A 72089-nucleotide genomic window follows, 5' to 3' on the forward strand; every position below is an offset into this window, starting at 1 on the left:
TTGACATGTTATTTTCAGTAGTGGAATAAATCATATACATATACAACTTAATACTCGACGCGTTTCGCGAGCTCGGCTCGCTTCCTCAGGAGTTGGTGTATATGCAGGATATAGTATTGACAATGGGTCCAAGGCACCGATCCATATAGGCAGCGGCAGAAAGCACTCCAACCGGGAGCTGAAGAGGCGTAACCAACAGCAACCAAACCGGGGTCCGGCAGGGGGCAGACTCGGCGAGAGAGGAGGGTGGAAATGAGGTGTGTCCTGAAATGCTCCATAGGCCACGGATGCAATAGTAGCCCTATATGGGACCTCTCAGGTGTGAGAGGACAGTCCATGCCCCCCAAACCAATAATGAAACTCTCATTAGAATGGTGGATGGTGGGGCTCCATGAAATCAGGCCTGCAAGAGGGGCTTTGAAAATTGGCTGGATCTTGGTGCCAACAGAACAAGTCCCTGCCCCACTTCTGTCTTTGCTAGAACACTGTCCCTCCTGCTGAGGCCAAACCCTTCACCATAATGTGGCCCACTCCATGCCAGAGGCCTTCACAAGGCATTCCCCCCGCGACTGACCTTCATATCCCTAAGGAAGGAAGGAGCATCCACAATTGAACAGGGTGGCTGCACTTTACTGGTGGTTCTTTGGAAATGGCATAAACCGTCACATCACATCGATATACATTCCAGGGTCACTAGACATTACATAGTCAATCACATTTAGTGGACGCCCCACAGCAGTTACCCGTGAAAGCATATGCAGCACTTTAAGCAGCCATCTCTCTTTAACGGTCTCTCGGTGAACCCGGGGTCATTAGTACTCATTGGAATGGGATCTCTGTAGTCACCTTCTCCGTAAGTGCACCCCTTCCAGGACCTTTCAGGGGGATAGCCTCACTCAGGGAACTCTTGGCATGGCATGAAAGGCCTTTTGCAACTCACCCGACTCCATAAGGGTCAGGAAATCTACAGCCGGCTCTTCTGCGTACAGTCTACTTCACCCTGGCCTCCAGCCCTGTTGAGGGCCTCCGCATACTGGTGGTTACATTTGAGGTGGTGTGCAGGGTTGCCACCGTTTTTTCTTCAAGCCAAACGCGAACAGGTTAGCAGCCTGGGACACCTTAGTAATGTGGTGCGCATAGCGTGCTGCGTCGAAAAGTGGGAGTGGCCTAATCATCGCCCTGCCCCCCAGTGATGCCGAACCTGCCCCTAGCCAGCCTCCCGCAGCTCCTGGAGGGCAACAGATTTGTGTGTGACTATCTATCTTGGTTACTTGGGGAGCCACAGCCTGGTCTGAATAATGTGTCCAGGTTTCAGTCTGCCTGATTCAAAACCCGGACTGTCCGTGTGAATCCCCGGCAGGTGGCAACCCTACTGGTTTGAGGTGTTTATCTCCGATGCTCCATCTGTCCGTGTGAATCCCCGTCAGGTGGCAACCCTACTGGTTTGAGGTCTTTAGCGCCGATGCTCCGTCTGTCCGGGTGAATCCCTGGCAGGTGGCAACCCTACTGGTTTGAGGCGTTAAGCTCCGATGCTCCTGGAGGACAGCAGATTTGTGTGTGACTATCTATCTTGGTTACTTGGGGAGCCACAGCCTGGTCTGAATAATGTGTCCAGGTTTAAGTCTGCCTGATTCAAAACCCGGACTGTCCGTGTGAATCCCCGGCAGGTGGCAACCCTACTGGTTTGAGGTGTTTATCTCCGATGCTCCATCTGTCCGTGTGAATCCCCGTCAGGTGGCAACCCTACTGGTTTGAGGTGTTTAGCGCCGATGCTCCGTCTGTCCGGGTGTATCCCCGGCAGGTGGCAACCCTACTGGTTTGAGGCGTTTAGCTCCGATGCTCCTGGAGGACAACAGATTTGTGTGTGACTATCTATCTTGGTTACTTGGGGAGCCACAGCCTGGTCTGAATAATGTGTCCAGGTTTAAGTCTGCCTGATTCAAAACCCGGACTGTCCGTGTGAATCCCCGGCAGGTGGCAACCCTACTGGTTTGAGGTGTTTAGCGCCGATGCTCCGTCTGTCCGGGTGTATCCCCGGCAGGTGGCAACCCTACTGGTTTGAGGCGTTTAGCTCCGATGCTCCTGGAGGACAACAGATTTGTGTGTGACTATCCATCTTGGTTACTTGGGGAGCCACAGCCTGGTCTGAATAATGTGTCCAGGTTTAAGTCTGCCTGATTCAAAACCCGGACTGTCCGTGTGAATCCCCGGCAGGTGGCAACCCTAGTGGTTTGAGGTGTTTAGCTCCGATGCTCCGTCTGTCTGGGTGAATCCCCGGCAGGTGGCAACCCTACTGGTTTGAGGCGTTTAGCTCCGATGCTCCTGGAGGGCAACAGATTTGTGTGTGACTATCCATCTTGGTTACTTGGGGAGCCACAGTCTGGTCTGAATAATGTGTCCAGGTTTAAGTCTGCCTGATTCAAAACCCGGACTGTCCGTGTGAATCCCCGGCAGGTGGCAACCCTAGTGGTTTGAGGTGTTTAGCTCCGATGCTCCGTCTGTCTGGGTGAATCCCCGGCAGGTGGCAACCCTACTGGTTTGAGGCGTTTAGCTCCGATGCTCCTGGAGGGCAACAGATTTGTGTGTGACTATCCATCTTGGTTACTTGGGGAGCCACAGTCTGGTCTGAATAATGTGTCCAGGTTTAAGTCTGCCTGATTCAAAACCCGGACTGTCCGTGTGAATTCCCGGCAGGTGGCAACCCTACTGGTTTGAGGTGTTTAGCTCCGATGCTCCATCTGTCCGGGTGAATCCCCGGCAGGTGGCAACCCTACTGGTTTGAGGTGTTTAGCTCTGATGCTCCATCTGTCCGGGTGAATCCCCGGCAGGTGGCAACCCTACTGGTTTGAGGTGTTTAGCTCCATCAGTCCGGGTGAATCCCCGGCAGGTGGCAACCCTACTGGTTTGAGGTGTTTAGCTCTGATGCTCCATCTGTCCGGGTGAATCCCCGGCAGGTGGCAACCCTACTGGTTTGAGGTGTTCAGCTCCGATTCTCCATCTGTCCGGGTGAATCCCCGGCAGGTGGCAACCCTACTGGTTTGAGGTGTTTAGCTCAGATTCTCCAACTGCGACTGGGCTCCTCCCAACCTGCCTTATATTTGGGTACTGACTCACCCATGACATCACAGCAGGAGGGCTCTAACTAAAAGGGGCCTAGCACCTGATGACACAATCTCCTGTAACCAGACACTATTCTGGAACAGAGCCACCTAGTGGCAGACTAGCTAGCTGCACCTAACTACAAGGTCCCTTCGTAATACGATGAAACTAGTTTCAGAGAAGCACCCAGAGGAAGCTTTTCTGGTTAATAAATGTTTTATCTCACTGGGAAGACCTAGGCAGTAGAAGGTGTCAATCCAGGTCTGGTGGAGTGCTGAACATGTCAGTGCTCCCCCTGACCAATCCCTGTCTGGTTCTAAGGTTTTTTTTTTTGTTAGCAAAGTAAATATGCCATCTGGAATACCTCCTCTTGGAGAAAGGGTTCTGATCCTGTGAGTTCTATGCTCAAAGTCTCTCCATAAAGGTAGATGAAAGTACAATTCATTAGACTGGATGTTGGTCAGTGTCATCAAAGGTTGGCGTTCATGCATTAGCGGTAATAGCGGGGGTTCCGTGCCCTTGATATCACAAGCGTTAACAATACCTGAGCACTAGGTGAGTAGGAAGAGCTGGCTCACCAAGATGGTTCACTGATGAACTATTCCAGATATTGCTTGATTATTCTGGCTCAGTTTACGATAAAAGCCCTGATAAAGAAGGACTGTTGAACCCCCAAAACATGTTGGCTTTTCTTCAGACCTTCTGGACTCCCAATATATCCTCAGGACTCTCATCCTTCTTACATTCTTTTGATGCCTTAGGCGTAACCTAATGCCGCGTACACACGTAGCCGACTATCCGGCGGCCTTAGTCCGGCGGACTTCCCGCCGGACTGTCCGCCGGACTTTCCGAACGGACTACTTGCCCCCACACAGCACTTTTTCAGCGGACTAATACGGCGTACTAAGTCCGCCGGACTATCCGCTGTATTTTTGAAATGAACGAACTCACCCACACACGCGGAGGAAAGTCCGCTCATTTTGAGCGCGTCTCCAGGTAGACGGGGCCAGCGATGCCTCATACTCATTCACATAGGGTGGGGGGCCGGTATCCGGGGGCCCCCTTATTAAAGGGGGCTCCTGGATTCCGATAAGCCCCTGCCCACAGACCCCGACAACCAACGGCCAGGGTTGTCGGGAAGAGGCCCTTGTCCTCATCAACGTGGGGACAAGGTGCTTTGGGGTGGGGCACCCCCCCATGTTGAGGGCACGTGGCCTGGTACGGCTCAGGAGGGAGGGTGCCCACTCGTCCTCACCCCCTTTCCTGGCCGGCCGGGTAGCGTGCTCGGACAAGGGTCTGATGTGGACCTGGGGGGGACCCCCACGCCGATTTGTTTCGGCATTGGGGTTCCCCTTTAAGTCCATACCAGGTGACGGGACCAGCGACGCCTCCTTCACTGGCCCCGTCTACCTGGAGACGCACTCAAAATGAGCGGACTTTTCTCCGGGCGGGAAAAGTACGTTCATTTCAAAAGTACGGCGGACTGGCATACACACGGCCGGATTGTCCGCCGAAATGTGAGTCCGGCGGTAAGATTGGAGTGTGAAACTACTTTCTAAGTCCACCGTACTTTTGGGTAAAAAAAGTCCGCCGGAGGCTACACACAGGGGGATTGTCCGGCGGACTTGACTTTTCCACCGGATTGTTTGATCGTGTGTACGCGGCATTAGAATACCCTGGTTGACAGAGAGTTGTCTCTAAAATCTAGATATAAAGTCTTATCCCTCCTGTTATGGGTCCAGTGCACTACTTATACATCTATCGACGAATAAAGGTGTAGAAGTGATGAAGGAACCATGCATCAGGGACCTAACGCACCCTTCACTCTGCTGAACGCCCCGAAGCTCCAGAGCCCTAGGCACTCTGTACATGAACAATGACTTTCCATTTGGAAAGTCAGAGCTCTGCCACGCCCCCCCGCAATGCATGCCTCGGGATTTACCAGGGGAGATCTGGAAGAGCTTGGACTTCTATGGTGGAGGCGACCATTGTGTATGACTTTCTAGACACTAGAAAAGAGTACGCAAGGTCAAAAATGTTATCTGAGCATGTAGGCAGGAGCAGTTTGCTAGTCTGCCATGAGGTGGCTCTGTGCCAGGATAGTGTCTGGTTACAGGAGAGAGTGTCACCAGGTGCTAGGCCCAGTTTAGTTAGAGCCCTCCTGTAGTGATGTAATGGGAGAATCAGTGCAAACATATAAAGCAGGTTGAGAGGAGTCCTATTGCAGCTGGAGCATGGGAGCCAAACACCCCACATCCATGCAGATGTAGCCAAAAAAAGGTAGGCCCTGGACAGGGCTGGAGGCTGCGAAGAAGTAGACCTGCACCAAGGAGAACCGGATGAGGACTTCCTGATCCTTATGAAGGCTGGGGGATAGGGCAAATTGCGTAAGGCCTTTCAGGCCTGGCCAATAGTTCCCTGAGTGAAGCTATCCGTCTTTGGAATTCTGGCAGAGGTGTACCTATGAAGGAGGTGACTACAGAGGTCCTATCTAGTGAGTACTAATAACATTGGATACAGAGAGACTGTTTGACAGAAGATGCCTTACTTTAATGGCTGCAGGATGCTTTCACATAAGATTTCTGCAGACTGTCCACTGAATGAATGAATGAAATACTTGTATAGCGCACAATGCGAACTGAATCGCCTCTAGGCGCTGTGGCGAGCTTTGATCATCTGCTAAAAGAGGAAGGTCTTGAGTTCTTTCCTAAAAGCCAGGTGATTTTCTTCCAGGCGGATGTTGGTTGGTAGAGCATTCCATAGCCGTCCACTAAATGTGACTGACAATGTACCAGTGGTGGTGCATCCATAAGGGCGCACGGGCATCGCCTCCTCACTCCAGCCACCCCCTCTATGCCCAATGGATAGATTCATGCATTGCATGAATCTATCCATGGCCGCTGCTGCCACCCCCCTATTCAGGCGTCCTGCCCCTTTTCAGGCGCCAGGCACCTGAATTAAAACAGCGGGATATTTTTTTTTAAGCTTTTGCTTTCCTAACACTGAACCGCCCCTCTGCCAATTAGGTGCTCAGGTCTATTACTTGTCAGCTGAGTGGCTGAAACGACAGGCGTTGCTATTGGACGCATATCAGGAGGAGAGGACTGGAGATGAGGATGGCAGGAGACGCATGAAGGACCCCGCTCCCCCATGAAGACAGGGTAAGTGCCGGGCAGATGGCGAGCGGGCGGGGGTCACACTGGCAGCATTCAGGGGCACACCATGGCAGCATTTAATTGGAACACTGGCAGCACTTGATGGGCACACTGGCAGCATATGATGGGCACACTGGCTGCAATTGATGGGCACACTGGCAGTGTTTGATGGGCACACTGGCAGTGTTTGATGGGCACACTGGCAGTGTTTGATGGGCACACTGGCAGCGTTTAATGGGCACAGTGGCAGCATTTGATGGTACATTGTCAGTGTTTGATGGGCATGGTGGCAGCATTTGATAGGCACAGTGGCAGCGTTTGATGGGCACAGTGGCAGCGTTTGATGGGCACAGTGGCAGCGTTTGATGGCACAGTGGCTGCAATTGGTTTAAAAAAAAAAAAATTGTGCCCCCCAAAAATTTTGAGCACCAGCCGCCACTGCAATGTACTGTCAAGTGACCCCGGATAGTATGTCGTTGTGATGTGACAGTTTGTGCCAATTTCAAGGTATCACCAGTAAAGTGCAGCAACTTTACTTATGCGTGGACATTCCTTCCTTTGGGGAAAAAAGGTAGGAAAATGGGCAGGAATGTCAGGAGGAGGCCTCTGGCATGGAGTGGGGCACAAGATGGTGAAGGGTACCGCCTCAGCAAGGAGGGTGAGGGCCACTGTTCTAGCAAAGAGAGGAGTGGGGCAGGGACTTGCACTCTTGCAGCCAACATCTAGACAATTGCAAGGCCTTACTGACATGCGTCCAGTCTGCTGACAAAGGGAGGGATGAAGGTTAGTAGCTCTCATCTTTCTTGCTGAAGGACAGGTATCCAATTTTTTTGTTAGTGGGAATAGAATACCATGAAAAAAAGAAAACATGAAAAAGTATCCCATTACTTGCTCAATTGTTTTCATCTGCTATACTCTGAGATTTCTGAAAGTGAGTCATAGTTCCAGAGAGACCGGCACTGTACTCCGAACAGCAGTGATGTGGTCCTATAGAAGTCGGTGGAGCTTCATTACTATTTATCTGCCTAACCCTTTTGAAATATTTTCTTTCAACCTAATCGTAATTCACAGAAGCATGACTCACGTTTGGCATGGAAACTGCAGATTCGCTGGAAGAATGGGTCAGTTACAACGAGAAGGACAAAGCAAGCTTGCCTATTTAACGGGAGAGTAATAGGTTTTTTATTCAATTTTATTTCTTTTTGAATGTTTTTTTTTTCACTATGCATGGAAAATGTTCAAGCAAGAACCGTGGTCTCAAATCTCTCTGCAGAAACAGGCCACTTTGTATCTTGATATTTACATATATGGCCAAAAGTTTCTGGGCCCCTGACTGTCCTACCTAAGTGAGCTGGAGTTAGAGGTCCTACTCCAAAATCATGGCCATTCATATGGAACACGCTCTACTTTGCAGCTACAACAACTTTCACTATACCACATTCCACAAGATTTTTGGAGGGTGTCTGTGGGCCAAAAGTGCCTACTCAGCCAAAAGAGCATTTGTGAGCCATAAAGACATGGTTTGACCAGTTTGGTGTAGAGGAACCTGAGTGTCCTTCACAGAGAGCCCTGACGTCTGAACATCTTTAGGATGAATTGGAACACCAGCTCCATAGAGATACGATATGACCGGTTTGGTGTAGAGGAACCTGGGTGTTCCGCACAGAGCCCTGACCTTAACCCTACTGAACAACTCTAGGATGAATTGGAATGCCAGCTCCATAGAGATATGATATGACCGCTTTGGTGTAGAGGAACCTGAGTGTCCTTCACAGAGCCCTGACCTCTGAACATCTTTAGGATGAATTGGAACGCCAGCTCCATAGAGATACGATATGACCAGTTTGGTGTAGAGGAACCTGGGTGTTCCGCACCGAGCCCTGACCTCAACCCTACTGAACAACTTTAGGATGAATTGGAATGCCATCTCCATATAGACACGCTATGACCAGTTTGGTGTAGAGCAGGGGTCTCAAACTGGCGGCCCTCCAGCTGTTGCGAAACTACAAGTCCCATCATGCCTCTGCCTGTGGGAGTCATGCTTGTAACTATCAGCCTTGCAAGGCCTCATGGGACTTGTAGTTTTGTAACAGCTGGAGGCAGTTTGAGACCCCTGGTGTAGAGGAACCTGATTGTCCTGCACAGAGCCCCGAACTTAACCCTACTGAACACCTTTGGGATGAACATGAACACCCATGGTCAGCCAATTCTTCTTATCCAACATCAGTACTTGACTTCAATCGTACTGAATACGTTTGGGTACCGATATTACTTAGTTACATAGTAGGTAAGGAAGGTTTAATAAAGTCAGTAGTCCATCCAGTTCAACCTGTGTAGGTGCACAAGTGTCAGTGTCTATAATTGTTTCCCATATCCCTGTATGTTATGTTCTTTAAGATGCACATCCAAGAGTCTTTTAAAAAAAATATCCATACTCCCTGCTACCACCACCAATTGTGGAAGAGAGTTCCACATCCTTATTGCCCTGACAGTGAAAAAACCCCCGCGCAGTTTACGGTTAAACTGCTTCTCCTTCAATCTCGTTGTATGGCCCCATGTCCTCCCACACTCCCTGAGACTGAATTGTTTTTTCCTATTGCTGGGATCGCCATTGAGATATTCGGAAATTGCTATCCTGTCCCCTCTCAAGCGTCGCTTCTCCAGAGAGAATACATTTAGTGCTTGTAGTCGTTCCTCGTAATTGAGGTCGCCCAGGCCCCTTATTCATTTTGTTGCACTTCTTTGGACTCTCTCCAGTTCCAGCACATCCCCTCTGAGGACTGGTGACCAGAACTGGATGGAGTACTCCAGATGTGGCCTAACCAGGTTTTTTATAAAGTGGCAGGATTATCGTACTATCTCTGGAGTATATCCCCTTTTATTTATAAAAAAATTCTGCCTGCTTTGGTAGCTGCAGGTTGACGTTGCATGCTATGGCTCAGTCTGTCATCTACTAGGAGCCCCAGATCTTTCTCCATCCTTGATTCCACCGGCGGTTCTCCCCCTAGTGAGTAGTTTGCATTTTTGTTTTTGTGCCCCCAAGTGCATTACCTTACATTTCTCCACATTAAACCTCATTTGCCATCTAGTTGCCCACTCCATTATTTTGTTTAGGTCTTTCTGTAAAATTTCTATATCCTGATGTGAAGGTATTGCCCTGCTTATTTTTGTGTCGTCCGCAAAAACTGAGATTGAGCTATTTATCCCATCCTTTATATATCATTTATGAATAAATTGAATAGAATTGGTCCCAAGACAGAACCCCGGGGCACCCCACTTACCACTCCAGAATTGTCTAAACTCTGTTTGTATGATGTAGCATTAACAGTACCCTTCACTGGAGGCACCTGCACTCAATCATTTGGAGAGACGTTTTCATGCATTTGGTCATAAGGTGTACCTATTAGACATGTGCGATTCGTTTCGTAAGAATCTCAAATTTGTACGAATTTCCCTAAATTCGTACGTTCGGGAGGATCCGAAATACGAATTGCCATGCGTCCGAATTTTGTACGCAATATGAACTTTTGTTAACGAATTTCGGATCAGTTGTTGTCGCATCAACGACTCATTTTGCTTATTATGAGGGGCTCCCACCATCCCTGTGCTGTGCTGACTTCCTCCTGGGGCTGTACCTCTGCTGTGCTCATTATGAGGGGCTCCCACCATCCTTGTGCTATGCTGACTTCCTCCTGGGGCTGCTTATTATGAGGGGCTCCCACCATCCCTGTGCTGTGCTGACTTCCTCCTGGGGCTTTCCTGAAAATAAGACCTACAAGGACTTTAACCACTTACACCATTTTGCTGGTCAAAGACCAGACCACTTTTTGCGATTCGGCACTGCGTCGCTTTAACTGACAATTGCGCGGTCATGCGACGTGGCTCCCAAACAAAATTGTCGTCCTTTTTTTCCCACAAATAGAGATTTCTTTTGGTAGTATTTGATCACCTCTGCGGTTTTTATTTTTTTGCGCTATAAACAAAAATAGAGCGACAATTTTGAAAAAAACGCATTATTTTTTTTACTTTTTGTTATAATAAATATCCCCCAAAAATATATAAAAAAACATTTTTTCCCTCAGTTTAGGCCGATACGTATTCTTCTACATATTTTTGGTAAAAAAAAATCGCAATAAGCGATTATTGATTGGTTTGCGCAAAAGTTATAGCGTTTACAAAATAGGGGATAGTTTTATGGCATTTTTATTAATAACTTTTTATTATTTTTTTTTTTTTACTAGTAATGGCGGCAATCAGCGATTTTTATTGTGACTGCGACATTATGGCAGACACATCGGACATTTTTGACACATTTTTGGGACGATTGTCATTTATACAGTAATCAGTGCTATATAAATGCAGTGATTCCTGTGTAAATGACACTGGCAGTGAAGGGGTTAACCAGTGGGTGGCAGTGTAGGGGTTAAGTGTTCCTAGGGGCGTGTTACTAACTGTAGGGGGGGGGGGGGGCTGGGCTTTCATTTAGTGAACACTGATCTCTACTCCAATCACACGGAGCAGAGATCAGCGTCACTAGTTGCTAGGCAGAATGGAGAAATGCTGTTTACAACGGGCACTTCTCCATTCAGCCGTCCCGTGAGACGATCGCGGGTATGCCCGTGGCGATCGAGTTCCGCGTAGGGTTGCCACCTTTTCTTAAAGTCAAACCTGAACACTTTAGGGGCGTACGGCAATTGTTTTTTTATAGTATAAACTATACAAATATTTTGCTATTAAATAACATTTCTAATCATATGAAGTTAATAACAAGAGTCCCCCTTTACATCAGAGTCCACAGAGTTCCCCTTTTACATCTGAGCTCACAGATTTCCCTTATACTGTAAGGGGGCACTCTGCAGACTCTGATGTAAAGGGGGACTCTGGGAACTCTAACATAAGGGATGCTCTGGGAACCCTGATCTAAGGGGGAACACTGAGAACTCTGATGTACGGGGAGGACTCTGATGTAAGGGGAAACACGGTGGCCTCTGGTGTAAAGGGGAACTCTGATGTAAGGGGTGCTCTGAGAACCCTGATTTGCCTGAGTGTACATACTCAGATGCAGGAGAGAGAAGGGGGGATACTTCAGTCACAGACAGGGATGGATGGTGAGCTCACTCACCCCTTGGCACCTCTCATCCAGATGTATCTGAGGCTGCTGGACTTCTAATTTCCAGCTCCAACTTTCCTTTTCCGAGGCACAGTGCTGGGGATTGGAGTGTGGGGCAGACACAGAGGGGTAGGGGTGAGGAAAGAGGTACAGATCGAGCCCTCTCTCCTCTCGTATCTGTGTGTGTGTTTGGGGGGGGGGGGGGGGGTTGTTAGTGCTGGCTTTGTGCAGTGTGAAAGAGTGTAACAAACATTCTAAGCTTAGACAACTGCAGCCAGCAACCCTGCTGGGAAGCCATAGTCCAGGCTAAAGAAAGTGTCCGGGTTTCAGGCAGTCTGAAACCCGGACACATGTTTCCAAACCCGAACTGTCCAGGTGAATCCTGGACAGGTGGCAACCTTAGTTCCGCGGGACCCGCGACCGGACTCACGGGGGTTCCCGACCGGCACACGAGCACGCCGCCGACGGCGCGCTCGCGATGGCAGGGCGGCATTGAAGATTGGACGTACCTGTACACCAATATGCCTGCCCGTGCCATTCTACCGACGTACATTGGCGTGCGCTGGTCGGGAACCAGTTAAGTAGGGTTTATGGGGGGGGGGGCTTATATTGCGGCCATCACCGACAATCACGCTAGGTCTTATTTTTGGGGAAACAGGGTACATAAATAAATTTTGTCTGTGTCCCCCGTTGGAATAATTTTATATCATTTCTTGTCCTGGTAAGAAAACCTTCCCAGAAAACTACTATAGGCTCCTTATCCTTTCCCATTTCATCCACGAAACAGCAGGTTTTTGACGGAGTTGGGCTTTAATTCTTGGCAGTAAAACAGTTACTTACTTAACATAATTATATGATTTGGTGATGCCGACATGACTCACATAGAGGGCGAAATGAAATAATAATTTTGCTTTATTATGTGTAACAAAAGCATGCTGAATAAAAGTAAAAAAATTCCCATGTGATCGGTGAGAGGACCTCCTGCAGCTGGCTCCCGGCCTTACAGTAAGTGACTTCGGAGGTCGAAGAATAATGTAAAATCGGTTGGGTTCAGGTCGTCATTGCAGTAGTCATGTGTTCCTTAGCAGCGGGGTACACCCGGTAGTCATTCCGCGGGGAACGATAGAACCACGATTGGTGCGGTTGACGTGAGCGGTGATGCAGGAATATTAAGGAGCCGGGCTTTGCCTACGCCAAAACCAATTGGCCCCATGCCACTTGCAGGAAATATTTATAGTTGATGTGATCTTTCCCATCAACCTCTTCATTGCAAAGGAAAACAGACGAGAAAGCAATAAAAAAAAATAAAAAAAAGTAGAAAAAAAAAAAAAGCAAAAACTCAGCATGGGTTCATGAAAATACATGTAATCTGCCTTAAAAATGTTTTAGTCCATGAAAGGCAATTACGTGCTTAAACCACTTGCTTACTGGGCACTTAAACCCCCCTCAGTCCCAGACCAATTTTCAGCTTTCAGCGCTGATGCACTTTGAATGACAATTGCGCGGTCATACAACACTGTACCCAAATGAAATTTTTATCATTTTTTTCCCACAAATAGAACTTTCTTTTGGTGGTATTTAATTACAGTTGGGAGTTTTATTTTTTGCTAAACAAACAAAAAAAGATGCAAAAAAAAAAAAATCATGTTTTAATAGTTTGTTATAAAATTTTGCAAACGGGTCATTTTTCTCCTTCATTGAAGTGCGCTGATTAGGCGGCACTGATAGGCTGCATTGGTGGGCACTGATGGGCTGCATTGGTGGGGCACTGATGGGCTGCATTGGTGAGCACTGATAGGCTGCATTGGTGGGCACTGATAGGCTGCACTGGTGGGCACTGATAGGCATAGTTAAGGCGGCACTAATAGGCACAGATAAGGCTGCACCGATGGGCACAGATAAGATGGCACGGATGGGTGGCACGGATAAGTGGCACGGATGGGTGGCACGGATGGGCACTGATAGGTACCACTGATAGATGGGACTGATGGGCACTGATAGGTGGCACTGATAGGTGGCTCTGATAGGTGGCACTGCTGGGCACTGATGGGCGGCACTGCTGGGCACTGATGGGTGGCACTGCTGGGCACTGATGGGCGGCACTGGGGTGCAGCACCTTTGAGGCAGATTGTGGGCACTGTGGGTGGCACTGTTGGGTGGCACTGTGGGCACTGCTGGGTGGCACTGACGGGGGGCACTTACTTTTATTCAGGATGGCACTGCAGGGGGCAGGTGGGCACTGGCAGGGGGCAGGTGGTCGCTTGTATTGCTGGCCGTGATCGGCTTTTTTTTTTTCTCCTCGCGCTGTCAGCACGAGGAGGAATAATAGCCGATTACCGGCTCCGTTGTATCACATGATCAGCTGTCATTGGCTGACAGCTGATCACGTGATAAGGGGTCGGGATCGACCCCTTGCACGGATCGGTGATCAGGCGAGTCTCATGGACTCGCCGATCACAGAGCGCGCCGCGCGCGCCCCTCAGGGGGCGCGCAGGCCGCTCGTGCACGGGACGACGTCAATAGACGTAGTCCCGGAAAAGTAGGTCCGCGCTAATGCCGTCATTTGGCAATAGCGCGGATCCCAAGTGGTTAAAGTTAATGTAAAGGGCTACTAAAATAAATGATGAATTGTATGAAAAAAAAGATCTGAAGCAAGCAGGAAAATACAGAGGTGAAATGCATACAGTACAGAGTACAGTGCCTTAAAAAAGTATTCATACCCCTTGAAATCTTCCACACTTTATCACGTTACCGCCAAAAACATAAATGTATTTTATTGGGATTTTATGTGATAGACCAACACAAAGTGGCACATAATTGTGAAGTGGAAGGAAAATGATAAATGGTTTTCCACATTCTTTACAAATAAACATGTGAAAAGTGTGGGGGGCATTTGTATTCAGCCCCCTTTACTCTGATACCCCCTAACTAAAATCAATTGCCTTCGGAAGTCACCTAATTTGTAAATAGAGTCCACCCGTGTGTAATTTATTCTCAGTATAAATACAGCTGTTGTGTGAAGCCCCCAGAGGTTTGTTAGAGAACCTCAGTGAACAAACAGCATCATGAAGACCAAGGAACACACCAGACAGGTCAGGGGTAAAGTTGAGGAGAAGTATAAAACAGCGTTGGGTTATACAAAATTATCCCAAGCTTTCAAAATCTAACGGAGCTCTGTTCAATCCATCACCTGAAAATGGAAAGAGTATGGCACAACCGCAAACCTACCAAGACATGGCCGTCCACCTAAACTGACCGGGCCGGGCAAGGAGAGCATTCATCAGAGAAGAGCCAAGAGGTCCATGGTGACTCTGGAGGAGCTGCAGAGATCCACAGCTCAGGGGGGAGAATCTGTCCACAGGACAACTATTAGTCGTCTCTCCACAAATCTGCCCTTTATGGAAGAGTGACAAGAAGAAAGACATTGGAGAAAGAAAGTCATAAGAAGTCCTGTTTGTAGTTTGTGAGAAGCCATGTGGGGGGACACAGCAAACATGTGGAAGAAGGTGATCTGGTCAGATCAGGGCCGTTTTTAAGGCAGGGCAAAAGGGGCAGCTGCCCTGGGCCCTGTCATTGTTATGGGGCCCAAAGCAGCTGCCTCATACTTGCCAACTATCCCAGTTTAAATTCCCTCGTCCCTTGAAGTTTTAGTCAGATGCTGTGTCCCGATATCTCAGTGTGAAGTGCTGCTACTAATGCTGCCCAGCTCTGCCCTATTGTTGTGTACAGATGACTCACCTGCAGACCTGTGTTTACATGTAAATAACCAGCATTCATATGTAAATAGCTGCATCCGGCAGCATAGATATGTAAATAAATTTGGCATGCATATGTATATCATGCCCCCCTGCAGTGAGGAGATGATGTGCTGTAACCTCTAGAAACCAATCAGTGAGCAGTATTGCTGTACAGTAATCTCTAGCAACCAATCAACAAGCAGAAATCATGTGCTGTAACCTCTAGCAACTAATCAGTGAGCCGTAATGTGTGCTGTAACCTCTAGCAACTGGTCAGTAAAGGTAATGATACACTGTAACCTCTGGCAACCAATCGCAAACGCTTCCTGATCTGATACAGTAAAAGTAAAAAAGTAAACGTTTTAAGTCTAGCTGTTATTTATTGTATGTCTCAGAGCAGGTGGAGAGTGAAACTGTATGGGGGGGGGGGCAAGAAAATGTTTGCCCAGGGTCCAATCACTATTAAAGATGGTCCTGGGTCAGATGAGACCAAAATTCAACTTTTCGGCCTGAGAGCAGAACGCTATGTGTGGGGGAAACTAACACAGCCCACCCCCCTGAACACACCATCCCCACCGTGAAACATGGTGGTGGAAGCATCATGTGGTGTGGATGCTTTTCTTCAGCAGGGACAGGGAAGCTGGTCAGAGTTGATGGGAAGATGGATGGAGACAAATACAGGACAATCTTAGAAGAAAACCTGTTAGAGACTTGAGACTCGGGCGGAGGTTCACCTTCCAGCAGGACAACGAGCCGAAACATACAGCCAGAGCTACAATGGAATGGTTTAGATCAAAGCAAATTCATGTGTTAGATTGGCCCAGTCAAAGTCTTTTGAACCCCTGATGTCTCAATAAAGAGAACCTATCACAAAAAAGGGATCTGTCGGCTGCCGCTTCCGCACAACCTGGACAGCTACAATGTGTCCCAGGCCCCACGCACCCATCGGCATACCCAGGACTGGCATGGCAGGTGCCGCCAGATAGAGGGGAGGGAGACCAGCGATCATCCATTCCACTTCCAAGTCTCTGTGTCACTTTTGAGTGGGATCTGCATTGCATTCATTTCCATTGGAGGGCAGGTGAATCACCAAGGGTCTTTTAGACCCCTGATGTCTTTTAGACCCCTAATGTCAGAATGGCCCAGTCAAAGTCTTTTGGACCCCTGATGTCTCAATAAACAGAACCTATGACAAAAAAGGGATCTGTCGGCTGCTGCTTCCACACACCCCAGTCAGCTACCATGTTTCCTGGGCTCCACGCACCTATCGGCCAACCCAGGACTGGCATGGCAGGTGCCACCAGATAGCGCGAAGGGAGACCAGCGAACATCCATTGGCCGATCTCCCTGTCCTGTTACTGACCCTGAAGTGATGTGTCACTTTGGAGTGCGATATGAACTGCATTCTGCATGTGGCAGTTGAGACATCAGGGGGGTGCCTGAGCACAAAAACGTTGACCATGTACACACATTACATGTAGCCGGGCATGGGATCGAGATCAATAATTGTAGGCCCATCATTCGCAAATTAACTCTGAAGTGTAAAACCTTACTACCGAGTCCCTGTGTTACTTTGGAGTGCGATATGCACGGCATTCATTTTATTCTACGGCAGTTGATACATCAGGGGTCTTTTAGACCCCCTGATATCTGATTAAAGAGAACCTGTCACCAGAAAAGGTTTCCGCTGGCTGTTGCTTCCACACACCCCAGTCAGCTACCATGTTTCCTGGGCTCCACGCACCTATCGGCAAACCCAGAACCGGCATGGCAGATGCCACCAGGTAGTGGAGAGGGAGACCAGCGAACATCCATTCACTGATCTCCCCGTCCTGTTACTGACCCTGAAGTGATGTGTCACTTTGCAGTGCAATAAGAACTGCATTCTGCATGTGGCAGTTGAGACATCAGGGGGGGTGCCTGAGCACAAAAACGTTGACCGTGTACACACGTTACATGTAGCCGGGCATGGGATCGAGATCAATAATTGTAGGCCGATCATTCGCAATTAACTCTAAACTGATGACCTGTAGGAGCTTTTAAAGCATCACCTATGGAAAATATAGAATACTTCGTTTTATTGTAGGCATGTGCAATTTTTGGGATTTAACATGATGGGTATCTATTTACTCAGCGCAACCTAATTTGTTATGTTTTTCCCCAAAAATTGGGTTAAATATTGCATTTATGTGCCCTAAAAATGTAACTTTATTGCATTTCATAAACTATGTTAATATCGTGTGAGATAGAAAAAAAAAAGTGAACTACCACTATTTTATTCTCCAGGGGGTCCATTTTCAGAAAATATATAATGCTTGAGGGTTTTTATGTAATCTTTAGGTCTAAAATTTTTTTTTTTTTAAAACATGTGTCCAAAAAAAAAAAATGCAAGAAAAGCTCTGGCAGTGAAAGGGTTAAACAAAACGCATTTATTAATGTATTTTTGATTTCATTGCTGCATTATTTTGCACCTTTTATACCTGTCTGGAGTTCAACTTTATTAACTTTTTTTAATCATTATTCGAATTATTACATTTGTTTTACATGTTTTTTTTTTAACGTCTATAAATGTTTTATCTAAGAAGAGACCTGAATGCACATTCTTGGGCATCTCCAGCACAGTGAAACGAGGCAGAAAATATTGAAAACTAATAGAAAACAAGACAACAAATGGCCAGCGCGGCGGATTGGAATTAGGACACAGTTTCTGCTGGGACAGAGCCAAAATTTAGCGTACTTTACATTAATATCCCAGAGATATGAGGATTTATCGTTCAGTACTAGTTCAGAGTAAATTCTCGATGTCATTCCCTTGATTAAAAGTCCAGATTAACCCAAAAGGGAATGTCAAGGGACATAAGACTCGGAGGCTGGAAGAGGGACAAAACTTTGCAGATAAGGAGAAAATCAGTCGGTCATGTAACACGAAGCCCACGAAATACCAATAGATGCTTCATCTACGTTCTCATCAATGCAATGTTATTTCTTCTTCAAATTTATTTATGGAGGGCAAAGAGCAATGATAATGTCCAGTTAGCTATAGTGTCTGCCTTCCTTCCCTTCTTCTATCCTTCCTTCCTACTTCCTTCCTTCAGCCTATCTCTCCCTCTCTCTCTTTTTTTTTCCTTACTTCCATCCTACCATGCATCATCCCTCCCTCCAGCCTTCCTCCATTCCTCCCCTTTTCCTCCTTCCTTCCTCTACCCTTCCTTCCCTCCCTCGCTCTTTCCTTCCTTCCTCCATCTCTCTCTCTCCTCCCTTCTTTTCTTCCTTTCCTCCTTCTCTAAATTCTTCCTTCCTCCATCCATTCTTTCTTCCTCATTCCCTCCCTCTCTTCCTTCCTTCCTCCATCCTTCCCTTGCTCTCTCCCTCCTTTCCTTCCTCATCCCCCCCCCTTTCCCTCATTACTTCCTTCTATCCCTTTTCTTCCATTCCTCCCTCTGTCTCTACATCCTTCCTTCCTTCTTCCATCCTTCCCTCCCATCTTCGTTCCTTCTTCCATCCCTCCCTTACCCCTCATTCCTTAATCCCTTCTTTACTCCCCCTCCCCCCTTTTCTGCCTCCAACCCCCCCCCCCCCCCCCCCTTCCTTACACCCTCCCTCCTTCCTCTCTCTTTCCTTCCTTAATTCCATCTTTGATTCATACATTCCTGCCTCCATCCCGCCCTTTCTTACCTCCCCTCCTTCCTTCCTTATTTCTCATCTTTGATTTGTTCTTTCCGGCCTCAAACCCTCCCTTACCCCCCCCCCCCTTCCTTCATCCCTTCCTTACCTCCCCCCTTCTCCTTCCTTTTTTAATTCCATCTTTGACTAGTTCTTTTCTGCCTCCATTCCTCCCTTACTTGCTCCCCCCTTCCTTCATCCCTTCCTTACCCCCCCCCCCCCACCCCTCCTTCCTTCCATAATTCCATCTTTGATTTTATCGTAGGCGCAGCAGTTTGGGACTTTAAATGAGGCACGGGTTAGCGCCTCCATCCCGGTATTTAGCACAATAAGGAGGGAAAAAAAAGTGGGACTTTAAAATGAAGCGGCTGAAGTGTGAGGGTCAGAAAAAGGTAATTTAATTGAATCCATAATATATGATACAGAGTAAATTCATATATATACATACATACATGTGCCATTGTAGGGCACAAAATGTGTTATATGGAGACATCAAGGTGTATGTAAAGACACATAAAGTCAAAAAACATATATGAACAGTAAATAGTATGTGGAGCAACAGCATAGCCTAAAAATGCCTCAGGGCGACATATCCGGTACCTGTGTTTGTAATCACATAATGTAAACATAAATGTACTGAGTTAATATTAAAAATTAATTAGAAGTAACGTCGGGCCGTAGTAATTATCACTGTAGCATCAAATGTAGCTCTACGCGTTTCGTGGATGTATTCTCCACTCATCAGGAGCAGATGCGACAGATACCTGTAAAATATATAGATATGGTAAACCACACTCTGTATAGAGGGGAATAGGTACAGTACATAGAGTGCTTTCAAAAGAGGTTAACTAAGCATATCTACCATCCCCGGCAGCGAACATAGCAAACAGCAACTGGTCCGTGGTGCGTCGGAGGCGCAGATCGCCCCGCCCGGGAGCTGAGGCGGCATATTTGGGCGGCGGATATAGTGAACAGGTGCCTGGGTATGAAGATAAATTCCATGTGCTAACAGTGCTGGTATATGGAGAATAGGCGTATCTAAAACAAAGTATGTACATGAGCGTTAAGTGAGCGTGTAAAAGAATTGTAATGAAATAAAAGAGATTGTAAGTGTGTGAGGTGAAAAAATAAATATACAAAGAATTGCGTGATAATGAGAAATAGTGTGTGGGAATGAGAGTGTATAAAAATAAAATGTATGGAGAGTGTTGGAGCAATGCAGGTGAAGACTAGAGGATGAAGTGTAGACATATATGTTGGTTGTGATGTGCCTGCAGAGGTATGAAAAGGATAAACAGTGTAGTGAGGGTGTGGAGTGTGAAATGAGCCAAAGCAGAGAGAGTGCTAGGTGAGTGCGGTAAAAGGATAAAGATGTAAAACAAGTGAGTGTATAGGTGATAAAAAGTGATATAACAAAGGTGGGCAAACAAAAAAAAAAAACAACCAAAGTGAATCCAGAACCAAATTACACCTACCCGATAGCTGTAAACCCAGCATCACCCAGTAAGAAATCAACTGGTGTGCAGGAACCACAGGAGGAGACCGGCTGTGTCAACAGCCATCCTCACCTGGGAAAGCCCAAATACAAGCCGCCAGCACCACGTGTGTGAACCGAGGGGGGGGGGGGAGGGGCGCCAACACTAGAGCAGGTGGAGCCGCCCAGCAATTGGCGCCGCCCAAACACCCCCGTCAGGGTCACGTAGATGGTACCTGCGGCGTCGGCACGATGCCGCGAAAAAAAAAAAAAAAAAAAAAAAAAATCCGCAAACCGTGGCGCCGATGCACGGAGGGACAACCACCCGAACCTCCCGGACATAAAAATTATATGTGCAGGGAGGAGGGGGAGGAGCCCACAATGTGCATCGCAGCTCCCATAGGTGAGGAAAAGGGGCCGCCAACGGCACCAACGCTACCAGCAGCCAAATGCAGATCACCACCAGAGACATAGACATGCATAGGACATGAGTATTCATGTATAACCATAGGGATTGTACCGGAGATGTCATATAAAATACTTAATAGACTTGTTGTCAACATACACCAATAAACCAAGTCCGTTCTTGGCTGTACCCGATGTACATATCCCTGTAGGGCATATGGACATCTAAAGAATGACCCTAGCACATGGATAGCAGGGGAGCACTACTAATCCAAATCTCCAGCCGCTCCCATCCCTGTAACAGTAGGCGCAGCAGTTTGGGACTTTAAATGAGGCACGGGTTAGCGCCTCCATCCCGGTATTTAGCACAATAAGGAGGGAAAAAAAGTGGGACTTTAAAATGAAGCGGCTGAAGTGTGAGGGTCAGAAAAAGGTAATTTAATTGAATCCATAATATATGATACAGAGTAAATTCATATATATACATACATACATGTGCCATTGTAGGGCACAAAATGTGTTATATGGAGACATCAAGGTGTATGTAAAGACACATAAAGTCAAAAAACATATATGAACAGTAAATAGTATGTGGAGCAACAGCATAGCCTAAAAATGCCTCAGGGCGACATATCCGGTACCTGTGTTTGTAATCACATAATGTAAACATAAATGTACTGAGTTAATATTAAAAATTAATTAGAAGTAACGTCGGGCCGTAGTAATTATCACTGTAGCATCAAATGTAGCTCTACGCGTTTCGTGGATGTATTCTCCACTCATCAGGAGCAGATGCGACAGATACCTGTAAAATATATAGATATGGTAAACCACACTCTGTATAGAGGGGAATAGGTACAGTACATAGAGTGCTTTCAAAAGAGGTTAACTAAGCATATCTACCATCCCCGGCAGCGAACATAGCAAACAGCAACTGGTCCGTGGTGCGTCGGAGGCGCAGATCGCCCCGCCCGGGAGCTGAGGCGGCATATTTGGGCGGCGGATATAGTGAACAGGTGCCTGGGTATGAAGATAAATTCCATGTGCTAACAGTGCTGGTATATGGAGAATAGGCGTATCTAAAACAAAGTATGTACATGAGCGTTAAGTGAGCGTGTAAAAGAATTGTAATGAAATAAAAGAGATTGTAAGTGTGTGAGGTGAAAAAATAAATATACAAAGAATTGCGTGATAATGAGAAATAGTGTGTGGGAATGAGAGTGTATAAAAATAAAATGTATGGAGAGTGTTGGAGCAATGCAGGTGAAGACTAGAGGATGAAGTGTAGACATATATGTTGGTTGTGATGTGCCTGCAGAGGTATGAAAAGGATAAACAGTGTAGTGAGGGTGTGGAGTGTGAAATGAGCCAAAGCAGAGAGAGTGCTAGGTGAGTGCGGTAAAAGGATAAAGATGTAAAACAAGTGAGTGTATAGGTGATAAAAAGTGATATAACAAAGGTGGGCAAACAAAAAAAAAAACAACCAAAGTGAATCCAGAACCAAATTACACCTACCCGATAGCTGTAAACCCAGCATCACCCAGTAAGAAATCAACTGGTGTGCAGGAACCACAGGAGGAGACCGGCTGTGTCAACAGCCATCCTCACCTGGGAAAGCCCAAATACAAGCCGCCAGCACCACGTGTGTGAACCGAGGGGGGGGGGGGGGAGGGGCGCCAACACTAGAGCAGGTGGAGCCGCCCAGCAATTGGCGCCGCCCAAACACCCCCGTCAGGGTCACGTAGATGGTACCTGCGGCGTCGGCACGATGCCGCGAAAAAAAAAAAAAATTTTTAAAGTCCCACTTTTTTTCCCTCCTCTTTGATTTTATCTTCCTTGCCTCCATCCCTTCCTTACTCCCCTCTTTCCTTCTTTAATTCCATGTTTGATTTGTTCTTTCCTCCTTCTATCCCTCCTTTACTCCCCCCAGCCCTTCCTTCGTCCCTTCCTTACCCCCCTCCTTCCTTCCGTCCTTCCTCCCTCTTACTTTCTCCTTCCTTAATTCCATATTTGATTCGTACTTTCCTGCCTCCATTCCTCCCTTACTTCCCCCTCCCCATCCTTCATCCCTTCCTTACCTTCCCGCCCCTCCTTCCTTCCTTCATTTCCTCTTTGATTCATTCTTTCCTGCCTCCATCCCTCCCTTACTTCCTCCCCCTTCCTTCATCCCTTCCTTACCTTCCCGCCCCTCCTTCCTTCCTTCATTTCCTCTTTGATTCATTCTTTCCTGCCTCCATTCCTCCCTTACTCCCCCCCTCCCTTCATCCCTTCCTTACCTCCATCCTTCCTCTATCTTACTTTTTCCTTCCTTCATTCCATCTTTGATTCGTACTTTCCTGTCTCCATCCCTCCCTTACTTCCTCCCCCTTCCTTCATCCCTTCCTTACCTTCCCGCCCCTCCTTCCTTCCTTCATTTCCTCTTTGATTCATTCTTTCCTGCCTCCACCCCCCCCTTACTTCCTTCCCCCTTCCTACATCCCTTCCTTACCTCCCCCCATCCCTCCTTCCTTCCATAATTCCATCTTTGATTTCATCTTCCCTGCCTCCATCCCTATATAGATCTCTATATAGAGATCTATATAGATATATCTATCTATATCTATCTATCTATCTATCTACGGTATCTATCTATCTATCTATCTATCTATATATCTATATATATATATATATATATATATATATACATATAAAATAATAATAATAAAATGTTTGGGGGTTTTTAAGTAATTTTCTAATAAAAACAAACAAACTAATTTTAACTTGTAAACAGGCCCGGTCTTTAAGTAGTTAGAGTCATTGTAATCATTTGATGAAGACTTTTCTTTTGTTTGTTCACTTTTCCGCATTCGAATTGAAAAACAAAAAAAAATAATACATTTAAAATGTTTCGATTCGACTGATTCAAAATGTATCGATTCGAATCAAAAAAAAAAAAAAATCAGTAAATTCAAAAAAGACATACGAATTGAACGAAACAACCAAATTTAACGAAACAAAATAATTATGCCCCATACACACGGTCGGACATTCCGACCACAAAATCCGTTGGAATTTTTCCGACGGATTTTGGCCCAAACTTGTGTTGCATACACACGGTCGCACAAAGTTGCCGGAAAATCCGATCGTTCAGGACGAGGTGACGTACAAAACGTATGACGACAGGACTACGGAGAGGCCAGTAGCCAGTAGCTTTCGTCTCCAAATTTTTTTCTGAGCAATGCGTGGCACTTTGTGCGTCGGAATTCTCTACACACGATCGGAAAAAGTCCGATCGGATTTTGTTGTCGGAAAATTTTAGATCCAGCTCTCAAACTTTTTTCCGTCGGAAATTCCAACGGAAAAAGTCCGATAGAGCCTGCACACGATCGGATTTTCCGACAACATAATCCAATTTGGACTTTTTCCGTCGGAATTTCCAACCGTGTGTATGGGGCATTAGATTAACGAAACAAACCGCGTTTTTTTTTCTGTCATGCACATGTCTACCTTAAGGCCCCTTTCACACTGAGGCGCTTCTAAACTGCCAGTAAAACTACGTGCGCTTTCCATTCATTTTAATGGTGGGCATTTTTTATTTTTTTTTGCCTTGCCAGCGCACTGCCCTAGTGTGAAAGCATTCATTGATTCAATGCGCTATTTTTTTAGCATGAAAGCGCCGCAGTGTAAAAGGGGTCTAAACAGCTGTCCCCAGAACACGGGAAGATGTCCCCCCCCCCCCCCCCCTTCTGGCGGCTCTTATGACAGCTCCAAAATATAGGATTTCCATTTCCGTTCTATTTCGGCGAAAATCAGATATTAGCCCGAAAATCAGCTTTAAAAAAAAAAGAAAAAGGCAACCGCAGAGTCCTGTTATTGTGCACATATTTCGAGTTGTTAATGCACAAGTGAACTGAAAGCAAGAATCATTGAGCTGGGTGTGTAGTCTGAGCTTCAGTTTCATTTTTTTCAGCAGATTACCATGGTAGGCACGCAAGAAAGAAGCTTAGAGCGCCACCTGTTGGCTGCAAATTATATTAGCAATTTTTCATATTCTATTTAGCTACAAATTAACCTGCTGAATGAAAATAAAAAATAAAATATAGATATATATATATATATATATATATATATACATAAATATATATATATATATATATATATATATATATATATATATATACATAAATAATATATATATATATATATATATATATATATATATACAAACATATATATATATATATATATATATATATATATTTATATATATATATTTATATATATATATATATAATATATATATATTTATATATTTATATATATATATATATATATATATATATATATATATATATATATATATATATATATATATATATATAAATATATATATATATATATATATATATATATATATATATATATATATATAGCAAAAACACTCAAAGAAAGTCGGGTTGCCTGTGCTGGAATATAGGCTGAATCTATAAATATATGTCTGTATACATTATCGGCACCTGTACTCATTTCCCCCCGAGGATGTGCGACAGGCCATGTGTTGAGGTCACGGGGCAGCAGAGATTAAAAGGTCCCTAACGATAAGATCTTGCAAGTCAGTCCCAGCTGTTTGTGAGTTTTAAACCATCACTAAGGCCGCTGTGCTGACTAATCCAAATAGAGGAAGCTCTGCAGAGGCCAGAACTTTTGATGCAAGGAAATTAGCAGCTTGATTTTTATTATGCCATGTTTAAACAGGATGGCCATGTACAGAACAACAACGGGCGGTGAAAACAACAACATTTCGTTCCCGCGACTGAACTCTTAAAGGCGTCTTCCACGTTCCTATACTTGCCCTGGGGTTGCTGGTTTGGAGGAGGTCTACCGCTTGTAGGCAGCTGCAGTCTGCACTCCCCACTGTAGGTGGCACTCTTCCAAATCGGCAATGCAGAAGTATATATACAGTTGTGCTCATAAGTTCACATACCCCGGCAGAATTTCTGATTTCTTGGCCATTTTTCAGAGATTATGAACGATAATAACACAAAAACTTTTCTTTCACTCATGGTTAGTGTTTGGTTGAAGCCATTTATTATCAATCAACTGTGTTTACTCCTTTTAAATCATAATGGCAACAGAAACTTCCCAAATTACCCTGATCAAAAGTTTTCATACCCCAGTTCTTAATACCGTGTATTTCCCCCTTTAACATCCGCTTAAAGTCTTTTGTGGTGTTTGTGGATGAGGGTCTTTATCTTCTCAGATGGTAAAGCTGCCCGTTCCTCTTGGCAAAATTCCTCCAGTTCCTGTAAATTCTTGGGCTGTCTCGCATGAACGGCACATTTTGAGATCTCCCCGGAGTGGCTCAATGATATTGAGGTCAGGAGACGGAGATGGCCGCTCCAGAACCTTCACTTTATTCTGCTGTAGCCAATGACAGGTCCACTTGGCCTTGTGTTTTGGGATTGAATTTTAATAATGCCTCACTTGGTATATAAATATCAAAATAGGGGTGGGTACCATCAACCTAATAAGATTTAAGAATAGGAATGGGTTAACTAGAGCTTCTCCAAATATTATTGCCTAGTAACGCCAGAGGTGATGGGAGGACTATCTTGGTAGATCATTGTCATGTTGGAATGTCCAAGTACGTCCCATGCGCAGCTTCCTGGCCGATGAATGCAAATGTTCCTCCAGTATTTTTTGATAACATACTGCATTCATCTTGCCATCATTTTTGACCAGATTTCCTGTGCCTTTGTAGCTCACACATCCCCCAAAACATCAGAGATCCACCTCCGTGTTTCACAGTAGGGATGGTGGACCTTTCATTATAGGCCTTGTTGGCTCCTCTCCAAATGAAGCGTTTATGGTTGTGGCCAAAAAGCAAAATTTTGGTCTCATCACTCCAAATGACTTTGTGCCAGAAGGTTTGAGTGTTGTCTCTGTGCTGTTTAGAGTATTGTAAGTGGGATACTTTGTGGCATTTGCGTAGTAATGGCTTTCTTCTGGAGACTCGATGACTTCTGGTGAAGAAAGTCAAACTTGAAGAAAGATGAAGCCCAACTTTCTTCAAGTGCCTCCTTATTGTGCATCTTGAAACAGCCACACCAGATGTTTTCAGAGAGTCCTGTATTTCACCTGAAGTTATTTGTGGGTTTTTCTTTGCATCCCGAACAATTTTTGCTGGCAGTTGTGGCTGAAATTTTAGTTGGTCTACCTGACCGTGGTTTGGTTTCAACAGAACCCCTCATTTTCCATTTCTTGATTAGAGTTTGAACACTGCTGATTAGAATTCTCAATTCCTTGGATATCTTTTTATATCCCTTTCCTGTTTTATACAGTTCAACTACCTTTTACCTTTGACAATTCTTTTGCTTTCCCCATGACTCAGAATCCAGAAACGTCAGTGCAGCACTGGATGGAAGATGCAAGGGTCTGTCAGGAGTCCAGAAACTCATTGACCTTTTATACACACACACTAATTACAAACAGATCACAGGTGAGGATGGTGACCTTTAATAGCCATTCAAACCCATTTGTGTCACATTGTGTGCATGTTATCAGGCCAAAATCACCAGGGTATGTAAACTTTTGTGTAGTTTCTGTTGCCATAATGATTTAAAAAGAGTAAACACAGTTGATTGATAATAAATGGCTTCAGCCAAACACTGACCATGAGTGAAAGAAAAAGCTTTTGTGTTATCATTCATATTCTCTGAAAAATGACCAAGAAAACAGAAATTCTGCCAGGGTGTGTACACTTATGGGCACAACTGTATGTATATGTGTATATATATATATATATATATATATATATATATATATATATATATATATATATATATACACACAGTGGGGAAAATAATTATTTGATCCCCTGCAGATTTTATACGTTTGCCCACTTACAAAGAAATGAAGGGTCTATCATTTTTATCATAGGTGTATTTTAAATGATGGAGACCAACCAAAAATTCAGAAAAACCCATGATACAAATGTTATAAATAGAGTTGCAGTTCAGTGAGTAAAAAAAAAGTATTTGATCCCCAAGCAAAACATGACTTATTTGGTGGGGAAGCCCTTGTTGGTAAGCACAGAGGTCAGACGTTTCTTGTAGGTGGTGACCAGGTTTGCTCACATCTCAGGAGGGATTTTGGTCCACTCTTCTTTACAGATCTTCTCTAAATCCTTAATGTTTCTTGGCTGTCGCTTGACAACTCAAAGTTGCAGCTCCCTCCATACATTTTCTATAGGAATAAGGTCTGGAGACTGGCTAGGCCACTCCTTTGTTGCCTTGGTGGTATGTTTTGGGCTATTGTCATGCTGGGAGACCCATCCATGACCCATCTTCAGTGTTCTGGCTGAGGGAAGAAGGTTCTCATCCACGATTTTACAATACACGGCCCCGTCCATTGGCCCCTCAATGCGGCAAAGTTGGCCTCTACCTTTAGCAGAGAAACAGCCCCAAAGCATCATGTTTCATGTTCTTAGGGTCATAGTCAGCATTTTTCTTCCTCCAAACACGGTGAGTTGAGCTTAATTTTGGTCTCATCTGACCACAGCACTTTCTCTCAATCCTTCTCTGAATCATTTAGATGTTCATTTGCAGACTTCAGATGGACCTGTACATGTGTCTTCTTGAGAAGGGGGACCTTGGGGGCACTGCAGAATTCTAATCCATGGCGGTGTATTGTGCTACCAATGGCATGTTTGGTGACTGTGGTCCCAACTGCCTTGAGATCATTCACAAGCTCCTCCCATGTAGTTCTGGGCTGATCCCTCACTTTTCTCATGACCATCCTCACCCCATGATGCAAAATCCTACATAGAGCTCCAGACCGAGGGCGATTGATGGTTATTTTGTATTTCTTAAATTTATGAATAATCACCCCAACAGTTGTCTCCTTCTCACCAAGCTTCTTACTGATGGTCTTGTAGCCCATTCCAGCCTTGTGCAGGTCTACAATCTTGTTCCCGATGTCCTCTGACAGCTCTTTGGTCTTCCCCATGATGGTGAGGGTTTGGATGGAAGAGATTCTGTGGACAGGCGTCTTTTATACAGATAACGAGTTGTCGGTTGGAGCACCTTCTTACATTGACAGGACTGATCTGTGTACCACATGAGCACCTACTGTAGCCAGTCTGTGGGGGGCAGAATTATTGTTGGTTGGTAGGAGATCAAATAATTATTTTACACACTGAACTGCAACTTAATTTATAACATTTGTATTCTTGTATTGTGTTCTTTCTGGATTTTTGGTTGATATTCTGTCTCTATCATTTAAAATACACCTATGATAAAAATGATAGACCCTTCATTTATTTGTAAGTGAGCAAACGTACAAAATCTGCAGGGGATCGAATAATTATTTTCCCCCACTGTATATATAAATATACATTATCTATCTATCTATCTATCTATCTATCTATCTATCTATCTATCTATCTATCTATCTATCTATCTATCTATATAAATTTACTGTCACCATTCAGTGTATTCAGATTATTTATTTGCAAAATATAATAAAAGAAACAAAGAAAAATATTTTTTTTCATGTTTGATATTTTTCATGTATATAGCCTCCACTGGAGACTATATATATATATATATATATAAATATAAATAAATATATATATATATATATATATATATATAAATATAAATATAAATATAAATATAAATATATATATATATATATATATATATATATATATATATAACATCTCTAAACCTTTCCATCTCTGCAGCTCATGGCCTCCATAGACCATCCATCACGTGTCGGCTGCTGACTAACCTCTGACCTTTCTGTATTTTTACCCCTGACACTCTCTTCCGAACTTCAACAAGATCTGATAAACACTCTGCCAGTCATACGTACAGACCAGTCTGGAGGATATAACGGGAGCTGATGGCTTCTTACAATAGCCCGTAATGTTTCCAAATGTCACGTCTTATTACAGAAATGGCAGATGTCCCTAATGGTGCCCCTTCTCAACAGCAGTGGGAGGGGAGGCATCAGGACAGCCTATCCAAATATTATCCATGTATTCGAGTTTATGAGGCTTAAAGTCATCATAGCACCTGCAGATCCATCTGGTCTTCAAATCATAGTATAGAAATAGCCATTATTTATTTTTTGGTTGTTTTGGATAAAAAAAGGTCTGGGTTAATATAAATCTCCAACCGGGGTCAAAGACAGCTATAAAAACTTGACATGGGTTCTATTGCATCTCTAAAATGGAAAAAATAAGTTCTGGCTACGTTAATAAATAATTACTAGAGCAACCATTCTCAGCCAGGGTTCCTCCAGAGGTTGATAGGGGTTCATCGAGATGTGGCTGGTTGACCTCCCATTTGAAGGTGCATGCAAAGATTTTGGGGCCAATCCCACTTTTGTACAGCCAGGAGCATATGACACCATACACTTTTTAGCTGTCTATAAGGCTGGCAATCTTTCGCCTGGCCACCAAAGTAAGGGGCATCTTCCTATTGACCACCAATGTAAGAAGCATTCTTCCCATTGACTACCAATGTAAGGAACATTCTTCTCACTGATCACCAATGTAAGGAACATTCTTCTCACTGATCACCAATGTAAGGAACATTCTTCTCACTGATCACCAATGTAAGGAACATTCTTCTCGCTGATCACCAATGTAAGGAACATTCTTCCCACTGATCACCAATGTAAGGAACATTCTTCTCACTGATCACCAATGTAAGGGACATTCTTCTCACTGATCACCAATGTAAGGGACATTCTTCTCACTGATCACCAATGTAAGGGACATTCTTCTCACTGATCACCAATGTAAGGATCATTCTTCCCACTGATCACCAATGTAAGGAACATTCTTCTCACTGATCACCAATGTAAGGAACATTCTTCCCACTGATCACCAATGTAAGGAACATTCTTCTCACTGATCACCAATGTAAGGAACATTCTTCCCACTGATCACCAATGTAAGGAACATTCTTCCCACTGATCACCAATGTAAGGAACATTCTTCCCACTGATCACCAATGTAAGGAACATTCTTCCCACTGATCACCAATGTAAGGAACATTCTTCTCACTGATCACCAATGTAAGGAACATTCTTCCCAATGACCACCAATGTAAGGAACATTTTTCTCACTGATCACCAATGTAAGGAACATTTTTCTCACTGATCACCAATGTAAGGAACATTCTTCCCAATGACCACCAATGTAAAGAGCATTCTTCTCAATAACCATCAATGTAGGGGGCACCTTCCCACTGTTCATCAATACAAGAATAATTTTCCCACTAGCCCCCAATGTAAGGAGCATTCTTCTCATTAACCATAAATTTAGGGAGTATCTTCCCACTGATCACCAATCTAAGAAGCATTTTTCCACTGATCTCCAATGTAAGGAACATTCTTCTCACTGATCACCAATGTAAGGGGCATTCTTCCCAATGACCACCAATGTAAAGAGCATTCTTCTCAATAACCATCAATGTATAGGGCATCTTCCGACTGACCACCAATGTAAGAAGCCTTTTTCCACTGGTCCATAATGTAAGGGGTATTCTTCCCACTGACCACCAACGTAAGGAGCATTTCTACTGTCCCCCTTTGGCTACCAATGCTGCAGGGTTCATTTATGAATCATGAAAATGAATCATTTTTACGTTCATTGCTTTTGGATATTTTAGGAAATTTTATTGAGAGGACCCTTGGATTGTCTTCTCTAGCACGTCTGATGGTATGACCTGCTTATGGGTCCAGTATCTCAGTGGAGTGGGGGATTTCCCTCTGACATGAACCACAATTGCAGGCTCCTCTCCCACCCCCTCAATCATTGAATGATTAGTCCAGGAGCCAATTGTCTGCTATAATATTATATATGAGGTCGCTTTAACAACAATTCAAAATGAGTTCCAAAAGAGTCTTCTTCTGCCCTCCATCCCATGTGTGGTCTTCTCCTCCTTATAATAAGTCCAATGGGTGCGGCTCCGTCTTACGCTTGGGTGTGTCCATCTCCTCAATGTCTGGTCCCCTTATAGGCCCAGTCTCCCGCCCCCCCCCCCCCCCCAAAAGAAAAAAACTAATTTTCTTTTTAATATCTTCCATTCTGATCTTCTGATCATCCAACGGTAACACCTTAACCTACAATATCTATTTTCATTAAATCCTCTTCTGCATCAACCCATACATGAAAATAGAAGAGTTTATTGCCTGATAAAGAGCCAAGTGGAAAATAGATTATTTTAGGGCGGGGGAGGGGGGGGGGTGGGCCTGCCAGAGGAATCCTGTCCAAGTGCCCGGTTTATATTAATAAACAATTAATTGCTCTGCCTCTCGTTATATTCTGTAAATTGCTTGCAGTTGACCTGCTATTTGTGTCAGACGGAGATATCTGCCCTCCCAAGGGGGGTTGTTCAGATTTCAGCCCCGAGCCCCATCCGGGAAAAGGATCCTCTATGGCGGATGTGAATGATAGCGAAGGACGGGTCTATTTGCAGATGCAGAGTCGTGTTATTATCGCTCGCAGTCTTGTGTTACTTACTGACCGTTGAAATGCCCCGGCCTTGGAGAGAGTCGGCTGAACTCTCCGTGACTTTCCACTCTAGGAACTGGAAAATGAAAATGCAAGGGAACAATGGAGGACCCAACACCCAATCTGACAGTTAAAGAAGGCCGGCTACACCGGTCACATGGGCAAGGGGAGCCGGACCATGCTTAGTTCAAGAAATAAAAATATTAATTAACCACTTGATTACCGGGCACTTAAACCCTACCCCCCCCCCCCCCCCCCCTCTTGCCCAGAACAATTTTCAGCTTTTAGCGCTGTCCCACTTTGAATGACAATTGCGCGCCCATTCAGCGCGGTACCCAAATTAAATTTTTTAACGCAGTTGGGTCTTTCTTTTGCTAAACAAACAAAAAAACATGGAAAATTTAGAAAAATGTTTCATAGTTTGTTATAAAATTTTGCAAACAGGTAATTTTTCTCCTTCATTGATATGCACTGATGAGGTGGCATTGGTGGTCACTGATAGGCTGCACTGGTGGGCACTGATAGGCACAGATAAGGTGGCACTGATGGGGACAGATAAGGAGGTACTGATGGCCACTTATAAGATGGCACTGATGGACCCTGATGGGTGGCACTGATGGATGGCACTGATGGGCACTCACAGGTGTTTCTGATAGGTACCACTGATAGGTGGCACTGATGAGCACTGGTAAGTGACACTGATGGGCAGCACTGTTGATGACCCACTGATTGGTGACACTGATAGGTGGCACTGTGGGCAGTGATAGGTGGTACTGTGGGCACTGATGGGTGGCACTGGTGGGCACTGGTAGGTGGCGCTGGTGGGCACTGGTAGGTGGCACTGGCAGATGCCACAGATGGGCACAGAAGAGCTGTCGGGAGCTCTCCTTGATCGGAAAAGATGTCCCTCTGAGAGCCGCCGGACATCAGCTTTTTTTTTTTCTCCACATTAGTGGCTCTGTTTACATCATATGATCAGCTGTCATTGGTTGACAGCTGATCACGTGGTAAAGGGTCAGGATCAACCCCTTACTCCGATCTGTGATCAGCCGAGTCTCACAGACTCACTGATCACAGAGCGTGCCACGTGCGCCCTGCAGGGGGCGCTCAGGCTGCTCTGGCACGGGAGGACGTCAATAGGCGTACTCCCGGCAAAGTAGGTCCACGCTGTAGCCATCATTCGGCTATAGCACGGATCTAAAGAAGTTAAAATGATAATAATAATGACATTGAAAAAAATATATACTATTATTATTATCATTTCTGCATCCTTTTTAGGCCCCTTTTACACTTGTGCGACTTGTCCTGCGACTTGGGACTGCAAATTCGCACAACGAGTCGTACCCCCCCATGATTCCCAATGAGTACCGTTCTTATCTGTGCGGCTTCCAAGTCACAGCGACTTCAAAGTAGTCCCTGCCATTACTTTGGTCCGACTTTGCCACGCGACTTTAACGCAACTTTGGTGCAGCTTGGAATAATGCCTGTGCAATCTTCAGGTCTATGGACCTCAAGTCGCATCAAAGTCGGACCAAAGTAGTGCAGGGACTACTTTCAAGTCGCAACAGATATGAATGGGACTCGTTGGAAGTCATAGGGTATGGACTTGTCATGCGACTTTGCAGTCCCAGGACAAGTCGCACAAGTGTGAAATGGGGGGGCCTAAAAGTCGCATGGCAAAGTCACGTCGAAGTCGGGTGACTTTCAGGTCGTAGCATGAGAGTTAATACATTAGCCCATCATTAACCGCTTCCCGACCAGCGCGTGCCGATATACGTTGGCAGAATGGTACTGGTGGGAAAAAAGGGGCGTACAGGTACGCCCCCTTTAAGAAGCGGAGCTGCAAGCGCGCGCGCGCCGCGTTCTCCGTGACCATGAGTCCCGCGGACGCAATGTCCGCCCGGTGCCCACGATCGTGTCATGGAGAGGTAGAAAAGGTAGATGCTTTTGTAAACAAGGCATTTCCCTGTTCTGCCTAGTGACAGGACAGAGATCACCCCTCCCAGTCATAGGGAGCAGTTATCGCTGTCATGTGTGTTGTAGCCCATCGCCCCCACAGTTAGAATCACTCCCTAGGACACACTTAACCCCTTCACTGCCAGTGCCATTTACACAGTAATCAGTACATTTTTATAGCACTGATCGCTGTATAAATGACGATGGTCCCAAAATAGTGTCAAAAGTGTCCGATGTGTCCGCCATAATGTCGCAGTCCCGATAAAAATCGCAGATCACCGCCATTACTAATAGAAGAAAAATGAATAATAAAAATGCCATAAAACTATCCCCTATTTTGTAGACGTTATAACGTTTGTGCAAACCAATCAATATACACTTATTGTGATTTTTTTATTTTTTTTTACAAAAAATATGTAGAAGAATACATATCGCCTAAACTGAGGAAAAAAATGTTTTTTTTTTATATTTTTGGGGGATATTTATTATAGCAAAAAGTAAAAAATAATGTGTTTTTTTCAACATTTTCGCTCTTTTTTTGTTTATAGCGCAAAAAATAAAAACCGCAGCGGCGATCAAATACCACCAAAAGGAAGATCTATTTGTGGGAAAAAAAGGACGTCAATTTTATTTGGGAGCCACGCCGCACGACCGCGCAATTGTCAGTTAAAGCGATGCAGTGCCGAATCGCAAAAAGTGCTCTGGTCGGGAAAAGGGGTAAATCCTTCCGGGGCTTAAGTCTTTGAAGTGGAATACTCAGTATATTTAGAGGGCCCTCTACTTATACTATACAGTATAAACTACTGCTAATACAAGTACTACTACTACCAACAACAACAACATCATCATTATTATCATTATAATATTGTATTATTATTATTAATAGTAGTATTGTCATTATTATCTTCTTTATTATTATAATTATTTTTATTATTTAAAAAAAAGATTATTATTATTTATATTATTATTATTGTTAGTAGTAGCATTGTTATCATCTTTATTATTAATATTATTTTTATTATTTTAAAAATATATTATTATTTTATTGCATTATTGTTATTATTATTATTATTATTATATGTATTATTATATGTATTATTATTATTATTATTATTATTATTATATGTATTATTATAATTATTATTATTATTATATGTATTATTATAATTATTATTATTATTATTATTATTTTATATTTTTAATTATTTTATTTGAATTTAGCATTTGGAGTGGATAGCGTTAACAGCCTCTGACCAAGGCCTACACGACAGTATTCTCATTCATAGAATTCACCTTCTGTCCGATAAATGTAAAATCTTGTGTTTTTTCCCGTAGTCAACAGGATAAAAAGATCGAGAGTGAATCTCCCCAGCAGGGAAAACAGACAGCATTTAAAATGTTGAATATTTATTGTTAAAAATGAAATCATTTTAATAATAATTGCAATTTAGTTGCTGATTGAACACAATAAAACTATGGGCGGAAAAGTTTTTTTTGTTTTTTTTTTGTAAGATACAATGTATTTATTGTGTCATATTTTAAACAAATTGTTTCAATATACTTTCTGCACAATAACAAAATGTCCTATTTTAACAGTACTAGAACTCATACTAATAGAAAAAGTAAAACTATGCTTATTAATATTAAAAATAAGAAGTAAAAAAAAAATGAATCACAGTTAAATAATGAATACTCATTTTGTGAAAATAATATTTCCCAGATCATCTCTCCAAAATTCTGGATGGGAATTGAAGTCAGCCAGGTATTTTTTATTTTTTTTTGCCTTTATTAATAATCATATTTCTTTTTTTTTTTTTTTTTGCCTTTATTAATCATATTTCCCAAAAAAAAAAAACAGAAAGAAAAACGATTTTGTGAAAATAATATTTCCCAGATCATCTCTCCAAAATTCTGGATGGGAATTGAAATCAGCCAGGTATTTTTTTATTTATTTTTGCCTTTATTAATCATATTTCTTTTTTTATTTTTTGCCTTTATTAATCATATTTCCCCCCCCAAAAAAAAAAAAAAAAAAAAAAAGAAAGAAAGAAAAACGATTTTGTGAAAATAATATTTCCCAGATCATCTCTCCAAAATTCTGGATGGGAGTTGAAATCAGCCAGGTATTTTTTTTTTTTTTTTGCCTTTATTAATCATATTTCTTTTTTTTTTTGCCTTTATTAATCATATTTCCCCCCCAAAAAAAAAAAAAAAAAAAAAACAGAAAGAAAAAAGATTTTGTGAAAATAATATTTCCCAGATCATCTCTCCAAAATTCTGGATGGGAATTGAAATCAGCCAGGTATTTTTTATTTTTTTTTGCCTTTATTAATCATATTTCTTTTTTTCTTTTTTGCCTTTATTAATCATATTTCCCCCCAAAAAAAAAAAAAAAAACAGAAAGAAAAACGATTTTGTGAAAATAATGTTTCCCAGATCATCTCTCCAAAATTCTGGATGGTAATTCAAATCAGCCAGGTATTTTTTTCTTTTTATTTTTTTGCCTTTATTAAACATATTTCCCAAAAAAATAAAAACAAAAGAGAAAGAAAAACTAATCAATGTGTTTTCATTTCAAATATTTAAAAAAATCCCTAATTTTTTCCTAATTATTTCCAGGATCCTACAGTCATCTTGTTGAGCCCCCCCCCACAGGTGTATGTCAAGGTCAGGTGGATAATTTAATGGCCGTGCAATGGATGAGTTTTGGCAAACGATTCGGCTCAAATCCTAGGGGGAATTTGTCTCGGCGGAAGTAGCGATTGGGAAAGAAAGTTGCTGGTCCTTCCACCAGCATTAAAGTTAACAATAACAATGCGACAGAAAACGCTACGATAGGATGTGGGCGGTCTTTTTTTTTTCACTCGGCAATTATTTAAGATTCTCAAAGGACTTGGGACTTCCTGAGGATACATCTGAGCGTTCAGCGTTCTACCCACTGTTACCAGCACGCCGACTCCCGACACATTTCCAGCGCAAAGGGAGATTCTCAGGAATTAAAAACGTAATCCATCCCAATGATTGGCTGGCAAGGTGGTCATTTCATCCAAAGAAATTTGGGAAAAAATTTGTGTAAAGCCGCATACACACTATCAGATTTTCTGCAGATTTTTTCCTTCAGATTTACCAAACGCATATAATATGAAATATTGAACCGGGATGGAGGAGGGGACTCGAACGGCCCCTGTATACCTCATTTAAAGTCCCAACTAATTTTCTTTCTTTCTTTTTTTCTTCTTTTTATAATGCATATAATATGAGGTCAAACTTTAGGAGTTTCAATGTGTGTGCAATCAGGCCGGCCCTTCACTACATGGTTTTGGTAAATCTGAAGGAACAAATCAGCAGAACATCTGATAGTGTGTATGGGGCTTCAGATGGATCATGGGACAGAGTCCCTGAGTAACTGATTTATTGTGAATAAATAGTAACAGATTAGGAAAAAAAAAAATGTATTTCTACTGTAATTTTTCCCAAGGCCACATTTGCTTACCTTACGGTGGCCAAGACCACACAGCGGTATAACAGGACAGGTTCTCCTCAGAACAGGCCTCGCTATGGTCCACCAAAGAAGTTGAGGTCATCATATCCAGAGGTTGTCTTTGGGAAATAGATGTATGAGTGCTGCCAGCATTGCTGCAGATGTTGTAGGAGTGGGGGGGTCAGACCATACACCGCACACTGCATCAAATTGGTCTGCATGGCTGTCGTCCCAGAAGGAAGCCTCTTCTAAAGATGATGCACAAGAAAACCCGCAAACAGTTTGCTGAAGACAAGCAGACTAAGGACATGGATTACTGGAACCATGTCCTGTGGTCTGATGAGACCAAGATGAAGTTATTTGGTGTCAGATGGTGACAAGCGTGTGTGGGGGCAACCAGGTGAGGAAGACAAAGACAAGTGTGTCTTGTCTACAGTCAAGCATGGTGGTGGGGGTGTCATGGTCTGGGGCTGCATGAGTGCTGCCGGCACTGGGGGGCTACAGATCATTGAGGGGACCATGAATGCCAACATGTACTGTGACATACTGAAGCAGAGCATGATCCCCTCCCTTCAGAGACTGGGCCGCAGGGCAGTATTCCAACATGATAACCACCCCAAACACACCTCCAACACCACCACTGCCTTGATAAAGAAGCTGAGGGTAAAGGTGATGGATTGGCCAAGCATGTCTCCAGACCTAAACCCTATTGATCATCTGTGGGACATCCTCAAATGGAAGGTGGAGGAGCGCAAGGTCTCCAACATCCACCAGCTCTGTGATGTCATCATGGAGGAGGGGAAGAGGACTCCAGTGGTGACCTGTGAAGCTCTGGTGACCTCCATGACCAAGAAGGTTAAGGCAGTGCTGGAAAATAATGGTGGCCACACAAAATATTGACGCTTTGGGGTGGCAGTTGCTCCAGAGCTTAGTAAATGAGCAGAAGCTCTGCTGACTTCCATCATTCAATCATGTGTAAGCAAAAATGCTGTTTTTTTTCTTTTTTCCTTGCACATGATTGGGTGTTCTTTGCAAAGTGAAGCCTTTCCTCATTTGCTAAGCTCTGGAGCAACTGCACTTGCAGAGGGCAACCACACTTTGCAAATTGCACAGTCTATTTGTCTTTAGTAAATAAAACCCCATATGTGTTTCAAGATCTGGAGCCCGGGAGATGATCATTACATCCTCTGGGCTTAGTGCTGGACGATGACTGTCAATGACAGCCAGGACTTGCAGCTTGGACACCACTGACTCCTGCTGTCATTTTTTTAAATAGTGCTGGGACAAATAGCGCCATGACACAGGTGGTTAAACCAATGGATCAAAAATAAGGCAACCTTTGAAAAGCATTGACAGATTGATTTCTGTGTTCCATTGCCCAATCGCATTCCCACTGTCATCATTATGTTGCGGTCAGGGCCGTTTTTAAGGCAGGGCAACAGGGGCAGCTGCCCTGGGCCCTATCATTGTTGTGGGGCTCAAAGCAGCTTCCTTATACTTGCCAACTATCCTGGTTTAAATTCCCTTGCCCCTTGAGATTTTTAGTCCTGTGCTGTCCAATATCTCAGTGCGAAGTGCTGCTACTAATGCTGCCCAGCTCTGCCCTATTGTTGTGTAAAGATGACTCACCTGCAGACCCTGTGTTTACATGTAAATTACCGGCATTCATGTAAATAGCGCCGGCCGGCGGCATTGATATGTATATCATGCCCCCCTGAGGTCATATCCACAGTAATCTCTAGCAAGCAGAAATCATGTGCTGTAACATCTAGCAACTAACCAGTGAACTGTAATGTGTGCTGTAACCTCTAGCAACTAACCAGTGAACTGTAATGTGTGCTGTAACCTCTAGCAACTAACCAGTGAACTGTAATGTGTGCTGTAACCTCTAGCAACCAGTCAGTGAGCGGTAATGATACACTGTAACCTCTGGCAACCAATCACAATCGCTGCCTGGGGGGGTGGGGCCCAAGAAAAGTTTTGCCCAGGGTCCAATCAATGTTAAAGACGGCCCTGGTTGCGGTAGAATGAATGAAAGAATCTGATTGGATGGCACTGGAAATGGGAACCCTTCTTTATCCCAGGCGTTCTATCACCAGAGCCCAATGCACGTGTCTTTAGGGTCAAGCGAGGCCTAGATTCTACCAGCTTATGAAGTAAAAAAAAAGAAAAGCTTCGCCCTACATTTTCAGGCCTGCGAGGAGCGATAATACTTTTTTACTTCCTACTGTCAGCCTATAAATTATAGATCTGGCGCCCATTCTCTGCCTTGAAAAAAGTCCAGTTTCCGCCAGTCGTGCGCATCATTAATCGCTGTCCCGATGAGGCCATCGCGACCAGGTTTTGTTTTGGAATGTCCCAGGCACCTGTTATGTCTGAAGTTATTATCTCGTTGCCCCAGCCCCGTTGAATAAACGCACGGAACGGATGCTGAGCCGAAAAAATTAAGGTTGACGAAAAAAAAAAAAAAAACCCCCAGAGGTTGTATTTTGTCAGTGGTGATAAACATGTTATTCAGACTGTGGGGTCAAGATAACATTCAGATGTGTATGGAAGGATGGGGGGTTTCTGCTCGTTATCCTGAACATTTATATTTGAATGATTAGAATACGGAGAAGATTTACATTTTTCATCCAATCACATGTTAAGTTTATAGACATCGGAAATTGTCAGGATTTTATGGTATAAGAGATAGTTGCGTTGTCCACCAACTCTTATCAGGACTGATAAATGTTGTCTGGAGAGGAAAAAAGGTGAGCCAACAGCGTATGCCTATGGGGCGTCATGGCGTCATATGTCTAGTCACTGAAGAACCCATTAAAGGGTCAGTCCACCTAAAAGAGATTTTACATTGTTCAATAGTAGTGATGGCCGAACGGTTCGCCCGGCGGTCGTTTCGCGGCGAATTTCCGACTTTCGCCGTCCGCGGGTTCGAACGCCTTTTTCCGTCGTTCGCCCCGGCGGACTTACGTGTTTAATGTATACAAGAACTTTAACCTTTCGTGACACGTTTATCATGTGTTACAGGACAACCAATTGAGACATGACAGCTCATGGACACTTGGACATTCCCCCTAACCTATAAATACACCCGATCCGGTGGCCATTTTACATTCTTTCTTCTGTCACTGTAGGGAAAGGATCCTGTGTGGAGTAGGGACAGAGAAAACGCTAGCTATTTGGTACACAAAAGTTCTTTTCAGGACTGGTATAGGTGTTAGGTCAGCAGCCTGAGTTTCTTTTGTCAGTTTAGATAAAGGGACAGAGCGCTGTATGCTGCTATTTTAGGGACAGCTCAGCCAGATTAGTCTTTCTTCATCATCATCATCATCATCATCATTAGCTGTTACTATCAGGTCCACAAAAGAGCTGTTCCAGCTAATCGTTCCAGCCTACTCTTTTTTGCCAATTTGTATAGGGACAGGCAGGAAGCAGTGTGTCAGGCAGTGAGGATAATTTTAAAGACTTGCTGTTACTATTAGTTCCACAAAGGTTCTTTTCAGGACTGGTATCAGTGGTACGGTAATAGGCTTGTACACGTATAATATTCTTTCTTCCAAATATAGAAAGAATATTATACTTGACTGCTGCCCTTCTGCTGCAGTCTGCTAATCATTCACAACTCACTTGTTCCACAAAGCTCTTTATCAGGACTGGTAACTTGGTCTGTCTAGGGTGCTACGGTACATAGGCTTGGGTGCGGTACAGTCTGCTGTTCTGTAAGGACCGCTATCGGTCCACAATACATAGGGTTGCCGTGCACTACTGCTGACCGCTGCCCTATACTGCAGCAGTCCTTCAGCGGTATAGGGACTGACGCACAGTCTGCTAAACACTAATACACAACCTGCTTGGTCCACAAAAGTTCTTATAAGGACTGGTAACTTGGTATAGGGTGCTACGGTACATAGGCCTGAGTGCAGTACAGTCTGCTGTTCTGTAAGGACCGCTATCGGTCCACAATACATAGGGTTGCCGTGCACTACTGCTGACCGCTGCCCTATACTGCAGCAGTCCTTCATTGGTATAGGGACTGACGTACAGTCTGCTAATCACTAACACACAACCTGCTTGGTCCACAAAAGTTCTTATAAGGACTGGTAACTTGGTATAGGGTGCTACGGTACATAGGCCTGAGTGCAGTACAGTCTGCTGTTCTGTAAGGACCGCTATCGGTCCACAATACATAGGGTTGCCGTGCACTACTGCTGACCGCTGCCCTATACTGCAGCAGTCCTTCATTGGTATAGGGACTGACGTACAGTCTGCTAATCACTAACACACAACCTGCTTGGTCCACAAAAGTTCTTATAAGGACTGGTAACTTGGTATAGGGTGCTACGGTACATAGGCCTGAGTGCGTTACAGTCTGCTGTTCTGTAAGGACCGCTATCGGTCCACAATACATAGGGTTGCCGTGCACTACTGCTGACCGCTGCCCTATACTGCAGCAGTCCTTCAGCGGTATAGGGACTGACGCACAGTCTGCTAAACACTAACACACAACCTGCTTGGTCCACAAAAGTTTTTATAAGGACTGGTAACTTGGTATAGGGTGCTACGGTACATAGGCCTGAGTGCAGTACAGTCTGCTGTTCTGTAAGGACCGCTATCGGTCCACAATACATAGGGTTGCCGTGCACTACTGCTGACCGCTGCCCTATACTGCAGCAGTCCTTCATTGGTATAGGGACTGACGTACAGTCTGCTAATCACTAACACACAACCTGCTTGGTCCACAAAAGTTCTTATAAGGACTGGTAACTTGGTATAGGGTGCTACGGTACATAGGCCTGAGTGCGTTACAGTCTGCTGTTCTGTAAGGACCGCTATCGGTCCACAATACATAGGGTTGCCGTGCACTACTGCTGACCGCTGCCCTATACTGCAGCAGTCCTTCATTGGTATAGGGACTGACGTACAGTCTGCTAATCACTAACACACAACCTGCTTGGTCCACAAAAGTTCTTATAAGGACTGGTAACTTGGTATAGGGTGCTACGGTACATAGGCCTGAGTGCGTTACAGTCTGCTGTTCTGTAAGGACCGCTATCGGTCCACAATACATAGGGTTGCCGTGCACTACTGCTGACCGCTGCCCTATACTGCAGCAGTCCTTCAGCGGTATAGGGACTGACGTACAGTCTGCTAATCACTAACACACAACCTGCTTGGTCCACAAAAGTTCTTATAAGGACTGGTAACTTGGTATAGGGTGCTACGGTACATAGGCTTGAGTGCGGTACAGTCTGCTGTTCTGTAAGGACCGCTATCGGTCCACAATAGATAGGGTTGACGTGCACCACTGCTGACCGCTCACCTATACTGCAGCAGTCCTTCAGCGGTATAGGGACTGACGTACAGTCTGCTAATCACTAACACACAACCTGCTTGTTCCACAAAAGTTCTTATAAGGACTGGTAACTTGGTATAGGGTGCTACGGTACATAGGCCTGAGTGCGTTACAGTCTGCTGTTCTGTAAGGACCGCTATCGGTCCACAATACATAGGGTTGCCGTGCACTACTGCTGACCGCTGCCCTATACTGCAGCAGTCCTTCATTGGTATAGGGACTGACGTACAGTCTGCTAATCACTAACACACAACCTGCTTGGTCCACAAAAGTTCTTATAAGGACTGGTAACTTGGTATAGGGTGCTACGGTACATAGGCTTGAGTGCGGTACAGTCTGCTGTTCTGTAAGGACCGCTATCGGTCCACAATAGATAGGGTTGACGTGCACCACTGCTGACCGCTCACCTATACTGCAGCAGTCCTTCAGCGGTATAGGGACTGACGTACAGTCTGCTAAACACTAATACACAACCTGCTTGGTCCACAAAAGTTCTTATAAGGACTGGTAACTTGGTATAGGGTGCTACGGTACATAGGCTTGAGTGCGGTACAGTCTGCTGTTCTGTAAGGACCGCTATAGGTCCACAATAGATAGGGTTGACGTGCACCACTGCTGACCGCTCACCTATACTGCAGCAGTCCTTCAGCGGTATAGGGACTAAGAGTTTTGTCACAGGGTCATTTAAAAAATGACATGCAGAGGAAGAGGCAGGCCCTTCCGCAGGGGTGGTAGGGGTAGGGCAGGAGCAACAGGCTTGAGCCAAAGTGGGAAGTTGCAGAAGGTGCGTTCAATTACTTTAAAGGATGCACCAGACTTGGTTGAGTGGCTCGCTCAGCCTTACTCTTCTGCACCCTCCTCATCCTCTCGATCTGCACCCTCTTCTTCACTCTCTGCTATGTGCACCCCCAAAGACACTACCACCAACAACACGACCACCACCACCACCACCACATACCTTCCGCTTGAGTCACTGGAATTATTTTCCGATCCATATCAAGAGGACATTTCTGATGCGCAGCCACTCTTGGTATTGGATCAGGAAGAGGAGGTAGCAACAAGCGCTACTCAGCAGTCTGACGCCAGTACCCAGATCAGCCCAAGGAGGAGGTTGGTCCCCGGTGTTGCTGCCTACTCTACTTATAGCGGTGGGGAAGGTGACGTTGATGATGACGTGTCTAGTGATGTCACGTGGGTGCCCACAAGAGAGGAAGAGGAGGGGAGTTCAGAGGGAGATATGGACCAGCAGATAGGGAGGAGAAGCAGCAATGACTTACATTGCACAGCAGGGACAAAGCAGACTGCAAATGTATCAGGAGCGAGTCATCGACCATGTACGGTCACATCTGGCGCTCCCAGGACACCGGCACATGGCTCCGCAGTGTGGGCTTTTTTTAACGTGTCCGCTGCTGACAATAGCGTTGCCATCTGCAATCTTTGCAGTCAACGCGTTAGTCGCGGTAAGCCCAATACTCACCTAGGGACGACCGCCTTAAGAAGGCACATGAGCAGCCATCACCGAGCCCAGTGGGAGCAACGGAACACACAAAGCCACACTGCAGGCTCTCACCGTCCAGCCTCGTCTTCTACTTCTCCTTCTCCTCTCTCCTCACAATTGTCCTCCACTCCACCTTCCATCACGCCAAGCTCACATTTTTCTGCAAAAAGGCAGGCTTCCGTGGGCCTAATGTTTGAGCGTAAAAAAATGATGACGCCGGATAACCCTCTTGCCCAACGGTTGGCGGCTGGCTTGTCAGAACTCATAGCCCGCCAACTACTGCCATATAAACTGGTGGACTCGGAGGCCTTTCGCAAATTTGTGGCCATTGGAACACCACAATGGAAGGTCCCAGGAAGGAAGTATTTCTCAGAGAAGGGCATCCCAGAGCTATATGGCCATGTTCAGCGGCAAGTGAATGTATCTCTGGCACACAGTGTCGGTGCCAAGATACATCTGACCACAGACACGTGGTCTAGCAAACACGGGCAGGGAAGGTATATCAGTTTTACTGCCCACTGGGTGAACCTTCTGACGGCCGTCAAGCATGTAACCCGTGGCACCCGTGTAGATTTGGTTTTACCGCCACGGATTGCATGCAGGCCTGACTCTTCTTCTCCTCCTCCTACTCCATCCTCCTCCCTCTCCTCCTCAGCTGCCTCCTCCTTTTCCGCTGCTAGCGTCTCTTCCACTGCACCGCCCAAGCTCCCCAGAACCTATTCCACATGCCAGGTGAGACGTTGCCATGCCGTGCTGCGTCTGTTGTGCCTGGAAGCAAAGAGCCACACTGGCCCGGCACTCCTTTCAGCTTTGCGTTCACAGGCAGATGAGTGGCTAACACCGCTCAATTTGACAGTTGGTAAAGTGGTGTGTGACAACGGTGCCAATCTGCTTAGCGCATTGAAACAGGGCAAAATCACGCACGTGCCGTGCATGGCACACGTCTTAAACTTGGTCGTGCAGCGATTCCTTGTCAAATACCCTGGGGTCCAGGACATCTTGCGGCAGGCAAGGAAAATCTCGGCCCATTTCAGAAGATCTTACACGGCCATGGCTCGCCTTGCTGACATTCAGCGGCGACACCATCTGCCGGTCAGACGTCTTATTTGCGATTGCCCGACGCGATGGAACTCAACCTTCTATATGCTTGATAGGCTGCTCCAGCAGAAACGTGCAGTTAACGTCTACCTGTATGAACTCTGCGAAAGAAACGGTTCTGGGGAGCTGGGTTTTTTTTCACCGCGCCAGTGGCTGCTCATGCGCGACACATGCAGACTTCTGCGGCCATTTGAGGAGATCACCAAACTGGTCAGTCGCAGCCATGGCGCCATCAGTGACATGGTACCTTATGCCTTCTTTCTGGAGCGTGCATTGCGTCGTGTCATTGATCAGGCTGTGGAGGAGCAGGAGCGGGAAGATGAGGAAGTCGCAATGCTGGATGAATTCCCAGGGGGGGCTACTCTATCTGAGACAAGTCAACAACAGGAGTCTGATGAGGAGTCAGAGGAGGATGGTGCCGGGGCGGATGAGCAGGAGCAAGAAGAGCATGCTTTAAACCTTTCTGGGATCCCTGTTGTGCGAGGATGGGGAGAGGAGAATGAAGAGGACGACATTATCCTGGATGATGAGCAGGAGCCAGGCCACCACACCGCTTCCACTTTAGTGCAAATGGGGGCCTTCATGCTCCAGTGTTTTAATAGGGACCCCCGTATAAAAAGCATGAGGGTCAAGGACCAGTACTGGGTGGCAACGTACTTAGACCCCCGGTACAAACACAAAATGGCGGAAATGTTACCGCCGTCGCAGAGGGCTGTCAGAATGCAGCACTTCCAGGCCTTGCTTCGAGAAATGCTGCATTCTGCTTTTGCGTGCGCTGGCAGAGGAGCAATTCCCACTCCCAGAGAAGGATTTGCGGGTACCAATCCAACAGCGCCTGCAAGAAGAGGCCGGTTTGAAGATGTGTTGGTGACTTCGGATATGAGGTCATTCTTTCAGCCGACCCATCGACAGGTGTCATCCGGATCCAGCATCAGGGAACGCCTAGACCGTCAGGTGTCCGACTACATTGGGTTAACGGCCGATGTGGACGCTCTGAGGAGTGATGAACCCCTAGACTACTGGGTGGGCAGGCTTGACCTCTGGCCAGAGCTTGCCCAATTTGCAATCGAACTGTTGGCTTGCCCCTCATCCAGTGTCCTGTCCGAAAGGACGTTCAGCGCAGCAGGGGGGATTGTGACCGATAAGCGTACTCGCCTAGCTCACCACAGTGTTAACTACCTCACATTTCTAAAAATGAATGAGGCATGGATCTCGGAGGAATTCAACACATGTGATCAGTAGACCATGTATATGTCTATAAACAATTTTTGGAATCAAGCACACAGACCTTCTTAATTCATTTGGCTCACTTCCCTGACCCAAAAAAGCACACCGTACTATATGCCCCTACCCTCCTCTTTGAAGAGGTTGAGCGGTGTCATATTTCTACTGGGGCTGCTTATTATGAGGGGTTCCCACCATCCCTGTGCTGTGCTGACTTCCTCCTGGGTGTTCTTATTATGAGGGGCTCCCACCATCCCTGTGCTGTGCTGACTTCCTCCTGGGGGTTCTTATTATGAGGGGATCACACCATCCCTGTGCTGTGCTGACTTCCTCCTGGGGCTGCTTACGGTGCTGCTGTCAGCGCTGTATGTCACGGAGCTGCTGTCAGCGCTGTATGTCACGGAGCTGCTGTCAGCGCTGTATGTCACGGAGCTGCTGTCAGCGCTGTATGTCACGGAGCTGCTGTCAGCGCTGTATGTCACGGAGCTGCTGTCAGCGCTGTATGTCACGGAGCTGCTGTCAGCGCTGTATGTCACGGAGCTGCTGTCAGCGCTGTATGTCACGGAGCTGCTGTCAGCGCTGTATGTCACGGAGCTGCTGTCAGCGCTGTATGTCACGGAGCTGCTGTCAGCGCTGTATGTCACGGAGCTGCTGTCAGCGCTGTATGTCACGGTGCTGCTGTCAGCGCTGTATGTCACGGAGCTGCTGTCAGCGCTGTATGTCACGGAGCTGCTGTCAGCGCTGTATGTCACGGAGCTGCTGTCAGCGCTGTATGTCACGGAGCTGCTGTCAGCGCTGTATGTCACGGAGCTGCTGTCAGCGCTGTATGTCACGGTGCTGCTGTCAGCGCTGTATGTCACGGAGCTGCTGTCAGCGCTGTATGTCACGGAGCTGCTGTCAGCGCTGTATGTCACGGAGCTGCTGTCAGCGCTGTATGTCACGGAGCTGCTGTCAGCGCTGTATGTCACGGAGCTGCTGTCAGCGCTGTATGTCACGGTGCTGATGTCAGTGCTCTGTATTACGGTGCTGCTGTCAGTGCTCTGTATCTCCTGCACCCTCTTGTTTGCCTACCCTGGTCCCTGACCTTCCCTCTCCTCCATTGCCTTCATTAGCTCCATAGTCCTGAATTGTCAGAACAATTTCCCAAATAAAAAAAAAATGCTTGTAGTTATCGATCCCAAATTCACCTCATACATGTATTATGCTATTGTCCAGGTGGTGGGACTACGTGCTACCCCCTAATAATTACCCCGTGGCCGCAAATTCGACCTAAAGGTTTGCGAAATTCGCCTCCCATTGAAGTCAATGGAGCCCGCGGCGAACGGTCGTTTTCGCGAACGTTTGTGTCCGTTCGCGTTTCGCGTTCGCGAAACGTCCCGTCGGAAGTTCGTCCATCACTATTCAATAGATACTGGAGAGATAGTATAAGGAGCTTCCCCTATCCCTGCACCGAGTTCCTGGGTCTGTACACCTGCTGTGCCCATTATGAGGGGTTCCCACCATCCCTGTGCTGAATTCCTGGGTCTGTACACCTGCTGTGCCCATTATGAGGGGTTCCCACCATCCCTGGGCTGAGTTCCTGGGTCTGTACCCCTGCTGTGCTCATTATGAGGGGTTCCCACCATCCCTGGGCTGAGTTCCCAGGTCAGTACACCTGCTGTGACCATTGGGGTTCCCACCATCCCTGTGCTGAGTTCCTGGGTCTGTACACCTGCTGTGCCCATTATGAGGGGTTCCCACCATCCCTGTGCTGAGTTCCCCAGTCTGTACCCCTGCTATGCTCATTATGAGAGATTCCCACCATCCCTGGGCTGAGTTCCTGGGTCTGTACACCTGCTATGCTCATTATGAGGGGTTTCCACCATCCCTGGGCTGAGTTCCTGGGTCTGTACATCTGCTGTGCCCATTATGAAGGGTTCTCACAATCCCTGTGCTGAGTTCCCAGGTCTTTACCCCTGCTGTGCTCATTATGAGGGGTTCCCACCATCCCTGGGTTAAGTTCCTGGGCGTGTAAGCCGGCTGTGCCCATCGTGAGGGGTTCCCACCATCCCTGGGCTGAGTTCCCGGGTCTGTACACCCGCTGTGCCCATTATGAGGGGTTAATTTTGTTTATTGAAAAATCTTACAAACAACAACTTATATACAATAAAACCATAATAAATAAATTACAAAATAATTGAATATGACATACATATACAAAACAAAAAAAAACAATAACATAATAAATGGTGCAAACCAAATTGTGCACAACGTTGTTACAAGAGAGCCAGACTAAGGAACATCACAGTCACCATGCATGTAGCCTTTTATCAAAAATATATTTGTTCTGAAAATCTAAGGGAGTGAAAGAAGAATACAAAGAAAAAAACGCACATCCCGAGATCAACAGGCAGCAGCTACAGAGTCCTGATATATCTCCACACCCTTATCCAGGCCTCCTGCTGCCACCTCTTTTTCTCAAGACCCCGAATCTTCTCAACCTCACCAGAATGTCCTGCATGACCACTTCCACGGGGAGGATTTTACTCCATAGGGATACCTGACACTGTGCACTCCATATGAAATAACGGACTAACTAAAAAAAGTGTTTACAAATCATAATCCTGACGAGTCTGGAAAGCCCCATACACCCACTCTGCATAACTCATATGGGGGGGGGAAGGGTATACTCAGAGCCCTCCCCACCCTCTTGTACACCTCTATATTAAAAGGGCACTGAAGTAGAAAGTGATCCATGGACTCCACCACTCCTCCACACTCCACTCTCGGGCAGCCCCGATCACTCATGGAAAGAAACTTCAAGAAACTCCATGAAAGGCAAGCCAAGCCTGATCCCTAAACTTCATTAGGATTCTCTCCAAATTAATCAATCGCAAACCCACCCCCAAAACCAGGCTTGGGCAATTCCTTAATGCCCGTGGCTCGCAAAAAGCAAAGCTCATGATCCGCTTCTCAAGAAGTTTCCTTGGAATAGATCTGACTTCTCCTGCTCTTACTTTCTCTTACTTGAAGCATTTGACAAACAGAAAGCATTGAAACCATAAGGGCCGGTTCACACTGCGAGCCGCAGCGAGGCGTCTCCGACTTCCTCGCCGCGACTTGCAGGGGGGGTCAGCGGCGACTTGCAGAGGACTTCTGCATAGAAGTCAATGCAAGTCGCCCCCGAAGTCGCCCCGAAGTAGTACAGGAACCTTTTTTCTGAGTCGGAGCGACTCGAGTCGCTCCTCTCAGAACGGTTCCATTGTACTCAATGGGGACGACTTGCGGGAGCGAGGCGAGGCGAGCCGTGTCGCCTCGCCTCGCGCCGCAGTGTGAACCGGCCCTAACTGGAAAATACCAACCCACCCAGGCGATCTCTCTGCCAACATGTTACCAAACATCAGAGAGAAAAAGACTACAGGGTTGATCATCCCTAGACCACCCTCCCCCCCCCCCCCCCATCTGATTGATGACCATAGTCACCTGAACCAAATGTAATGCATAGAACTCTAAATTTTTCTTGGGGCTTCGAAGTCATCCGGGAGAACAAAGCTCTCACCTTCCACGCCCATCCAGAAAGCTTCACACTTGTCCTGGTTGACCTTTGAACCTGATGCCTCTGTATACTGCCTTATCACTGAGACCATCTCCTGCGCCTCCCCAGTCCCAGATACAAAAACAGAAACATCATCAGCATAGGCCACAACCTTCAAAGGAGGCTCTCCAGCGATGCCCAAAAGGTACCCCACACAATGGACACTCTCTAGCCTTCTAATGAAGGGATCGATTGCAAACACATATAGCAGAGGACTCAATGGACACCCCTGACGCACACCCGAGCCGACCACAAAGGGCTGCCCGACCCATCTATTAACCAGAGGAATGCTTGTACAAAATCATGAGCCAATCAATGAAACCCCCCCCCTCCAGGCCATATTTGCCATGAAGGAGCCATAAGTACTCATGATTAACCCTATCAAAGCCCTTAGCCTGATCCAATGTCAGCAAAAATTTACCACAACCAGCAGCCCTACAACGCTCCAAGGCCTCGCGGACGGCTAACACTGCTGGGAAAGTGCTTCTACCTTGGGCCGAGCAGTGCTGGTGGTGGGATAACAAACTGCCTGCCACTGGTAAAATCACCAGAAAAAAAATCTTTGCTAGTATCTTTCTATCGACATTAAGAAGACTAATGGGGAGCCAATTCTCAATCATCGAAGGATCTTTACCCTTTGACAGAAGGATCACTGCAGATTGCCTCATGGAGGGAGGGAGAGAACCCTCATACAAACAGCCATTAAAAACCTCTGCAAGGTAGGGAGCCAGGATCGTCTTAAAACATTTATAAAATTCGGCTGTCAAACATCTGGCCCTGGCGTTTTCTTGATGGCCAGTTTATCAATAGCCTGGACTACCTCATCTGCAGTGATTTCATCTGTCAAATTCATCAAAGGAACATTACTTTCCAGTCCTGGTGTAGAAAACCCAACATCCTTGTCCAATCAAGGTTCCATCCTCCCAGGAGATCGGCATAGTATGACCTGACCACCTCCAGGATCCCTGACCTAGACTTCGTCAGAGAGTCCATACTGTCCTTCAGGCCATTGACCGTCTTAACTGCTACGCTCTGTTTACAGTTCTGGTAAGGGTCAGGATAATGGTATTTCCCGTAATCCCTCTTCTGAACCAAAGAGGTGTGCCGGTCATATTGAGGTCTCCTAAGAAGAAGCTTCACCTCAGAGATCCCCCCACAATCTCCTCCATTTGAAAAAAAGGTGGTCAAGTTTCCTCTGCAAGCACTGGTAGGTGATGTACTTATCTTGCTGATTCTTTCTTCCTATGGCCTTGAAAACCCAACAATCTCCTGTTTTACAAGCTCCCACCATTCTGACTTACTGTTGCAAAAGTCTAGGATAGTTACCTGTGCTTGAAAAAAATCCTCAAAGGATTGTCTTACTCTCTCGTCTTCCAGGAGGGCCAAATTCAATCTCCAGATACCCCTCCCCCTAGTTGGCATGTCTGAGGCATTCAGCGTCACAGATAGAATACAGTGGTCAGAAAACTCCACTGCCCGAAAAAGCAGAGTCTCCCTTTAAAAAAAACGACCTACTCTGACTACTACCTCGCTGAAAAGTGAACCCCGTGCTGTCGGGGCAGAGCTTAATGTGCACATCTACCAGACCTGCTTCCCTAACTATCTCATTGAGAAAAAGGGTGTCATAGCCCAGCTTATCTCTGAAAACTCTCCGGTCTTTAGGCCTAGTAATGGTGTTGGGCAATAAAAAGAAAAGGCTTAATATTTGTAAAGAGGCATTTCCTGTCCCACTTCATCTGGGGACCATAGATGTTAATCAGGCGCAGGTCCTGCCCCCTCACAGAGACGCCCAAGAACATGCATCTCCCAATCTCTATCTCGATAACCCGCCGGCATGCTACCATACAAGAGAAAAGGACCGTAACCCCGCTGTAAGGCTCGGCCGCAAGAGACCAAAAGGAGGGACCACATCTCTGCTCCTTCTTTACCAGATGTATATCGGCCAGACTACTCAGATGGGTCTCACTCTCTTGCAAAAACAAAATGTCAGCATCAAACTCGCTGAGCAAAAATAAGGCCATATAACGAGCGCTTACTGATCTTAAGATGGCAACATTAATGGTTGTCGCTTTTAACGGAGTGGGAACTGCCATTAGGGTAGTTGAGACAGCCGTATCTTAGCCTGACTACTCCCTCTCCCTGGAGAACCAGCACACTTCATTGCACCCTGGGACTCATCATCCATAGAGGATGCAGTACTTACCCCTCCTCCTTTTATCCTCCAACCTCTCCATATCATCCTTAGACAAATCTGAATCAACAGCTTCCCCACTTCTACCCTCCACTTCACCCCCCACTGTATTTCATGTGTGATTGTCTCCCTGTAAATAAGGCTTAGTATGCCGGACATTGCCTTATATGGGTAAATCAATCCTCTCCATAGGAGCAGACCTGCTCCTCCTTCTACAAAGTTAAAATGTACAGTCTGATCACTGGGGGAGAGGAGACTGAGGAAATGCCTCCTCCTCCTTCTACAAAGTTACAATGTACAAACTGATCACTGGGGGAGAGGAGACTGAGGAAATGCCTCCTCCTCCTTCTACAAAGTTACAATGTACAGACTGATCACTGGGGGGAGGGGAGACTGAGGAAATGCCTCCTCCTCCTTCTACAAAGTTACAATGTACAGTCTGATCACTGAGGGAGGGGAGACTGAGGAAATGCTTCCTCCTCCTTCTACAAAGTTACAATGTACAGTCTGATCACTGGGGGAGGGGAGACTGGGGAAATGCTTCCTCCATCATCTCCAAAGCTACAATGTACAGTCTGATCACTGGGGGAGGGGAGACTGAGGAAATGCTTCCTCCTCCTTCTACAAAGTTACAATGTACAGTCTGATCACTGGGGGAGGGGAGACTGGGGAAATGCCTCCTCCTGCCTGCAGCCTAGGCACAGTGACTGGACTGGAGCACAAGGACAACATGTGAACGTAGTTTATGTTTTCTTTTCTTGCTGACAGCCATGAAGAGTCATACATGTCTTCATGTGATCCTATAATGTTCTTGAAGTATCCCCGCCCGGAGCAGACCGCCCCGCGCCGAGGAACGCCTGCAGCAGAGTATCAGTGGCCGTGGTGTATGGATCCTTTGTTGGAGAGGATTTTCCAGACTCCTCCACTCCTCAGCCCATTGGGGATCTACAAGTTCCAGCATGCCCATGATCTGGCACGGGACGCCGGCTGGCCGGCGCGGCGGCGGGGACGTGCGGCTCCGGAGCTGTATGGCAGCCGGTCGCCCGTGTCTTCATCAGACGCCTTCATCCAAGATGCCGACACGCCCTGATGGATGCTTTCCCTTGGATGCCCGGGGTCCAGACTGTGCTTAAATCTTTCCAGGCCGGCGCTCGCCGAGGGAAGAGAAGAGCGCTTTTTTGGACGCACAGACAGGAAAATGATGTGATGTGCTACTGTGCGGGAGAGCCGCTTCGTCCGCGGCAAATCCCAGTCTAAAACCAGCAAGAGGCACAGAGGAAGGAAGGGGAAACGGCATCGGGATTGAGGAGGACTTCGTTTAACCCCTTCAATACCGGACACTTTCACCGCCTGCCCAGGACAATTTCCAGCTTTCAGCGCCGGCGCTTTTTAAATGACAATGGCGCGGCCATTGCTACGCTGTACACAAATGACATTTTTATCATTTCGTTCCCACAAACAGAGCTTTCCATTGGTGGTATTTGATCACCTCTGCGGTTTTCATTGTTTGCTAAACAAATAAAAAAAGACGAAGAAGATTTTCTTTGTTTCTGTTATAAAATTTTGTAACAATATAATATTTATTGGCATATAATACGCACCTTTTCACCCTGAAAATCGGGTGCAAGTAGCGTGTGCGTGTTATACGCTGATACTTCAATTTTAGTTGCCTCGGGGGAGGGGGACAGGGAAGGGAGCTGGACAAACGCAGTCAGATTACATGGCGGCCTCTGTAATAGGAAGTCCCATCTCCTGGGCCGCCATTGGACCACTGTTCTGTCCATCATAGGAGATTCTGTATGTAATCTGTTGGCACTCGTCCCGCCCCCCCTCCCTGTCCCCTCTAGGCTGAAGGTGGGCATCGATCGGGCTGGACTGATGGCAATGGTGAGGCAGCTGCATTGAAGGCAATGGTGAGGCCGCTGCTTTGATGGCAATGGTGAGGCCGCTGCATTGATGGCAATGGTGAGGCTGCTGCATTGAAGGCAATGGTGAGGCCGCTGCATTGAAGGCAATGGTGAGGCCGCTGCATTGATGGCAATGGTGAGGCTGCTGCATTGATGGCAATGGTGAGGCCGCTGCATTGAAGGCAATGGTGAGGCTGCTGCATTGATGGCAATGGTGAAGCCGCTGCATTGATGGCAATGGTGAGGCTGCTGCATTGAAGGCAATGGTGAGGCCGCTGCATTGATGGCAATGGTGAGGCTGCTGCATTGATGGCAATGGTGAGGCCGCTGCATTGAAGGCAATGGTGAGGTCGCTGCATTGAAGGTAATGGTGAGGCTGCTGCATTGATGCCAATGGTGAGGCTGCTGCATTGATGGCAATGGTGAGGCTGCTGCATTGATGGCAATGATGAGGCTGCTGCATTTATGGCAATGGTGAGGCTGCTGCATTGAATGCAATGGTGAGGCTGCTGCATTGAAGGCAATGGTGAGGCTGCTGCATTGAAGGCAATGGTGAGGCTGCTGCATTGAAGGCAATGGTGAGGCTGCTGCATTGAAGGCAATGTTGAGGCTGCTGCAGTGATGGCAATGGTGAGACTGCTGCATTGATGGCAATGGTGAGGCTGCTGCGTTGATGGCAATGGTGAGGCCGCTGCATTGATGACAATTGTGAGGCAGCTGCATTGATGGCAATGGTGAGGCCGCTGCATTGATGGCAATGGTGAGGCTGCTGCAGTGATGGCAATGGTGAGGCTGCTGCATTGAAAGCAATGGTGAGGCTGCTGCATTGATGGCAATGGTGAGGCTGCTGCAGTGATGGCAATGGTGAGGCTGCTGCATTGAAAGCAATGGTGAGGCTGCTGCATTGAAGGCAATGGTGAGGCCGCCTCATTGAAGGCAATGGTGAGGCCGCATTGATGTGGACTGATGAGGCTGCAGATGGGCATTTATCAGGCTGCATTGATGGCAATGGTGAGGCAGCTGCATTGAAGGCAATGGTGAGGCCGCTGCATTAATGGCAATGGTGAGGCCGCTGCATTGATGGCAATGGTGAGGCTGCTGCAGTGATGGCAATGGTGAGGCTGCTGCATTGAAAGCAATGGTGAGGCTGCTGCATTGATGGCAATGATGAGGCTGCTGCAGTGATGGCAATGGTGAGGCTGCTGCATTGAAGGCAATGGTGAGGCTGCTGCAGTGATGGTAATGGTGAGACTGCTGCATTGATGGCAATGGTGAGGCTGCTGCGTTGATGGCAATGGTGAGGCTGCTGCATTGATGACAATTGTGAGGCCGCTGCATTGATGGCAATGCTGAGGCCGCTGCATTGATGGCAATGGTGAGGCTGCTGCAGTGATGGCAATGGTGAGGCTGCTGCATTGAAAGCAATGGTGAGGCTGCTGCATTGATGGCAATGGTGAGGCTGCTACAGTGATGGCAATGGTGAGGCTGCTGCATTGAAAGCAATGGTGAGGCTGCTGCATTGAAGGCAATGGTGAGGCTGCTGCATTGATGGCAATGGTGAGGCTGCTACATTGACGGCAATGGTGAGGCTGCTGCATTGATGGCAATGGTGAGGCTGCTACATTGCTGGCAATGGTGAGGCTGCTGCAGTGATGGCAATGGTGAGGCTGCTGCATTGAAAGCAATGGTGAGGCTGCTGCATTGATGGCAATGGTGAGGCTGCTGCAGTGATGGCAATGGTGAGGCTGCTGCATTGAAAGCAATGGTGAGGCTGCTGCATTGAAGGCAATGGTGAGGCTGCTGCATTGAAGGCAATGGTGAGGCCGCCTCATTAAAGGCAATGGTGAGGCTGCATTGATGTGGACTGATGAGGCTGCAGATGGGCATTTATCAGGCTGCATTGATGGCAATGGTGAGGCTGCAGACGGGCACTGACCCTTATTTTACTTCAAAGTTCCTTATTTAAAATTAAATGTTTCTTCCTGAAACTTCCCTCTTAAAATTCTCCTTCCCTGATGGGCACTTATAAGGCGGCACTGATGGGCACAGATGAGGTGGCACTGATGATGGGCACTAATATTCAGCACTGATGGGCATTGATAGGCGGCACTGATGGGCACTCACAGGTGGCACTGATGGGCACTGATAGACAACACTGATGGGCACTGATAGGTGGCACTGATGGACAGTGATAGATGGCACTGATAGGCATCACTGATGAGGAGACACTGGTAGGTATTTATGATGGGCAATGATTGGCATCATTGATGGGCACTGATTGGCATCCCTGGTGGTCATTGATGGGCATCCCTGGTGGTCCTGGGTGGGCATCCTTGGGGGATCAATGCAGACCCCCCCCGTCAGGAGATTAGCCGATCCTCTACTCGCGTCTGTCATATGCGATACATGTGATTGGACACAGCTGATCATGTGGTAAGAGCCTCCATCAGAGGCTCTTTACCTCGATCGAAGTTGCGAAGACACACTACGTATCCTGTGGGCGCACGCGCACTGGCTTGTTATCCTGCTGGGCGCCATATGGCACCCAGTGAACCACCGCCCAGCCGTCATTCGGCTATAGGCCGGGCGGAAAGTGGTTAACCACTTAAGGACCGCGCCTATTTTTGCCAACTGTTGTTTACAAGTTAAAATCATTTTTGTTTTTTGCTAAAAAATGACTCAGAACCCCCAAACATTATATATATATTTTCAGACACCCTAGAGAATAAAATAGCGGCTGTTGCAATACTTTATGTCACACCGTATTTGCACAGCGTTCTTACAAACGCAATTTTTTGCGAAAAAATACACTTTTTTGAATAAAAAAAAGAACACGGTAAAGTTATCCCAATTTCTTTCTATATTGTGAAAGACAACGTTACGCAGAGTAAATTGACACCCAACATGTCACGCTTCACAATTGCGCCCGCTTGTGGAGTGGTGACAAATTTTGGCACTTAAAAATCTACATAGGTGACGTTTAAAAAAAAAAAAATCTACAGGTTGCATGTTTTGAGTTACTGTGCTAGAATTATTGCTCTCGCTCTAACGATCGCGCCGATACCTCACATGTGTGGTTTGAAGAACGTTTACACGTGTAGGCGCGACTTACATATGCGTTCGCTTCTGCACGCAAACTGAGAGGGAGGGGACGCTTTGAATTTTATTAATTTTTTCTTATTTATTTTACTTCTTATTTTTTTATTTTTACACTGTCCTTTTAAAAAAAATAAAAAATTTGGATCACTTTTATTCCTATTACAAGGAATGCAAAACATCCTTTGTAATAGAAATAGTACATCTCCCCCCAAATACAGATTTTCCCAGCACCACTAGTACAGCTCCCCCCAGCACCACTAAAGCTATCCCCCAGTACAGATCTCCCCACCAAGTAAAATACCCCTCACCAGTACAGATAACCCCCAGTACATCACCCCCCAAATACAGATCCCCCAGCACAAGTACAACTTACCCCCAGTACAGACTCCCCCCCTCCCTACTAGTACAGCTCCCCCCAACACCAGTAAAGTTTACCCCCAGTACAGATCCCCCCACCAAGTAAAATACCCCTCACCAGTACAGATAACCCCCAGTACATCACCCCCCCAAATACAGATCCCCCAGCACCAGTACAACTTACCCCCAGTACAGACTCCCCCCCCCCCCCTCCCTTCTAGTACAGCTCCCCCCAGCACCAGTAAAGCTTACCCCCAGTACAGATCCCCCCCACCAAGTAAAATACCCCTCACAAGTACAGATAACCCCCAGTACATCACTCCCCAAGTACAGATCCCCAGCACCAGTACAACTTACCCTCAGTACAGACTCCCCCCCCCCCTCCCTACTAGTACAGCTCCCCCCAACACCAGTAAAGCTTACCCCTAGTACAGATCCCCCCACCAAGTAAAATACCCCTCACCAGTACATAAAACCCCTAGTACATCACCCCCCCAAATACAGATCCCCCAGAACCAGTACAACTTACCCCCAGTACAGACTCCCCCCCCCTACTAGTACAACTCCCCCCATCACCAGTAAAGCTTACCCCTAGTAAAGCTCCTCCAGGTAAAATTTCCCTCACCAGTACAGATACCCCCAATACAGATCCCCCCCCAACTAGTACAGATCACCCCAGTACATCTCCCCAAGAACAGATTCCCCCCAGTGCATATTACATAGGGTTGCCACCTGTCCGGGATTCACCCGGACAGTTCGGGTTTGGATTCATGTGTCCAGGTTTCAGACTGCCTGAAACCCGGACATATTCAGACTGGACTATGGCTTCCCAGCAGGGTTGCTGGCTGCAGTTGTCTAAGCTGAGAGTGTCTGTTACACTCTTGTTCATGCTGCCCAAAGCCAACACTAACAATCCCCCCCCCCCCCAAACACACACATATGGGAGAGTAGAGGGGGCTGGATCTGCACCTCTTCCTCCTGCCCCTACCCCTCTGTATCTGCCCACACTCCAATCCCCAGGGCTGTGCCTCAGAAAAGGAAAGTGGGGGCAGGAAATTTGAAGTCCAGCAGCCTCAAATACATCTGGATGAGAGGTGCTGACTGCCAAGGGGTGAGTGAGCTCACCATTAATCCCTGTCTGTGACTGAAGTTTTCTCTCCTGCCTCTGAGAGAGTACACTAAGGTAAATCAGGGTTCTCAGAGCACCCCTTACATCATAGTTCCCCTTTACACCAGAGACCCCAGTGTCCCCCCTTACATCATAGTTCCCCTTTACATCAGAGACCCCAGTGTCCCCCCTTACATCATAGTTCTTTCCCTACATCAGAGTTGTCAGTGTTCCCCCTTAGATCAGGGTTCCCAGAGCATCCCTTATGTTAGAGTCCCCTGAGCTCTCCATTACATCAGAGTCTGCAGATTCCCGCTTTACATTGTAAGGGATCTCTGCGAGTTCAGATGTAAAAGGGGAACTCTGTGGACTCTGATGTAAAGGGGACTCCTGTTATTAACTTCATATGATTAGAAATTTTATTTATTAGCAAAATATATGTATAAAAAAAAATTGCTGTGCGCCGCTAAAGTGTTCGAGTTTGACTTGAAGAAAAGATGGCGACCCTAATATTACACCAGTATAGCTTCCCCATGTAGAGATCCCCCCCACCAGTGCAGATCCCCCCATCGGCACAGCCCCCCCCCCCCCCCCCCCAGTACAGAATCCCCAGCACAAGCACAGCTCCCCCAGTATAGCCCCCCCAACAAGCACAGCTCTCTTTAGTACAGCTCCCCCCAGCACCAGTACAGATCCCCAGCACAGCTTACCCCCAGTACAGACCCTCCCCACCAGTACAGCTCATCTCTGTACAGCCCCCCCCAGTACAGATCTTCTCCATCCCCAAGTGTAGCTCCTCCCAGTCTCTAGTGTAGCTTTCCTCCCTCCATGAAATCCACTCATCAGACGGGTGGTTCACAATGAGCTCGCAATAGCGACTGCTTCAACCCCTTTGGGTTTGAACCCCTGTCCCCCTTATTTATGCCCCTGCACCGTCTGACTTCCCCTCATATTATATATTTTTTCCATCTATATCTAGTGTTTTGTTTTGTGTGCAAATGGGAAATGTAGGGGAAAAAAATGGAAGAAAACATCTCATGATTCGGCCTGCCAACAGCTACACAGAACTGGAAGATGGGTTCTGCCCGGAGTGGGCCTTTAAATGACGTTGAGTAGGAGAGGAGCGGCGGTCCGGTGTCAATCTGCGGTGTGGCGTCCATTCTTTCGCTCGGTAATCCCTCTACTGTCACTTTTTACGGCTCCTGTGTGGACGAGGTTATTAAGGCTTGGTGATGGTCCTACCAGATGTTACTTTTCCAGACATTTATTGTGGTGGCCAGCACCTGTTAATGGAAAATAAGATACAACCCGATCCCCGGCGCTGTCAGCGACAAGCCCGATTTAGACGTGGTGACTGCAGCGTCTCCGCTTCAACGGCCGTACCCCATTCCGCCCCGCAAACGCCAAGGCGCCAATTAATGAGGAATTAGCTGGATGTAAAGGCTCCTTGTCAGCAGTTTTATTAACTGGACAAAACGTTGGCCTGCGAAGAGTGAAAGAAAACAGCGGGGAGTCAGGAGAGATCACAATACATCGTCAGCACTTCCAGAAAGTCTCAGCAAGAGCTGACCTCGTTTTTAAAAGGGTGAACGGCGGAAAAACAAATATAGAAGATTTATTTTATTTTTTTGAATAACTTTGGCTACGTTCGTGCGTGTGCATTGCGGGAATGCACGCAAATCACGCGCTTTTCCTGCAACGTGCAAAAGTGCACAACCCTTTTGCAGATGTGCAGCCATGCCGGGCACCCCCACTTAACTTGCTGACATGCGGGTATAAAATGCAAGTACCATGCAGTTTGGTGCCCCCCTCTGCCCCAAAAGCACCCCCTCCTCATGTTGAGGGCATGTGGCCTGGTATGGTTCAGGAGAAGGGGGGGATGCTCTCGCTTATCCCCCCCCCCCCACTTTCCTGACCTGACAGGCCCCATGCTGGCCTGCCAGGGTCTGGTATGGATTTCAGGGGGGGCCCCACGCCATTTTTTTTCTTTATCTTTCGGTATGGCCCTTTTTTTCCGAAGGGCCTGGTATGGACTGAGGGGGGATCCCCATGCCATTTTTTTCTCACATTTCTTTTCTCATATTTTTCTTCATTCAGCTGTCAGTGGGGAAGCCCGTTGACAGCTGATGACTCATCCAATGTTAAGGACACAGCGTCTGGCTTCCCGGCGTCCTTAACAATCACCTATTCCCCGTGCCCTGATTGGGCAAAGCCTTGCACCTTCCCGGCGTCCCGACGTCCTTAACAATCACCTATTCCCCGTGCCCTGATTGGGCAAAGCCTTGCACCTATGGGGTCGGGTTCTCCTTCTCCTGCTCCCCTGGCAGTCGGTGCTGCTTCAGCTTAGTGTCTACCCGGTAGGTCCAGTTGCTGGGGGATGGGGACAATCATAGAAACATAGGGATGGGGACGATCAGTCAGTCATAGGCGACAAAAGCCCCCCCCCCCCCCCCCCCGCCCCAGTCGGGCCAGAAACAGGCACGCCCCGCACTCTCGCCCCCCGGTTGGTCCCAAGTCCCACACTTACCCTCCTCCTCGGCGGCCAATAGGATTGCTTCTCCTCTCAAGCCAATCGTGTGAGGGAACCCCCGCTTCCTCATTGGCTGGGAGGAGAATCAGGAATTAGGAAGACAATAGCCAATATTCATTAGCTATAGCCACACAACTGGGTGGGCTCGGGGCGCAGTGCTCTGCGCCCCAAGCCCTCCCTTTTTTGAAGCCAATTAGAGCCTCTGGCTCTAATCACGTGCTTAAAAAAAACAAAAAAACATTGGAATGTATGTGTCCGGTGCTCTGCATGTAGATTAGGGGGCTCGGATGCATGGATTGGGGGGGCGGAGCCCCTGCGCCCTGCATTATGGGCTGCCACTGGTTGCTGGTCTTGGTTCTCCGGAGGAAGGGATGGGTAGGGAAGTATTTGTGGTGCCCTAATCAGGCTGGTCCCCGGGCTCGCTGGTCCCTGGGCCCCCAGCTCCGGTGGATCTCCCGCCGCAAGAGAAGCACTGGACCCAGTGCCCAGACAGAAAAAGTTGACTTGGGTGATTGGGGGGGGGGGGGGGGGGACAAAATACTGATTGTTATATGTGAACAAAAAGTGCCAGAAAATGCCCGGACTAGAAGTAGGTAAGAAGGTTCTCTTAACGAAAACTCGTTATGTGTATAAAAGACGCCTGTCCACAGAATCTCTTCCTTCCATTCAAACCCTCACCATCATGGGGAAGACCAAAGAGCTGTCAGAGGACATCGGGGACAAGATTGTAGACCTGCACAAGGCTGGAATGGGCTACAAGACCATCAGCAAGAAGCTTGGTGAGAAGGAGACAACTGTTGGAGGGATTATTCGTAAATGGAAAAAATACTAAATAACCATCAATCGCCCTCGGTCTGGAGCTCCATGAAGGTTTCTCCTCATGGGGTGAGGATGGTCATGAGAAAAGTGAGGGATCCGCCCAGAACTACACGGGAGGAGCTTGTGAATGATCTCAAGGCTGTTGGGACCACAGTCACCAAACCAACCATTGGTAGCACAATACGCCGCCATGGATTGAAAAGACGCCTGTCCACAGAATCTCTTCCTTCCATCCAAACCCTCACCATCATGGGGAAGACCAAAGAGCTGTCAGAGGACATCAGGGACAAGATTGTAGACCTGCACAAGGCTGGAATGGGCTACAGGACCATCAGCAAGAAGCTTGGTGAGAAGGAGACAACTGTTGGAGTGATTATTCACAAATGGGAGAAAATCCAAAATAACCATCAATCGCCCTCGGTCTGGAGCTCCATGTAAGATTTCTCCTCATGGGGTGAGGATGGTCATGAGAAAAGTGAGGGATCAGCCCAGAACTACACGGGAGGAGCTTGTGAAGGATCTCAAGGCAGTTGGGACCACAGTCACCAAACCAACCATTGGTAGCACAATACACCGCCATGGATTGAAATCCTGCAGAGCCCACAAGGTCCTCCTCCTGAAGAAGCCACATGTAGAGGTCCATCTAAAGTTTGCCAATGAACATCTAAATGATTCAGAGAAGGATTGGGAGGAAGTGCTGTGGTCAGATGAGACCAAAATTGAGCTCTTTGGCATCAAATCGACTCGCCGTGTTTGGAAGGAGAAAAATGCTGACTATGACCCTAAGAACACCATCCCTACAGACAAGCACGGAGGTGGACACATGATGCTTTGGGGCTTTCTCTGCTAAAGGTAGAAGAGCGACTTTTCCGCATTGAGGGGCCAATGGACGGGGGGCCATGTATTATAAAATCTTGGATGAACCTTCTTCCCTCAGCCAGAACACTGAAGATGGGTCGTGGATGGGTCTTCCAGCATGACAATGACCCAAAACATACCGACCAAGGCAACAAAGGAGTGGCTCAAGAAGGAGCACATTAAAGTCAAGCAGTGGCCTAGCCAGTCTCCAGACCTTAATCCTATAGAAATCTTACGGAGGGAGCTGAAACTTCCAGTTGCCAAGCGACAGCCAAGAAACCTTAAGGATTTAGAGAAGATCTGTAAAGAAGAGTGGACCAAACCTTTGTAGAAGGAGGAGGAGGCATTTCCTCAGTCTCCCCTCCCCCAGTGATCAGACTGTACAATGGAAATTTGTAGAAGGAGGAGGAAGCATTTCCTCAGTCTCCCCTCCCCCAGTAATCAGACTGTAGCATTTCCACAGTCTCCCCTCCCCAGTCAAGCATGGAGGTGTTTCTCTGCTAAAGGTCCAGGCCGACTTTGCCGCATTGAGGGGCCAATGGACGGGGACCATGTATTGTAAAGTCTTGGATGAGAACCTTCTTCCCTCAGCCAGAACACTGAAGATGGGTCATGGATGGGCCTTCCAGCATGAAAATGACCCAAAACATACCACCAAGGCAACAAAGGAGTGGCTCAAGAAGAAGCACTGGCCTAGCCAGTCACCAGACCTTAATCCTATAAAAAATATATAGAGGAAGCTTAAACTTCGAGTTGACAGGCGAGAGCCAAGAAACCCTAAAGCCCCGTACACACGAGAGGACTTCTGCCGGAGTTCTGCCGGAGTTCTGCCGGAGTTCCGACAGAGTTCTGACGGACTTTTCGACTGAGCGGACTTGGCCACACACAATCACACTAAACTCCGACGGATTCGAACGTGATGACGTACGACTGGATTTGAATAAGGAAGTTCATAGCCAGTAGCCAATAGCTGCCCTAGTGTCGGTTTTAGTCCGTCGGAGTAGCATACACACGAGCAAATTTTTCGAAGGGACCGGGTCCGGCGGAGTTCCGGCGGAAAAATTTGAAGCATGTTCCATATTCTAAAGTCCGTCAGACTTTGGTGAATCAAAAGTCCGTTGCAGCCCACACACGATCGAATAGTCTGACGGAATCAGTCCGTCGGACTTTGGATGTTGAAAAGTCCGCTTGTGTGTACGGGGCATAAGGATTTAGAGAAGATCTGTAAAAAAGAGTGGACCAAACCTTTGCAGAAGGAGGAGGAAACATTTCCTCATTCTCCCCTCCCCCAGTGATCAGACTGTACATTGTAACTTTGTAGAAGGAGGAGGAAGCATTTCCTCATTCTCCCCTCCCCCCCAGTGATCAGACTGTACATTGTAACATTGTAGCAAATCACAAGGTGAGAGGCTGCAACAGGGGGCTGTTTGTCACACATTTATGAACACAGCGAAGAACTTCACAGGTACCAGGATTTATATGATTGTGTTATCTCTGAGCCGGTATCTCAGTCCAGATAGTAGATGGTGACCCTGAGTGATGCCTGAACAAAGATGGCGCGGTCCTTCTGGAGAGGAAAGCAGATGTTGTGTTGGAGTCCTGTGACCTCTGGGAGAGGGAATAAATACCTGGAAGTGTTACTCAGCATGCCGCACTGAACAATAAATCTGGTTTATTATTCTCTGTAATTCTGTGTCATTGGATACGTTGTAACATTAGGAGGACAGATGGGAATTAAAGGGAGAAGACCTCATTATATTATCCTGGGATTTTATACAAGAGCCGCACTGTAGATATTTCTCCAGCGCTTCCTTCCCGGCATCCTCACGGTTAATGGTCGCTTCCTCCGGTGCTCTGGCTTTCTGCAAATTTCCGACCCAAACAATGTAATTTGGGGATATTTTCAGCGTCCGGCCACAATTTACAAGGTGCGATCTTTCCAGAGAGGTGAATGGATATGTGAAAATATTGGGTGGTTACGGCTCTCTGGAATTGTCCTCGGACTTTCCATTGTGCGCCGAGCGTCTTCACTTGTCTGGTCCCCATAATAGATTTTTATGTTCTCGGAGTATCTGTCTGCGCCAGCCGCGCCAAGGGACGTTGTATCATCATGGCACAAGGTGTGTGTGTGTCTTTGTTTCTGGGCGTATTTTTAGCTGTCTATGAATACGGGTGTGGGTGGAAGGGAAATCTCCCGGGAGTGGGCAGATAAGGGTCTGGGTGACCGGGGGGGGGGGGGGGGGGGGGGGTTTGGCAAAAAGGGGAACTCCTACCCACTAATTCCTACATACCAGTGACCAGTGGCGGCTGGTGCTCAAGATTTTTGGGGGGGTGCAAACAAAAAAAATTCTTGATAAAAAAACCCCATCAATTGCAGCCTCACTGTGCCCATCAATTGCCGCCACAGTACTATCAAACGCAGCCACTGTGCTCATCAATTGCTGCACTGTACCATCAAACGCAGCCACTGTGCCCATCAATTGCCGCCACTGTGCCATCAAACTCAGCCACTGTGCCCATCAAACGCAGCCACTGTGCCCATCAAACGCAGCCACTGCACCATATCAAATGCTGCCACTGTTACATCAAATGCTGCCACTGTGCCCCATAAAATATAGCTACTTTGCCCATCTTATGCAGCCACTGTGCCCCATCAAATGCAGCCTCACTGTGCCCCATATAATGCACCCTCACTGTGCCCCATGAATAGAGCCAGTGTGCCCCATCGAATGCACCCTCACTGTGCCCCATCGAATGCAACCTCATTGTGCCCCATCTAATGCAGCCTCACTGTGCCTCATCTAATTCAGCCTCACTGTGCCCCATCTAAAGCACCCTCACTGTGCCCCATTGAATGCAGCCACTGTGCTCATCAATTGCTACACTGTACCATCAAACACAGCCACTGTGCCCATCAATTGCCACCACTGTGCCATCAAACTCAGCCACTATGCCATCAAACTCAGCCACTGTGCCCATCAAACGCAGCCACTGTACCATATCAAATGCTGCCACTGTGACATCAAATGCTGCCACTGTGCCCCATAAAATATAGCTACTGTGCCCATCTTATGCAGCCACTGTGCCCCATCAAATGCAGCCACTGTGCAGCATCAAATGCAGCCACTGTGCCCATCATATGCAGCCTCACTGTGCCCCATATAATGCACCCTCACTGTGCCCCATTGAATACAGCCAGTGTGCCCCATCAAATGCACCCTCACTGTGCCCCATCAAATGCAACCTCATTGTGCCCCATCTAATGCAGCCTCACTGTGCCTCCTCTAATGCAGCCTCACTGTGCCCCATCTAAAGCACCCTCACTGTGCCCCATTGAATGCAGCCACTGTGCCCATCATATGCAGCCTCACTGTGCCCCATCAAATGCAGCCACTGTGCCCCATCTAATGCAGCCTCACTGTGCCCCATCTAATGCAGCCTCACTGTGCCCCAGCTAATGCAGCCTCACTGTGCCCCATCTAATGCAGCCTCACTGTGCCCCATCTAATGCAGCCTCACTGTGCCCCATCTAATGTAGCCCTGAGCCTCACTTACCTACAGACAGCTCCGCTCATGCCGTGCATTCCACGGAGCTGCCAACAGGGAAACCGGAAGTAACCACTGCAGTTAACTAGACAGGTCTGTGACCTGTCACCTGATTGGCTGAAACGACAAGCGCCGCTGTTGGACGCCTATCAGGGGGAGAGGACGGGAGATGAGGACAACAGGAGACGCATGGAGGACCCCACTCGTCGCCGCCACCCGCTGCCCCACCAACACAGGATAATGGCCGGGCAGACAGCAAGCTGACGGGGGTCACACTGGAGGCATTCAAGGGCACACTGGTAGCATCTGATGGGCACACTGTCAGCTTCTGATGGGCACACTGGCGGCATTTGATGGGCACAGTGGCAGCATATGATGGACACAGTGGCAGCATATGATGGGAACTTTGCCAGCATTGGATGGGCACATTGGCAGAGTTTGATGGGCACACTGGCAGCATTTGATGGCACAGTGGCAGTGTTTGATGGGCACAGTGGCAGCATTTGATGACACAGTGGCAGCGTTTAATGGGCACAGTGGCAGGGTTTAATAGGCACAGTGGCAGGGTTTAATAGGCACAGTGGCTGAAATTGAGGGCACAGTGGCAGCATTTGATGGCACGGTGGCTGCAAATGATGGGCACACTGGCAGCATTTGATGGGCACAGTGGCAGCATATGATGGGCACACTGGCAGCATTTGATGGGCACACTGGCAGAGTTTGGGCAGACTGGCAACATTTGATGGCACAGTGGCAGCATTTGATGGGCACAGTGGCAGCATATGATGGGCACACTGGCAGCATTTGATGGGCACACTGGCAGAGTTTGGGCACACTGGCAGCATTTGATGGCACAGTGGCAGCATTTGATGGCACAGTGGCAGGGTTTGATGGCACAGTGGCTGCATTTGATGACACAGTGGCAGAGTTTAATGGGCACAGTGGCACTGTTTGGCACAATGCTGCAATTGATGATTTTTTTTTTTTTAATTGTTGTGCCCCTCAAAAAAAAATTTGGGCACACTTGCAGGATTTGATGGGCACAGTGGCAGCATATGATGAGCACACCGGCAGCATTTGATGGGCACACTGGCAGAGTTTGATGGCACAGTGACAGTGTTTAATGGGCACAGTGTCAGAGTTTAATGGGCACAGTGGCAGCATTTGGCACGGTGGCTGCAATTGTGGGCACATTAGCAGCATTTGATGGCACAGTGGCTGCAATTGATTATTTTTTTCCAAAAATGTTTGCGCCCCCCCCCCCCCAAAAAAAAAATTTTGAGCACCAGCCGCCACTGCCCCAATCTAAGAACGTCCATGTACACCCTCCCGGCAAGTTAAGCCCATGCTGCAGCTGTCTTTTGGCTACAACGCTCGTGGGAAGGAGTTAATCGAATTAGTTTTATATCAGAAAGTAAAATTATTATTATTATTATTTTTTTTTAATTGTCTGCATTTTTTTTGTTTATAGCCCAAAAAATAAAAACCGCAGTGGTATTCAAATACCACCAAAAGAAAGCTCTATTTGTGGCAAAAACAGGACATCAATTTTATTTGGGTACAGCTTCGCACGACCACGCAATTGTCAGTTAAATTAACGCAGTGACGAATCGCAAAAAAAAAAAAAAAAAAAAAGGCCTGGTCATGAAGGGGTGGGGTTGGGGGGTAAATCTTCCAGAGGTCAATTGGTTAATGAAAGCTGCAGATTTCAGAAGATTAAAAAACAAGTTTAGAAATGACTAATGTTAAATATGAGTTTTTAGCCGTTGGGTTTAGATCTACTGTAAACCAAGATGGCTCCGAGTCTAAAAAAAAATAAAAAAATAAAATAAAAAAATTACACAGAAAATGGAAAAGAAACTGGCGATTTTTTTTTTTTTTTTTTTTTAATGGCGAAATCCCCTCCCTTTTTTGTTTTTGCCACATTGTAACGAAAAAAAAAAAATAAAAAAAATTGGGCTGCCTTTCACTTCCTCGTCGTCTTGATGTGGTTTCAACACTTCCACCCCGCGCTGTCGTCTTCTTTAGGCAAAAGCGTTAAAAATAACTATTCCGCCCAGACATAAAAAAAATAAAAAATAAAAAATCCCTCAAATCCCAACTCATGAAAAGGATCGCCGCCCTGGAGGAAATCTCACCATTTCTCTGCCATCAGACAGAACTTCACCTATAAACCGCCATTTTTTTTTTTTTTTTTTTTTTGGCGTCCGCCTCCCGGCATTTCATTCTTAATCTCGGCGGGCCGCGGTAGAACATACTTTGTTGAAATGGAAATTTTTAAAACATGATTACTTAGGGGAAAAAAAAAAAAGCAAAAAACCATGAGGCTGATTTGTGAGCGTCTAGGACGGAGGTGATAATTTTCGAAAAAAAAGGTTGTTTTACCGACTAACAAGTCCGTTTTATGGCTTTAGCGCAGACGGGAGATTTTTTTTTTTATTTTTTTTTTTTCTGCTGCAAATATTTTTGGAAGAGCTGCCATTGTTCTTTCTTACAAGGCCCGTAAATCACTTTTCGGAGGAAGCAGGAAACAGCTGGGTCTGCGTCTCTTTCTGAACGGTCTGTCAGTTTTTCTGCGCCGGCTGCCAAAAGGAACACATTAGCGGTGTCACAAATAGCCGCCGCCTGCCAAAAGTAAACTTAACGGTGCGTTTTTTATTTTATTTTATTTTTTGGGTGAGATGGACTAATGTTGAGGTTATCGCTGTCGGCGGTTCTCACCTTGCGGAACGAGCTGTCTGTCAAAATGCGGATGGATGGATTGGGTCCGGTGTGCTGACAAGTTAGGACCGCGGGGGAGGCGTGGGGGGGGGGGGGGTGACACATAGGGGTTAAAAGGAACAAATCCCGAGGACACTGCCTGAGGCGCCATTTTCCTGAAAATGCTACTTGCCTGGCTGTTAGGGATGTGTCAAAGATCTATCGTTTTCCCCAAATTATGGCAAAAATCAGGAGATTTTGGTGAAATGCAAAAGGGAAGGCAAAACAAGGAGGGGGGGGGGGGGGTGGGGTGGGGTGGGGGGGTCAGTGTTTTTTTTTTTTTTTTTTCTGGCTCCGTTCACATACACTATATTGTCAAAAGTATTGGGACACCTGCCTTTACACGCACATTCACTTTAATGGCATCTCAGTTAGGGTTGCCACCTTTTCTTCAAGCCAAACCTGAACACTTTAGCAGCGCACAGCAATTTGTTTTTATACATATATTTTGCTATTAACCACTCGCTTACTGGGCACTTAAACACCCTTCCTGCCCAGACCAATTTTCAGCTTTTGGTGCTCTCACAATTTGAATGACAATTACTCAGTCATGCGACACTGTACCCAAATGAATTTTGAGTCCTTTTTTCCCCACAAATAGAGCTTTCTTTTGGTGGTATTTGATCACCTCTGGGGTTTTTATTTTTTGCGCTATAAATGGATGAGCGAGTTTGGGGGTGGAGGAACTTGAGAAGGCCTGGCTCACAGTCTCCGCTTCAATTCTTCCCAAAAGTGTTCCTTCAGGTTGAGCAGTGGCGGCCCGCCCATAGGGGGCGCCCGGGCGCCGCCCCCCCCCCCCCCTCCAGGCAGTCACAAAAAAAAAATAGAAAAAAAAATATATATATATTTTTTAAATGGCCCTTTAAAAAAAAAAAAAAATGAAAAAAAGTCCTTAAGTGCACTGTGTACGAGCGCCGGACACAGTGCAGCGCTGGACATAGTGCACTATGTGAAGCGCCACGTCAACGCAAATCAATCGCAAAAGATTGCAGACGCGGCGCTTCATTTGCGGGGTTTTAACCCGCCTTGTGGCGCAATTAAAACTGCCGATCTGCATCCGCCCGGCGCCCATAGGTTTACTATGCTATGGGCTTTGAGTGACAGACTAGTTAGTCTGTCACTTCCGGTCTTCCCCTGTGTCAGACCAGTGCGCCGAGCGGAGGAGCGGAGGAGTGAACTCCTGCGCTATGAAACAACAACAAGGTAGATGCTGGAAATCCACAGGAGGGGGCAGAGCTGAATGATTCCACTGACAGCCAAACGAGGCACAGCAACACCAGTGGAGATATTAGAATCACTGAGGATCACACAAGGCCGGTCTCCTTACTTCTACAGGATGGATGGAGGGGGAGGTGTCACACGGGCTGTGTGTTTATCAAGTGCTGATGGTCACAATGCTTCTATTATCTCCACTCTGGTGTTGCTGTGTCTCGGTTTGGCAGTGTCAGTGGAGGCTCTTGTGAAACACACAGCCCATATGAAGCCTCCCCCCACCCACCATCTCTCTGTCCCTGATCCATCCCACCGTCCTTCTGTCCCTGATCCATCCCACCTACAATCTCTCTGTCCCTGGTCCATTCCACCAACCATATCTCTGTCCCTGATCCATCCCACCCACCATCTCTCTGTCCCTGATCCATCCCACCGTCCTTCTGTCCCTGATCCATCCCACCTACCATCTCTCTGTCCCTGGTCCATCCCACCAACCATATCTCTGTCCCTGATCCATCCCACCCACCATCTCTCTGTCCCTGATCCATCCCACCATCCTTCTGTCCCTGATCCATCCCACCTACCATCTCTCTGTCCCTGGTCCATCCCACCCACCATCTCTCTGTCCCTGATCCATCCCACCAACCATATCTATGTCCCTGATCCATCCTACCCAACATCTCTCTGTCCCTGATCCATCCCACCATCCTTCTGTCCCTGATCCATCCCACCCATCTATCCCTCTGTCCCCGATCCATCCCACCCATCCATCCCTCTGTCCCTGATCCATCCCACCCACCCATCCCTCTGTACCTGATCCATCCCACCATCCTTCTGTCCCTGATCCATCCACCCATCCCTCTTTCCCTGATCCATCCCACCCACCCATACCTCTGTCCATGATCCATCCCACCCACCATCCCCCTGTTCCTGATCCATCCCACCACCCCTCTGTCCCTGATCCATCCCTCTGTCCCTGATCCCATCCCACCCACCACTGATCCAACTCCCCACCCCACCTCCATCCCTCTGTCTCTGATCATCACCATCCCTCTGATCCCACCACCAAAGGCAAACATGTAAGATATTGCATTATTGCAGTCACTAAATGTGATGACTGTATTTGTTTTATTTTATTAGGCTTTCTTGTACTTCATTGTCTGCGGTGACCTCTGCCTATTGCTGTTTCCCAAGCTCCTTTTTTGTGTTTCCTGTTTTTTTTTCTCTGGTGAACGAGGAGTGTGGCTGGGCTGTCAGACATATTGATGTGTCATTAGAACCTGGTGTATAATGTAGAGCCTGGTATATGATGTAAAGAGCCCTGTCTATAATGTAGAGCCTGGTATATGAAGTATAGAGCCCTGTG

Source organism: Lithobates pipiens, unplaced genomic scaffold (genome assembly GCF_037356315.1).
Source record: "Lithobates pipiens isolate NorthernLeopardFrog02 unplaced genomic scaffold, aLitPip1_a1.2 Scaffold_28, whole genome shotgun sequence".
Classification (NCBI taxonomy): domain Eukaryota; kingdom Metazoa; phylum Chordata; class Amphibia; order Anura; family Ranidae; genus Lithobates; species Lithobates pipiens.